Source organism: Populus nigra, chromosome 4, assembly GCF_951802175.1.
Source record: "Populus nigra chromosome 4, ddPopNigr1.1, whole genome shotgun sequence".
Taxonomy (NCBI): domain Eukaryota; kingdom Viridiplantae; phylum Streptophyta; class Magnoliopsida; order Malpighiales; family Salicaceae; genus Populus; species Populus nigra.
This window is the reverse complement of record NC_084855.1, coordinates 8,769,443-8,826,969: the sequence shown is the minus strand read 5'-3', so window position 1 is coordinate 8,826,969 and position 57,527 is coordinate 8,769,443. Positions and strand designations below refer to the sequence as shown.

Below are 57,527 nucleotides of genomic sequence, written 5' to 3'. Positions count from 1 at the left end.
AGCTTCTCAATTTAGCTTCCATGTGTGAGGGCTTCCTTTCAAAGCGAATGATTTGTCTTATCATATTTGTTAATTAAGTCATCTATTTTCTCAGGAAGTTATCTTGTTTTTGTTCAAGTTGAGCTCTTCTATTTGCTTCTTATAGATCTTGGTAGGGGTTGATGTTTAGGGATGAGATTATATTTCTTCTGCCAATGAAAGACATGCAATGTTGTAAAGCTAATAAATATGATATGCATGCAAGAAAAAAAAAAGGTAAACTAAACATGAGTTCACTCTTTAAGGGGTGGCAATGGTCATCATTTGAAGTTATTATCACACAGATAAGAAAATTAATATTCATCCCAGTCAATTTGTAATAATCTAGACTCTTTTATAATCTATATAAGAACTATTTACCACCCAAAAGTCCTGAAATTCAGGATGCTACATGTTAAGCTTTTCTTGATATAATTTACAGATAACACATACAATCTAAAGTTATATTCTGATATTTAAGCGAACATAAATATGTTTTCTACCGGGTTTCAAAGGATATCAGATCTGTCCAATGAGGATCTTCATAAAAACAGTATAGGGGCATTGCGAGAAATGGTTAAGGCATATACGCCCACCTTTACCAAGCGTATACTCAGATATGAGTTCATGCATCAAAACCATGACCAATAGTTATAAGGCAAATCGTTAATTCCCCACCTAACCTAGAAGCTTATATATGTGTGCTTTTAAAAATTAAAACATGGGGCGCATGGGGCGATGCTATATAATGCATGATCAACATGTACAAAAATTAAAGCATATAAGAAACATTAAAGAAAATGCATGTTAAAAATAAATACACGTACCAAATAATTAAAACACAACAATCAGAGAAAAAAACAAAACTTAGTTCACAGGAAGTCCTTAGTGGAGTTGCTATTTTGTGGTGATAGGTGGAGAGGACAAAGAATTCTTGTTCTTTATTGAAAAAAAGAGAGAGATAGATTCGCCACCTAATATTTTAATCACTAAAAACCTTAATTGATCTTATAGTCTGGATAAAGGGATCCGGATAAAGAGACTGGTTGTGTATAAAAATGATGTATCATTCATAGTATACTTTACTTAAGGTAAGATGCATTGTTTATTTATTTGACATGAAATAAGGTACCGTTGTGTTTTTTAATTGTTTGTCTGTCTAATGGTTAAAGTGAATCCATCCCAGTAGAGTGAAATATAGCTTCATGAGTCACACCTAAGCATTCAAAAATCAAAATATATTTTTTGCATTTTTTTCTGTTAGGGATATATCTTAAATATAAGTTTGTAATTATTAATGTGAGGACAAACAAAATAAGTTTTTATAGTATTTTTGAAATATAAGCTAAATTCTTATAGGTTTTATAAATTGATTATTAAATCCAAAAATACATGCAAAGATATCAACAAAACTATTTTTTTTTTAATTTTAGTATTTAAAAATGCTAAGTCATGCCATGTATTTTATTTTCTTATTATTGATGCAAATATTTTTTTTCATTTTTTTAGACTTAGCCATATAAAATTTAAAATAAAGTTGTATTTATTTATTTTTTAAAGAAAGATTTTTATTGTTTTCATGGAAATGAATCGGTCTATTTAATACCAAAAAAGTGTCTCACATGTAAGTCATAATTTCAAATATTAAATATAGGAGGGTAAAAAAAATGAGAAATTCAAAATTAATTGCAAAATAATCTTTTAAAAATTAAAAATTAGACCAAAACCATATCTGGCAAGGCGCAAATAATATTTTTATCAAGTTATTTTAAACATTATATCAACTTAAAACCAAGCAATACCAAAAATTCCATACAAATCTTATTAATTTCACAAGCTTCATTCAAATTTCATGATAATTCAAACAAATCAACATAAATCTAAACATAATCCATGAATCAAAATCAATACTCAATGCAACATAAATTCAATCACAATCCCAAAATCATCATTTAATGTTGAAATAACAATTACAATCTTAAAAAAATAAAACTCACAATTCAACATAAATTATCAAATAAAAAAAACATAAATTCAAATAAAATAATGTCTAAAAAGTCCAAAATTATTCACAATAACAAATATTTTATCCCAAAATTTTCACAACTTTTCAATAATTTTTTCAAAATTTTGAGGTTATGAATCAACAAGAGTTTGAACTTAAGTATTCAAAATCTACTGTTATTGAGGTTGAAGGACTACTGAAACAGTGGTGGTGCATGTATCACCACTGTTGACATGTGTATGCATGCGCCACCGCTACTAGAGGAGAGTGGGATTGTGGATCTAGTGCTCCTCTATCTCCTCTTCGCTCTTATAATAGTGGTGAAGCTCGACGCTGGTCGAGGAATGAGATTTGAATACCTCAAACTTTGACTTTCTCTCTCTTCCTCTTTCTTTAATTCATCCCCCTCTATGTACTAACTTTCACCACAGTGGAGGTCGTGTCTCCTTGTCTGTTTTCACTCTGAGGAGGAGCTAGAGCAACGTCGGTTGAGATGTGGAGGAGCTGCCATGTGTGAGGCTGGTGTAGAGAGAAACCATGAGGGGAGTTAAGCAATGGTAAAGGGAGGCTATGGGTGCTGATGGATAAGTTACTCATGTTGGCTGAGGCTATGGTGGATCACAACGTAGAGCTGCTGGGCATTGCATTGCTGGAGAGAGATGGTTGTCGTGGGAGGAGATTTGGGGTGGAGAAGCAATGTCAAGGCGTCAGTTGGAGAGGCTGATTTATGGTTGGCGGTGGTCAAATGATGCGTGGCGATGGGGGCAAAGAGAGGCTGGTCTGGGTGTTTAGTTGTTGATGGGTGTTGGTATGGTGAAGGACTTTGACAACGATAAAAGAAACGAAGGTTGTTGGCTGGGTGAGATATGATAGGGAATGTGAGTTGGTGATTGGTAATGCCAGATTTGTGGCTTGCAGGTGAGTTTTGGTGGTGGAAATGACCGTCGCTGAAAGAAGGATTGTGGCAGGCTTGTTTTGGTTTTAACAGAGAGAGGGATGAGGGTTCGCTGTGTTTTCTTTTGTATGTATGGCTAGCGACTAGGGAAGAGTTACACAATTGGTTTAGGATTTGTGTGTGTGTGTGTGTGGGAGATCTAGATGAGGGAGAGAGGTCCCGTTTTTTGTTTTTTGTTTGCCTTTTCTTGGTTTTTGGAATGCGTGAGTGTGGGCAAATGGTTTTTTGGCCTTTTCTTTTCTTTTTTTTTTTTTACGACTAGGGAGGAATTTTTATTTTTTTATTTTTTTTCTCTTGTCTAAATTTTTTTTTGTTGTCTTGGATTTTTTTAAAAGCAACGTTAATATCTACTTGATAAAAAAAATAAATCAATAATTTTAAAATAAGAGCTTTAAAACTTGAATGCATCAAAAATAAATTTTAATTTTTTTGAAATGACTTTGAAAATATAAAAAAAAATGATGCAAATACATCAAAAATATATTTTTTAGATTTTTTGTTATTTTTTGATTTTTTAAAAAAAAGAAAGAAAAGGGGATAAAAAATCCTGTTATGAAATTAATTAAAAAAATTCAACATATTTATTATATTTGAACGAATGCATGATATAAAGATTGCATTATTAAAATTATTCTAGGAAGAAACTTAGTATTAATTAACTTCCAATCTAAAAAGAAATAACTCTTATAATGAAAAAAAAAACTATTAATTTTCGTCGCCTTATTAAATATTAAATAAACACTGGTGAAAATTATTTCAACTCATATCATTAGGTGCAGAGATTTTCCCACCATCAATAAAATGGAGCATATGGACTGATACGCAACAAAAAATAAATGATGGAAATTAGTTCAAGTACAGGGCACTCAAAAGGGCTTTTCGCCCCTTTTCTATAAAGAGGGGCGTTGTAGGAAACGCGCTTCAATCTGGAGGGCCCGTGACTGGCCACACGGATTGAGGATGCGGTGCCACCAAACAAGGATGGGACCGTAATTTCAAGAACTGTCCCCTCAAAACTTAGGCAGTCTGTTTTTTTTTTTTTTTTGAAAATAAATTAAAAAAAAATAAGTTATTTTTTTTATGTTTGATAGTGTAATAGAAAATAAATTGGAAAAATTTTTCCAGTATTTGGTTATGTCATGAAAAATAAACTGGAAAATAATTTATTAATGTTCTGTTTTTCTCAAGTTTATTAAAATAATAAGGAATAAATATTACAAATTAAAAAGTTGAATGAGAATGAAATTGAAAAAAATATAATTTTATAAATTATCTCAAATAAAATACATAATAATCAAAATAATAGAAATCAAATTTAAAAAATTAAAAAAAATAAAAGATAAAGAAATTAAAATAATAATAATAATTAACATTTCATAAATTATTTCAAATAAAATAAGTAACAATCAAAAGAATGAGGACCAAATTTGATAGATAAAAATTTTCAATAAAAAAATAATAAGGAAAAAGTAAATAACAATTATAAAAATAAAGACCAAAGTTAATATAAAAATAAAATTTTAAGAGATGAAATTAAAAAATAAATATTCAAAATAAATTATATATAGCAATCAAAAGTTTGAGGATTAAATTTGATATAATCAGCAAATAATAATATTTCTAAATTTTTCACAACTTCTGGAAAATGTTTTCCGTCTAAATTTTATATGAAAACAATTTTTTAAAAACCAAGCTATATTTTTTTTGACTAAAAAATATTTTTTTGTTGATCACCTTTTCTAATAGGAAACAAATACAAAAAAAATTCATACCTTCTAATAAAGTGGGTTGGGTTGTATATTTATACGGTATTCAAATTTAATTTTGATTTTTTGAGCGGTGCGGTGACCTCCAATACAATACAACAGCGAAATCTTCAAGGGTCTTTTGATAATTTCATACTTATGTTACCTGCCCTACACAACCAAGAACAGCAGAAGGCAGCACTGCACAGTTCACAAGGTATAGCTTTTTATTCTATTTTATATATTCTACTCTACACTCTTCTTCCCTGTATCGCCGCACCATAGGAAGGTATGGTTCCCATTCTTTCATGCCTTCGTTGCAATTGTTTCGATATTCATCGCTTTCTTTTCTTTTCTTTCATTTCATGTGGTGAATTTGAGCTGTCCAGGTACTTATTGCTGCTCACTGTTACTTAACTTCTTCTTTTTGTGTGTGTGTGTGTGTCCCTTTTAGTTACTCTTTCCTTGTCATTATTAGCCTTTTATGTGAACCTGGGCTGTTGACGATTTCGCTTTTTTGTTTCCTTTTTGAGTTGCGTGAGAAAGCTTTAGTGCTAGAGAAGTAGAATATACATAGAATCATAATGTCTTTGATGATGACGAGGGAGAGTTTCTTACTTACACTCTATTAACCAGAGATAGAGATCAGATAAAAGAGCAAAAATAAATCATGCAATGTAGAAAATGTCTCCATTCATTTGATTCTTTGTGTATTATGTTTGTGAATGAGAGAGGGGGGGGGGAGAGAGAGAGAGAGGGTGCCTTCTGCCATCTATCCTTTTCTTTTCGTTTTCTTTCCCACACGTTTCTTGTCCCGTGGATGTGATGGGTCTTGATATTTTTATTATTCTTTGCCTTTTCCTGTGACATCTCAGGGTTCTTTGTTGAATCAGATTTTATCTCTTCTTGTTGGCTAGTGGGGAGTGTTGTTTTCTTTCTTAAACGGAACCCCGAAATGCCGATGTTTGAAGCAAATATCTATAGAAACGTAAAGCTGGATGCGAGTGCTGGTGCTGGTGGCCAAGTTCTAGACCTAGAAACTGCCATTAAGGATGGCATTTTGGGCGGTGTTACCGGCGGCGGTTTAGTTTGTGCTGGTGTGGCGGAGAAATTGGATCTGAAGAAGATGGTTGAAGAGCTTGAATCAATAGAAGTGCCGCCGGTGTTTATATGTCCGATTTCGTTAGACCCAATGCAAGACCCAGTGACTCTTTGCACCGGACAGACTTACGAGAGATACAACATCCTCAAATGGTTCTCTCTGGGTCATTGCACGTGCCCCACTACAATGCAAGAGCTTTGGGATGATACGGTAACGCCAAACAGGACTATGCAGCAGCTGATTTATAGCTGGTTCTCGCAGAAGTTCTTAGCCACGAAGAAGAGATCAGAGGATGTGCAAGGAAGGGCTATTGAACTTCTGGATAATCTGAAGAAAGTTAAGGGTCAAGCTAAAGTGCAGACTTTGAAGGAACTTAGGCAGGTTGTGGCTGCACATTCTACGGCAAGGAAGGCTGTGCTGGATAATGGCGGGACTGCCTTGGTTACATCTTTTTTGGGCCCCTTTACCACTCATGCTGTCGGGTCTGAGGCTGTTGGAATTCTAGTGAATTTGGATCTCGATTTTGCAACCAAGTCGAATTTGAGGCAACCTGCAAGGATTTCCTTAATGGTGGATATGTTGAATGAGGGTTCGATCGAGACCAAGATTAATTGTACCCGATTGATGGAAATGTTGATGGAAGGGAATGATTTTGGGCATGAAAACATGTCGAGCTTGAGACTTTTAGTTGGTTTGTTGAGGTTGGTGAAAGACAAGAAACACCCAAATGGGTTATTGGCTGGACTTGGTTTGTTAAAGAGTATTTGTTCACATGAATCGGTAAGGGGCTCAGTTGTGAGCATTGGGACAGTCCCTCCATTAGTGGAGCTATTGCCAAGTTTGAATAATGAGTGCTTGGAATTAGCGCTCTATATTCTGGATGTTATTTCAAGTATTCCCGAGGGAAGATTGGCTTTGAAGGTTTGTGCCAGCACAATACCGAATGTGGTGAAGTTATTGATGAGGGTTTCCGAGACATGCACGCGGCTTGCTTTGTCGATTTTATGGGCAGTTTGCATGCTCGCACCAGAAGAATGTACTGCACTTGCTGTGGAGGCGGGTTTGGCAGCCAAACTACTACTAGTAATACAGAGTGGTTGCAATCCTGTGTTGAAGCAGCAATCGGTTGAACTATTGAAATTGTGTAGTCTAAATTACACATCTACCATTTTTATTTCCGAGTGTAAGCTTACGAGAACAATACAGTGAATGTGAGAATTTGCTGATATATACCATCCGTTTCACCTGTCACAAGATGGAAAGGGGCTTGAGCTCGGGAGATTAGATGATGCAAAATGGGGTCGTAAGGTATTCTTTTCTCTCGCTTGTATATATCAAAGATCATTGATACACTGTATTGGATTTACATGATAGAAGCGTCATAATGTGGATTTAGGCTAATTGCATATTGTGTAATTATTAATCCACTCTCTGTAAGCTGGCAGTTTGCCAATTTTTTTCTAATATATAATAACCCAAAGAGGTTATGTTGTTAAATTGGACTGTTCTTTTCTTTCCCTTTTCTTTAGCCAAACTGCCGCCAATCTGATCCTTGGTTTGGTGATAGTAGCCATAGTCAAGAGAGCGATAACGTGATGGTTTTTTTGCCGGAGTTGGGTGATGACAATTCGGTGAGTGGATGTGGGGAGGGAATAACCCTTGCAGATGGGCTTTCATTTTTCCCTTGTAATTTTAGTTAATTTTCAACATACCATTGATCCCCGGATTTTCAACCCTTGTATTTAAGCTCTCTGTGGAGAGCGTGTATATTTTCTTAACTGTTTAAATTGGTTTTTTACTGTGATTCGGTCATTGCAGTATTTGTGACTCTGCAGTCTGCATTCAGTGTAAGCTCATGATCTGTATCTTTTATTGGGACTACCTTTCCTAGTTTGTAGCTAGTTTGTAGGTTGTAAGCTTAATCGTTGACATAATAATTCATGTCAGTTTCTCACTGCAATATCAAATTAAAGCCTCTGCCTGTATGCACCCCACACGCATTTGAGCCTTTTCTGTTCAAGAATAGTAATAGCAGATGAGAACCTGTTGATGCGTTGATTGAGTTGATGTTTCAACCTCTCTCTCCTTCCATTTTCTTTGCATCGTTTGATGGGAATTGGAACAGGCAGGATTGTTGAAAATTAAATTTGGGTTTCGCTGAATAGAACTGTCAGATGGTTGCAGAAGTCGCTGCTGCAATTCATAGAGCAATGTATTTTTCCTACCGTATATTGAATTTCAATAGTTAAAGAGACGGTGGAGCAAATGGATGTAGGTTTTGGATCAGTTGGTCAAGCCAAGTCCCGGAGTCACCAAAACTTTAAGGACCTGCCCGTTCAATATCAATGCACTCAACTAGATGCATTATTACCTAAAAGTACATGCTTTTCCAGTCGGAATCCCGTAAGACAGTTCACTGCCAAGATTTGGAGAAGCAAGAAGGATTCCAGGGGCCCTGGATTACTCTTTTGCTGTCACCTCTTTCGCAAAAAAAAAAAAACAAAGAAGGGGCGGGGGGGGACTAAAAATGAGTTGGAAAAAATTGCTGGAACCTCAAAAGGAGAGCAAGCAACAATCCATGGAGGAATGGCGACGCCTTATCCCATCTTCGAATGAGAACTAGAATCGATGCTAAAATATAAAAACAAAATGCTTGAATTAGAAGCTAGTCAAGTTTTTTTGATATTGCAAGCGTTTGAGCTTTTATTTTTATCCCTCCGTATTGACTCCATAACAGCAAGAGTGGATCAATTAGAAGCCCTTTTTTTTCCCTGCACATTTTATAAAAGAAAATTGACCGTTGTAGTCTTTAGGCCAGCTTCTACCACCGTACCCGAATCATAGATACTCTATAAATAGACTGAGTATTGCATGGCATTGCTCAACTTATACTCAAAACTAGCCTACAAAGAACATTGTCCAAGGGGACAGCTGGAAAGTGTGGGGTGAGAACTGAGGGGTATTACCTCCATTGTATAGTCTCATGCCCATTTGACCTTCCCTTTAAAGAGAGAGAGAATAATGATGATGATGATTGGTCAGCAACCCTGACCAACTTCAACTAACATCACTCGTTAGGTTCAAAAATGTAATAGGAGCATAATTTTATTAGTTGAGTCTTGTAAGATCCTCTGTCGCCATATTCAATGATCAAAAAACGCAAGCGAGCTTCGTTGTTTTCTTGTCCTGTCTGGATTGTCAAAACATAGGAGTATGCTCTAGGGCGTATTATTGACAAGCAAGATCATGATGCCACGCGAATTGGTTGTTTTGTTTTTCATGCCTAGTTGGTGTCTTGACCATGTCTAGGTCGACGCACTTAAGCTTCACATCAAAGGTGGTCAGGTTAAGAAAATGTGAAAAACATTGCTTCACATGATAAATCTTTAGCCTTCCAACTTGTCTGCCTGTAAATTCAATGACCACGTCCAGCTAGCATATATACTGAGCTTAATTACACGATCCTTTGCTGCGTTAAATTGGAGTAGGCAAGCTCAGATTGTCCACACCTATCGCAGTTGTGAGGACCGGCTTGCCGATTTAATTTGGCCTTCTCGGTTGTTCGGGGATCGTTTCTCGGGTGATTCTCCGGTTGGAATCCTTCTTTGAAATCTACTACCAGATGATGATATACGGTACGGTACAGAAGTAGCGTTACCCCGAAATGGTCGCCTGCATTCATTTCTCGGCGGAGGCCCCTTATTCGTGCCCATCTATGATCCAGTATCCACCGTACATGGTGTGCGCCATGCAGAACAACCCAGATAAAGAAGCCCAGGATATAACCTCCAGGCCCGGTTGTAGCCTGCCTCGGTTCTTGCATTGTAATTCATACCCAATTCAAGCAAAATAAATCAAGCAACCATTCATTAGTTGCATTGTGGATCAGATCTGCGGCTAGAAAGTGACCCTTGCAATATACAAAAATTTTAACATTTTATTTTCGTTTTAATATAAACACTCATGAAATACTATTCATTAAAATATAATTTCTTTAAAAAAAACTATCCTTTAAAAACTTATTTTTTTATTCTTTTCAATTTTATCTTTCAATATTATTGTTTTAAAAATTATACTTTATAATATTTTTAATATTTTTTCTATTGGGTTATATATTAGTCTCATGAATTTAGATTTTTTTTTTCAATTTCAACTTTTAACATTAAATTTATTAAAAGTGGAGTTTTGTAATTTTTAAATTTTTTTAATTTTAATTTCACCCTCCAACAACATAATGTTTTTCTTAAAAGTTTTTTTTTTATCAATTTCATCATTTAATGTTAAGTTGTTTAAGAATTGAGCTTCATATTTTTTTTTTAATTTGTTTTATGTGGAGTTACCCTTGTTTCATGGATTTAGTTTTTTTTTCTTTCAATGTCAACCTTCAACATTAAATCTATTGGAAATGAAACATTGCAATTTTTTTATTTGTATTTTATGAAGTTATCATGGTCTCATGATTCAGGTCGTGAGTTTAATAGGTTAGCCTAAATTATGAGTTTGCTTTTTCACTTTTTAATTGATTTTTTTTTCATCATTTTAATATTAGGTTGGTTGAAAATTAAACCTGCCCAATGATAAAAGAAATGCGAAGAATTTCGCAAGTGGTCTAATTGTTCCAGGCGACCTACCTAATGATTGAAAAATACGAGGATTTTTTTTTGTGATGGTATATTGTAATGGGTTACCGGCCCAAATGGTCACATTGTAATGGGTCACCTGCCCAGTATAGGATGGTATATTGTAATGGGTTACCGGCCCAAATGGTCACATTGTAATGGGTTACTTGCCCAGTGGATGGTATATTGTAATGGGTTACTGGTCCAGATGGTCACATTGTAATGGGTTACCTGCCCAGTATAGGATGGTATATTGTAATGGGTTACCGGCCCAAATGGTCACATTGTAATGGGTTACCTGCCTAGTATATGATGGTATATTGTAATGGGTTACCGATCCAGATGGTCACATTGTAATGGGTTACCTGCCCAATATAGGATGGTATATTGTAATGTGTTACCGGCCTAAATGGTCACATTGTAATGGGTTACCTGCCTAGTATAGGATGGTATATTATAATGGGTTACCGGCCCAGTTGGTTACATTGTAATGGGTTACCTGCCCAGTGGATGGTATATTGTAATGGGTTACCGACCCAGATAGTCACATTGTAATGGATTACCTGCCCAGATTTGACTAAGGTTGTTTTTTATCCTTTTTTTATTTAATATTTTTTTTAATTTCATCCTTAAAATTGAGTTAATTCATCAGGAATTGACATTCTTAATTTATTTTGATTTGTTTTTTATAAGATTATCAAAGTCTCATGACATGTGTTGTAAATTTAACAGATTAGCCAGTTCAATTCAATATGTCAATGTTTTAATATTGTTTTTTAAATAACATCTAATTTATTGTTGTATCAATATTTTAAAAAGATATTGTCTAATATATAACATATATTTAAGTTAATGATTAAGATCTCTTTATTAGAAAAACAAGTTGGTAAAGCTTGGATTATTTTTTTTTGCATTAAAAAAATTAATTTTCTAACCCAAAAGCTAATTATATAGTAACTCTCTAACTCCGCTGCTAAGTGTTCACAGGTTAGTTAATGGTAGCTGTAGTAATATATTGACGACAAATTTAAGGGTGTATGGATTTGAGTATAAATGTTTGCTTTAGATTTCGATGATGGAAGAATTTGTTAGGGATTCCGGCTCCCCATGCGCGGACCGGTGGTGTACTGATAGTTGCTCAAAGGAGGCTAAGCATACTGACACAATATTTAACGTGGTTCAGCAAAACCGCCCACATCCACGGGAGAAGTCAATATTATTAGAGACAAATAGAGAAAGGATTGCAACACACATTAAGGAAGAGGATCACTTCACTCAAACTCTACTCCCATTGCTCTCACACTGCTGCACAAGGCAACAGGTCACTTTCTCTCTTGGTCTCTCACATTCTGCACTCTCACACTCTCAGCTCAATTTGCTCTGCTCTCTTGCTGTCTATTTACAGGCAAGAATGGTGTCACCAGCTCCAGCTCTTTTTCGACAAAGGTGGCTGCCAACTCCATCTCTTCTTCAACAATGGTGGCTGCCAACTTTTGACATCTTAAATGGGTGCACATGATTGGTGCAACTCCAGCTGCAACTGCTGCAATTATCAATGGTTGTTGCACATTAATAGCAACTAACCTAGCAGAATTGACTTTTAGTATGTTGTTTGATAATATGATTTAGATGTATTTGCAAGTGTAAATTTAAATAGAATTGATTTTATTTTCATAATCTTTTATGATTTTAATTCCAATACCTAAAAAATATTTATATCAATTTAAATTTATTTTGAAAATCACTTTTAAATACAATTAAAATATAGTTTGATTGTTAACGCTTTAAGAGTGTTTAAAAAAGTGATAAAGATTGAAATTTGTGCATGAAATCCAAAAAAAAAAAAACATAAAATAATATATATATAAAAAACTAACTTTTATGAATGAGGTTTGTATAGTCAGATTATTTCAACCTCAACTTCTATCGCATTTCCAAGTATTTTAATTTGCTGCTTATATATACTGTAAAGAAAACTATTAGCTAGCAGTAATTAATTTGAACCTGCTTATATGGCATCATTTAATTGGCTGTATAAGAAAACAATGGAACCACTAGATTCACACTGCATGCCCCTCCCAAACTTTAACCTTCCCCGCTCTCTCTATTGAAACAATATATGACTAAACATAATTCTAAGTATAGTTATCTATTGTATTAATATTATTATATCTATTACATTATAATTTATTATACAAAGCTCATTAGAGTTAGAGTTAGCTTCTTTTTTTTTTGTGTGTGTGTGTGTATGTAACACATATTTGCATCAAAGCTTCAAAAAAACATGCCTTCCACATCACAACCCATGAAAAGTCTCTCTTCATGAGCACCGTCGACGCCCTTTGTCAATCCTTATATATGGCATCGATCTTAATTATCACTGTCAACCCTAATGGAATCGTCAGTTGCAACCAGCTCTTACAAGCTCACCATTATCTCTCTTTTAAATTCACTAAAAACAGCAATTATATCTTTTGGCAGTCATTTAACTTAGTAAATGACGATGATCATCCATGCCCTACCAGAACCACCATCATTGATAACACCATAGAAGTTAATCCAACCTCTGTCATGGAGGTATAACAGGGACAACTACCTGCTCATGAGCACGCTAATTATCTCCCTCTCCACTGAGAGGTCCTATCTTTAATTATTGGTCGTGTCACATCTTATGCCATTTGAACCACTATGACATCAACATTGACCTCTTCTCTGCATCGTGCATCAGAAATGACATCGTGTAGACGCAAAGCCTCCCGAACTGAATCAAGTCTATCACGACAAATCATGAACCAATTACTGGCGTGGGTGTGTAGAGTCTCATTAGTTGCGTCATGAACTACAGCAGCGACTCGTCTTTGACCCTCCTGTTACAGAACCAAGTGGAAGGAGGTAAGGAGGGAGGGTGAAGAGGATTAGCGACAACAAGGAATAACGACGGCACTAGGAGCGATGACGGGGACAGAATGGTTTTTAGATGAGAGAGAGCACTAGGCTAAGAGAGAGGAATGGGAGAAAAGGAGGGGAGTTTGTAACTTTGTAGTAGCGCGCGCAGCTCTTAATTTCCATATTCTAAATGGTTGGCTATGCATGGGAAGTAGTGCAACTCATTCAACGAAGTTTACGCAGGCTGTGCTGCTCCTAGAATTAAATGCAAACCCTTGTAGTTATGATCTGAGAATAACATAATTGTTAGCGTCTTTAAAAATCTCATTTGGAATTTGCAATATGTGCTGTAAAATTTCTCTTCGATTTTTTTGTTTTTTTTTTTTTGTTACGGGGAGCACCGGAGAAGGTTGAACTTGAGATCTGAGTTACATCGGAACTACGTTTCTTCTTAAACTACAAGTTAATTAACAGAGTCTCCCTCATGTCATTTACAAACAAAAAAAAAAAAATCTGTCGAAATTGTTGGATCCCATATTCTTTGATATTATATTATAGTAGTAGTTGTTTTATAAAATGTATTTTATTTAAAAATATATTAAAATAATTTATTTATTTTTAATATTAATATATTAAAAAATTAAAATTAAAATTAAAATTTTAACTGACGCCATGCGAAAAACAAATCCCATAGCGATTCAACTACCAATACAACAAAGGGTATAATCGAGGAAAAATAAAAATAAAAATAAAAAACCAAAGGAGATGGTTTTTGGGAGCACAAATACTGTTGATAATACATAACGATATGATTGATTCATGATAAGTAAATCTGTCGTGGAAATTGTCCAGGGAGGCCGAACTCGTTATCTTTCTTCCTTTCAAGATTCCGGTCGGTATTGAGTTCAATTTGTTTTTTTTTTTTAATAATTTTTTTTTAAATAATTTTTAAAATATTTTTAGATTATTTCATGTATTTAAAAATAAATTATTTTAGAATAAAAAAATTTTTAAAAATTTTTTATTTACTACCATCTCAATACACGTGGAAGTCTAGAATCAAACAAACACAAGCACCGCCTGCGGATTTATTTTTTAAAAAAAAAAAGAGGAAAAAGAAGGGAAGAGATCCATAAACAGATTCAAAGTCTACCCTTATCAACCAATCAGCTCTCATTGCTTCTACTCCGTTTTTGTCTGTTGTGTTGTCAGCTTGCCATCTCTCTTCCCTCACCTGTACTGTAGCACTGTACAATCAAATCAGGTTCCCTCGTCATCTCTCGTTTAATTGTTTTTTTTGCAAAAAAACTTCCAGTTTTCAATTCTCATCTGCTTACAATTTTATTTACTCATCTTTTTAAACATACTGTAGTGATTCAACTACCAATACAACATCCATACATACATATTCATATATCCAACAACACTTGACGACATTAAAACGAAACCGAACCCTAATTTTCTCGCTTTTATAAACAAACCCATTATCCTTTCCCAAATTTCACAATTTAAGCCCCAGGGTTCCAATTTGCGGAAACGATGGATCTTGAATTGGTGATAAAGGGTTTAGATTTTTCTAGGAGAAAAAAGAAATTGTTGATTTTTCTAGCCGTGTCTGGTGTATCTGGCTATGCTGTTTATAAGGTGTATAATTTGCCTGCTGTGGTAAGAAAAAGGAGGAGATTTATGAGACTTATGGGGGCTTTGATTTCTATTGTTGAAATGGTTTCCGATTCTGCAGAGACTATCAGTATTGTCTCTAAGGATTTGAAGGAGTTTTTGCAATCTGATGCGGATAAAATCCCCAATAGTTTAAAGCAAATTTCGAAGATTGCGAAATCGGATGAGTTTTCCGAGTCTTTGATTGGGGTTACTCAGGCTTTGACTCTTGGGGTTCTGCGAGGGTATAATTTGGAGTCTGGAAATGATAAGAAGTTAGGGTTAGGTTATGGGAATTCGAGTTTTTCTGATAAAGTGATGGAGAGGTTGTTTTCTAGTAAAGGGACCGGATTTGTTTCTGTTGTGGTCGGTAGTTTTGCGAGGAATTTGGTTTTGGGGCTTTATTCGAGTGGTGAGGATCAATCAAGATCGAGTTTATCAGATGTGCCTGGATGGATTGGTGTGGTTTGTGATGATAGGTGTAGGGAGCTCATTGCTGATTGCATACAAAAGTTTGTGAGCACGGCGGTAGCTGTTTATCTTGATAAGACGTTGCAGATCAATACTTACGATGAATTTTTCACTGGCTTGACAAATCCAAAGCATCAAAACAATGTGAGGGACGTTCTGGTTTCTATCTGTAATGGAGCTGTGGAAACACTTGTGAAAACATCTCACCAAGTGTTGACCACCAGTTCGACTGCAAAGTCGGGTTCTGCTTATTCAATTGTTGAGCAGGGTAAAGAATTGGGCGTGAACAAAGATGATTATCTCAAGCGGGAAGCATTTATGAAAGATAGGAAGTCTTTTGATGAGGTTCAGAATGGTGGATGGGTTGGCACGGTTTCATCTGCTTTGTCAGTGCCAAGCAATAGGAAGTTTGTGCTGGATGTGACCGGGAGGGTTACATTTGAAACGATAAGGTCCATTGTGGAGTTCATGCTGTGGAAGATGTCGGATGGGGTGAAAAGAAGTCTTAATGTGGTTCAGGAAGAGGTTGTCGACAGGGGACTTGAAGTAGTCAGATATGTTGGGGCTAAGTCCTCTGTTATCGTTACCGTATGCCTTGCCTTGTATTTACATGTTCTGGGTGACTCTAGGGTTCTCTTAACTGCCTAAATTCACAGGGCTCTTCCTTCCCCGTGAAGCAGCTAGAGAGGTCTTGCATGTATATATCCATGTATCACTTCGTTAAAATGATTTTAAAGTGCGTATCCTCATTGTAAACATTCAAGTCTTGTTAACGGAATTGCTCTTCTTCTTTTTTTAAGAAAAAAATATCAGATTTGATGCATAAAAATTACGATCTTACGAACACTTGCATGTTTACACGCAATATGCATAGTTTTATGTTCATATGGAAGCCACAGTTCAGTGCTTTTGGTTCCTGTTCATATGTTACCGAGTCTATGCTAAGTCCGTGGCCATTGAAGTGAAGAAAATTGAATTATTTTCCAAACGTGAAGAAGAGTGAGAGATGATGTATTGGGAACCAATAGAGTTATAGCAAGTTATCAATGTTTCATATGATAAAGTATACTGAGTTGAGATGAACTTAGTGTTTGTGTCATTTGCAGAGGATAGAATAGTGAGTTACCTGTTGATTTCCTGTGGTCAACAAGGTATTGCAACACAGAAGTTCCGGTATGTATTCAGACTTTTTCCCCCCCCAAAGGAGCTGTTGTGTGTTCATTTGAAGCTCATCTGTTTGAAAATCTGCATACTTGCTATTTCTTACCCACTCCATCTATCTTGAGTTTGTAGTCCTCTTTTTATTTTCCCTCATTGCTCTTAGGAAAAAATTGGGATGCTTTTATAGTCTCCATTGCCTTGGCAGAGATAAGATGAGATTGATAGACATTCATCTATTATGCTAAAAGGAATAATGGGGATTATTCAAACTAGTGATGATTCTATAGCAAGAACATTAGAATCTTTTCAGAATTGAAAGTGGATCTGAATTCAAAACTCATAGTGGAGTTTGAGTGGAATAGTCCTGATGGGTTGAACGGGTAGTTCTTCATGATGTTCCCTACCCCATTACTTCAATTGAGACGGTAGTTAAATAATTCTTTGACCGATCCATTGTATGCTGCCACTGCAGAGCTTGTTCTTGTGCCTGGTTGACGCAGTCAAACATCCACTAGAAAAGTAGAAGTTCATACATAGCTGTTGATGCTATTTTAATTTACGCTTGAAAGTGATATTCTAAGCTGATTGGAAACGCCTGTAAATTATGCTAACAGGAAATTAGCATTACTAGCTTATGGTGTGAATTCTGGAGCAAGTCTACGAAATGTTTTGTCACTACTTGCTGCTTTCATTGGCCGGAGAATGCCAAGAACCTGTGCTCAAAGAGTACCTATGCTTCCAGGTCGTCAATAAAGAAATTCCTTAGGCAGATATGATGTGATAACACATGCTTTTGGACGAAAGAGTTCATTGCACTTCTCCAAGTAATTTCCATGGAGCTTCATTTGTCATGTCCAAAAGTAGGACAAACTCATGACTTTTTCGAGGCACTGGAATTATCGGCATTGAAAATTGAAGGCGCCACGGTTGTTTACACGTCTTGGACAATTTTGCTTCGACTGTATGTTTGACTGTTTGCAAGCGTGTTGCAGGCTTTTTCTTTAGGAATTCATGAAATAATATCTTTTAATATTTACTTTTATCATCCGCATATCAAAATCATTACACACGGGGTGCTAAAAAGTTAATTGATTTATTTTCTTGTTTGGAGGGATTTCCCAAACATGTTACCAACCATGAAAACTTGTATTCTGGGAAACCACTAGCCCATTTCCAACTACAGAACAGTACTAACAAGAAACTACACATAATTAATGGATTACACACGGTGGTGCTAAAAAGTAACTTGATTTGTTTTCTTATTCTGGCAATGAATTTTTTCTGATCACAACGTAAAGAAAATACAAGAACGTAAAATCTTGAGGCTATAACACAAAAGCAAGAAGCAGGATAGACTTCTTAATATATTATTACCAACAGATGCAATTAACTTGAATCATTATTGATTTTACAATTTCACGATAACTAGCTCATGGTTTGTGCTTCTGTGTATATATATAATCCACATGAGCAGCGAGGGTCCTTCTCATCAAGCACTCCTCTTCCCCTAGTCCTTCACAACTCTCAACAACCGCAGACTCAGCTGCCATGGCATCCTAAATATCACACAGAAATCAAGAGCCCAGAATCACAACAAAGAAAGAATCAAGTCACCAAAATCAACGTATTATTAGAGTCTATGAACACAAATAAAAACGGAGACATGATGATTGAAATATATATAGAGAGCAGGTTAGGTTTTCACCAGAGAGTCATCGGATAGGACCGGCTGGGGGCGAGTAGAACAAGTAAGCGCGAAGCTGAGGAGAAGGGCTACGGTGAAGAGGGTTGTAAGCTTAGACATTTTTTTTGGGTTTTAGTTGCACTTTGGGTTTCTTCTATGGGTCAGAATGAAGAGAGAGCAGGAGAGGTGAATTTATATATAGTGGAGAGGAGAGAGCGCTTGAAAGAGGTGAATAGGTAAGGTCAAAATTCGTTTGAAGCTGATGTATATGCTGTATAATAATCAATTAGGTCACGACAAGTTGACCGGATTACACGGTTTATGATTATGCGGTGACTGTCGCTACGCTAGGCATTAAAAAAAAAAAAAAACAGAAGGAAAATTAGTAACACGTTGACGGGAGTTTATATGCCAAGACATTTGGATTGGACGAGTACATTTTTAAATAGTAAAGATAACGAGGGTAGGTAAGAAAAGAGATGAAAATAACAAAATATTTTTGATAATAGTGTATAAAATAGAATGATTTACTTTGTATTATATTTGATTATGAAAATAAAATAAAATAAAATATAAAAAAATTTATCTTAATCTTGATATATATTACTATCAAATTTATCTATCTAAAAATATAATTAGATATTTATTTTTATTTAAAGTGTTGAAATTAATAATTCTAGGCACAAACCTAGATTGGCCTCACGTGTAGACTAAGAACTTGATTGTCTTAGCAGCAGGGGCGGAATCAAAACATAAAATTAAAAGGGGGTCAAAATACTGTAATTTATATAGTGTTTTAAAAACACTAAGAATGAACTAAAAGGGGGCTGGAAAACAAATTTCCTTGCAGGGGCCGGGGCCCCTGCCAGCCTCCCCCTGTCTCCGCCCCTGCTTAGCGGGTCAACCTGGAATCTAGATTTTGAGCCGGTCTAGATTTTAAAAAAATAAAAAAAAAAGGATTGATCTGATCTAAATTGATTAAAAACTCAGGTAGATCCATAACCTGATCAACTTGAGGTAAAACTTAAGTCAAAGACTCGTTGACTTATTTTAAAAAATAATTTTTTTATCAAAATAACATCGTTTTGATCCTTTAAAAAAAATTAAGGTTAACCCTCCTGATTCATGATTTGGGACTTGCTCCAGATTGATCTCCATGTCAGATTTTAAAACTATGATAATAATTAATTTTATTCTTAGATATCTTAGTTAGATAATTTTAAAATTAAAATCTTTTTATATGGATATTTTAGAGATAAATAAATAATAAATATTATATGTGGAAATATATTTTTTTTGTATCCTATTCATAAATTTCTTTTAAAATTATCTTAAAATATTTATTTTTTTATTTTTATCATTATCTTTTTAACCAAACATGTTTTTATTTTCACTGTCAACCAAATCCACGGAAGAAAAATCTCTCTTCGTGAATTAATTGTGTGATCGACTCAAACGGGGAGATGCATTTCAAGTTTTTCCATTCCTATCCTCTCCACAAAAGTAAGTTTCCCTTTAATGCTGGGATTTGAATGGATTTCCTACCCAATTAGACATGTAGAAAAACTTTAATGCTAGATTTAATGGTAATTTTGCTGGGATATTATATTAAATTCATTTAAAAAAACAATCTTAGGTATTTGAATTGGCAGATTCCAAATCCCATGATTAACTTTAACTATAAACTAAAACATATGGGTGCTTCACTATAAACACACTCTCATATTTTCTTGTTCACTTCAATGTTCATAGCAAGTTTTTCCCTTTTAGGTCCCCAAATTTTTTATTGTTCTATACTTTGAGCATTGCATTTTTTTTCTTTTCAATTTAGTCCTTTCAAATTATGTTACCATGATTTTATGTGCTTATATCTATTTTGGTTTGGTTCTCCCACTTACCATATGCGTTGTAAAATATTTTGACATTAAATTAATGACCTATTGTATGAAATAAAGTTTTGATTTATTGTTGAAAAATAAAATGAGAGATGTGGGACCAAAATTATCATAAAGAAAGAAACAAATTCATACCCAAACTCCATTCTAAAATTGCTATTCATACCCGACCTGAAACAGAAAAGTATAGATTTTTTTATATCCAAACATAACCTAATTGGATTTGAGGTATCCATAACCCGACTTCAACCACTCAATTGAAGAAGAAGATGATGAAACTACTGTGTTTTTATGAGATGGGTACTTAACTTGAAAACTTGGTAGGGGTATATTTAAAGTGATTTACTGAGATGGGTTGGTTATAAATTGAAGCTTGATGCTTTGCAAGTGATTATGGAGAGGGTGAGACCAAGATATTACATAGAGAGAAGAGGGGGGAAAGACTAAACTCTACGAAGACAAGTTTAAAAGACAGTAAATATATATATGTGTCCACAGCAAGAGATTATCATATAAACAAATACAAACACATTGTCGAGATATCAAACTAGGTTCTTTTTGCAGTTGGTAGGCCAAACAACGATCGATGCTGGTTAGGAGAAGCCAAACAATGGCACTGGTTAGAAGAAAACGATGTCTTCTACTGATGTTGATTTCATTGAATGAAGTGCCAATCTACACACACACACACACACACTAAAAATCCTTGACATTTCACTAACAGGAAAGCGGGCTTTTTCCTCAAAACGGCAGAGGAAAACGAAGACCCCGCCTAGCAAACAGAGAATTAGAAAGCTGCAGATTTCAATCCCCTGCAATCTTATTACAAATTACAGAGATTCAGTAAGACAACAAATGATAATATTAGGGTTGATTTCTGTTAGCCAGCCAAACTGTTTTGAATCTTAATTATAAAAATAGCATCTCCTTCGACCTGAGAGAATGGCCAAACTGTTTTCTTTATTATGCATTCGCACATTTTCATAATTTCATGCCTTGATTTGAGAGGCTAACATTTTGGTGGTAAAGAAAATCTCTCTGCTTTTCTATCCAGAGTAGGATTGTCAAGTATGTGATGGATGGGGTCACCACCTATGATGAGATGCAACTGTTCCACTGGGTGGCATCATCATGTTTCTTTATTATTCCAAGTTTCGTCATATTTGCAGTCTTTAGCCTTGATCGGCTGCTCCCATAATTTGCTTCAGGTAAAACTTCTGTAAATGTACAGCATGTTCTTCGTGTTGGCTCCCCAAGAAAGGACGTGGATCCCTCAATGGCTTCATGCTATTGCCGCAATTTCATGTTAAAATATATCGATATTCGATGACAAGATAGATGGTTTAATCAGCCAGTGCCATCTCATTAATTAGTTTGATTCATAGTAATCAATTGTGAATTCTTCCTCTCTTCAAGACTAAGTTGTGAATTCGAATTTGGAAGAACATTTACGTGCATAAAGCTAAATACAACCAAAATGAGCAAAACGAAAGAAAACATACACTATCTCATTAGATATGGGATCCCTTCAAAGGGCACCATCTAACAAAAGTGAAAAAAGACCTTCTAAAAAGACTCTTTTTTTTTAATTAGCACAATAAATTAAAAATGTTAGAATTCATTCGGACTCAATTGGGTTTTCAAAAAGCTGTTTAGTGCTATGGCCAAAACATAAAAGAGGTTAAGCCAAAGCCCAAAGATGGACAACCTAGTTGTTCGCTGTCGGGCCACGTCCATCAACGACAACCTGATTGTCCAGTGTTGGGCCTAGGTTGAAATGGACACCCTGTCGTCCATTCTTTATTTTTTCCCCCACAAGTACTATGCTCTTTTAACTAGATATGCACGTGCTACGCTACGAGCATAATTTTTTTTTTATATAAAAAATAATGTTCATGTGCTTTAAACTCATTTCAAAGAATAAAGAAAATTTTGTGGCTTGGGTTATGGCTAGACGAAATAAATTGATTTTATTTTAATTAGTTAATTAAAAAAAAGACAACAATAGTATATAAATTAAATAAAAAATAATCATGATAATCTATGAAATTTTTTAAAAAAAAAAAAACAAATAATGTAGCTCAGTTCCTAACTCATTAAATATTGAAAGATAAAATTAAATAAAAAAAACCCTAAAAAAATCGATATGAGTTAACTCGCGTTCGCATGATAAACTTATAACTCTGGTAATCAAGGTCGAGCCAACTTAAATTATCATGTCAAACCCGTAGCCATTATATCGGAATAACCTGATAGAAAAAAATAACAAAAATAATAAAGCCCAATTTAAAAAATATATATATATTAACCCGTGTTAACTTTTGAAACTCGTGACCCGAGTCATTAGACCATGAACATCCTATAAGGAAAAACCATGAAACTCAATTCTCAACCAATTAAATGTTAAGGGATAAAATTGAAAAAGTTCAATTGCACAAAAGGGTTAAAAAAAGAAATTAAAAGAATGAGGATCAAAATTGAAATAAGAAATACATATATTTTTTTTATTTAAAGGTGAAATCGAAAAGAAAATTAAATTCAACAAAATGCCCCTAAAAAAACAAAATAAAAGGAATGAAGATCAAATTAGAAAAAAAATATTATATGATAAATTAAGATTCAATAATGAAATTGAAAACAAATAAAACTTGTACAAAAGGATCAAGAATAGGAATTTAAAATTAAAAGAATAAGGACTGAAGTTAAAATAGTAATAACAAAGAAAGTCAAGCTGTAATTTTTTACAGAGAAAAGAGAAAATAAAAGAAAAGTTTATCGAAGATAAACCACCCCCACCACTTCCAAAATGTCCCACACTATAAAAAAAAAACGTGACGATGCTTATAACAACACAATAAAATGATGTTTTTAGCTGTTAGGAGGTATCGCACGTGCCCTCGAAGTGTGAAGACGCCTCCCACACACCAGCACTTGTGTCAAACACACCTATATGTTTTTTTCATTTAAATAATATTTAATCTATTCAAAAAAATAATTACATTACCCTTTATGAAACTAGCAATAATAATATATATAAAAAATTATGGTGATTTTTTAGTTTCAAGATTCAAGTGGTCATTTTATTTTGTTTGAAAATGTAAAAAGACTTTGGTATCCATGTTTGCCAGTATAAAACAAATCTAGAAAAAACACCTATACCCCTATCAAAACTTTAATTAATAATTAATAGGTCGCGTAAAAATACAAAATTAATCCAACACCAAAAAATATCATTTTTTAGTAAACAGTGAAAATAAGTAGTTTTTGTTAATTAGAAAAGGTTGTAAAACGTCTGGATTGTTTTTCATAGTAAGATACGAAAATAGGCATCAATTGGAAAGGACTTAGCACATTGTTATATCAACAAATGCTAATGACTATTGGATTTGGAATCCAAGGAGTTTTTTTATTTATTATTATTATTATTTTACTAAAACTTAATTAATAGTTTAATCGAGAACTCAGTGTTTGGGACTTCACGATTAAAAGAAAAAAATCATTTCCAAAAAGGATCCGACAAACTGATCTGCAAACAATAGTTCTTCGGTCCATTTACAACTAATGTAGGGGCATGAATGAGAATCACAGTGAAGTGTCTCTCATGAGTCATAAGTATTTACAAGGACATACTTCTTAATTGTAATAGCTAACAACCTTAACACCAGGCCCGTTGAGACCTAAGATAAAGCCTGGGGCTTCTTTTTCTCACCTCTCTTCCTGAGGCTAGCTACTACACCCTGGACCTTTCAGTTCATGGCTGCAACTACCAGCTCCACGAATTGCTCTAGCTTCTTCAATCCTCGTTCAAATTCTGTTGAGCCAAGGGTCCGGACCTCAACCAGCCATGGCTCATCACCCGGGTGTGGAAAGCTTGATGGGGTAGCCATGTGGTTCATCAATGGTGTGGCAGGTGCTTTTTTTGCATCCATGGAGAGATGTTCTTGCATCCGTATAGCCACTGAAGATGACGGTGACGAAGCTAATGATGCACCATTGATTCTCCATGATGGGAACACGAGGCATCATGAAGGCGGCACTATTAACCGGAGAAGGACGGGGAAAGGCAAGAGGAGTACTAGAGCATTCGATGAGGACTAAAATTATGCATATGGCTCCATAAGCAAACTTGAAAAGAAAGGTTCGTTTCGGTAAGTTGTGGGGTTTTAGGATGTGTGAGGTTGGTTTGTTCTTTTTGTTTCTGGAAAATGGTAAGAGGGGTTGCGTTTGATGGTCTGGTCTCTTATGAATTACGATACTGTGATCGATCAAGATGAGTGAAAGCAATTCAATAAGAGCGCTCAGATTATATATATATGTTGATAAATTTCCACTAATTAAAAGTTCTGTTTCCCTTGTGCTTTTGGGTTTGTGCGACGGTAAAATCTCTCCAGCATCTGTTTTCATCACTGTAGCTTTTTAAAGAAAGTTTCAACTGTAATTTTGATCGATCAGCTAGCTATGTATAATCATCTGGGTCGTCATCTTCGGTATCAGCTGGTCAATTCATGTATTGCTTTCTTCTGCAAATTGTTTCTTTTAGTTTTTTTTTTTATTTCGTCTTACAAATATAGAATAAAAAGTAAATTCGGCACTAACGCCTAAAGCCTTAAAGGTGCTTTAAGCATTTAAAAATGGTAGTGCTTTATTTAAAAATGATATTTCCCCACATGATTTTGAATGGCGCTGTCATTCTTTATCATAAATCATAATGGTGTTTGTTGTTGGAAACCTTCTTTTACTGTAACTTGGCACTCCACGTCAAGGAATCCGAAGACTGGGGACTATTTTTATCATAACTAGAGCCAACAGTAACTTGCTTGGATCGATTGTTTTTACGTGGTAGCTTACTTTTCTCGTATAGGGTTTGGGAATACAGTGTAAAATGTATTCTAACAAATTTTAATTTTTTTAAAATAATTTTGTAAATATATTTTTATATTATTTTGATGTATTAATATCAAAAATAATTTTTTAAAAATAAAAAAATTTTATTTTAATATATTTCTATATAAAAAACACTTTAAAATTTTAAATCATCATCGCTACTACAATTCCAAAAAGAATTTGATGCAAGCCGAGGCTATATGCTAGAAACCCTCATTTTCTATCCTGCATCAACATCTTTGCCCTTAAATCCATATTTCTTACCCCGGTAATATTTTGTAGCAGCTGAAGCCCAATTGTATCTTTAATGACATGTTCCGGTCTCTCTGCATATCTAGTAACTTGTTGCCCATTAGTTTCATGCAGATTATTTCGCTCAGTTAAGCGTGAAAAATCCATTGTATATACATGGTTCAAAAAATCTTAGAAGCACCTCTGATTCTTATGGAACATAAGCTGATCATAATCAATTGGCAAAAACCTATCTCTTAATTATTGCTTCATCCACTCCTGAGTCTCAATAGGTCATTTACCTTCCCACCTCCTAGTTTCCAGTAGCCTACCCCGCCATACTAAAACCTCATACTTTAATTTAAATCTTAAAATTTTTACCATCTTCGAATATAAAATTCTCGTATACTTATAAAATCGATCACATTCAGCTAATTAGTCATAGAACTCCTCTGCTCCTAAATCACCATTTAAAAAATAAATCTCAACCTTCGTACGATAATCTTAATCATACCTCTTATTTTAGCAACCTTACCTTGATCTTTTTTTTTTTTTTTTTTGATTATCGTGGGTGTCCGGGCCAGCTTGCGCGCACCTCGACTAATCCCACGGGCCCTGAAGTTAACGACCATGTAAGCCTCCAGTGGCCATCATATGAGCAGTCATAGGGTTTGAACCTGAGACCTAAGAGGGAGCAAACCCCTTAGTCTCAAGCTCTTACCACTAAGCCACCACCTAGATGGTTACCTTGATCTTTTTTTTCATATGAATACTTGTAGTCATACTAGCCATAGGGATTTGCATAACTAATTCAAAGACAAGTTGGTCGCAAGTGTCATACTTGGTGCGCGCCTTTTTTCTTTTCCAGATCAAGTTTACACGTAGCCCAGGTGTCTCAAGCCCGGTTGCAAGGTCATCAACTCTGGTATTAATGTTGCCTAACCCAGTTTGCATTTGCCTTTCTAAAGCTGTTATCGCTATTGTATGATAATCTAGCTGATACCAAACATCAGGCATCCCCTTGTCACTATTATGGGGATGGTTGCGACCAATTGCTCCACGATTCTCTTCACGGTTTATCATCGATCTAGATGTTGACCTACACTGATACCACATGACATAGTGTATAACGAAGATAAAATCAGGGTTTTCAAACTCTAAGGTTACAAATCAAACTATAGAGAAATCTAGATAAATTTTTCTGGTATTTTTATTAAATATGAATAATAGTCTTGGTCTCCATAAAATAAACTAGACGTTCCTATTTATATTAGTACTGAAATCCTTTATATGAAAGAATTCTTAATTAAAACTTACATAATTAATAGAATCCATCTAGCATTAGGATTCCTAAATGGTAAAATATTAATTAAATTAAAAGTCATCAACTAAGCAGAAAACAAATAATTAAAATCCAAAATTAACTAAGAAAATAATTTAAACAGGAAAACAATAGCTTCATGCTTCTATTTGGTCAATAAACTCTTTGTATAATTGTTCTACGTGTTGACAACATGCGCCACTAAAAAATAGCTAGGATGCCATAAGAATTCGAACTCCACTGCAAAAGCATGTTTTTATCCGTCGCAAGAAGCCAGACGTGCTACCCGAATACCATGAAAACGATCCACGTGCTGAAGTGTGTCGTGCATGCGTCAATAATTTTTTTTAAATCATATTTTTTTATTTGTTCAATTACCTAATTACCCTTAAATCAATCTAATTATAACAAAAATAAATGAAAATAAAAAAAATCCTTGAACGACAGTTAGGGAATTTGTTACTTTTAAAAGTGACTCAATCATTTCATTGTATTTAAAAAAATGAAAAAAAGTAAAAGCTCATGGATGGATATTAGTTTGTTTATATATATATATATCACGGACACGCTCCCGAGTCCCGAGCACTATCCACTGGAAAATAACCAATCTCAAAAACCAAACTACGACGAAGAGCTCATCAACTCGAGATCGATCAACTATCACTCACTTGCACGTGAATTGAACATGCAAGAACTCGCACTGCACCCTGGAGCGACTCCTTACCACTTAACTACGAATTAAAGTTCTATTTTAACATGCTAAAAAAATGGGAAAATCAATTTATCCCCTGTTAATATAATAATAACAAATCGACTCTAATGAAAAAACTATTTTACCTCTGATATCCAATATCCAGCTCATTGTTTTTGTCTCCGAATGGCAAAAACATCATTACAAATTACAATATAACAATCCACGCTGGTCTAGTCTGGACTGAGGGCTTTTTTTGATATCGATCACATGAGTGATAAAAAACGCCGCACAGTGGATCAGCAACCAATCGCACATCCTCGCCGATCATTTTGATGGCAAGTCAAAGAAACATGCAATGTCGATAAATTCTAAAACCATAGCCCGGTCGCTGGCTGTTGAAAAATCAATCGACGCGAGGACGAATTTGAGAAACAGAAATGCTAGGGGATGGCAGAGAGACTCCTTCCAGGTACTGCGGATTCTGTTCCTTAATTGGGTTTTGCTTTTCAAAAGCTGCTGCAGAATTAATTCACTTTTATGTTGATGGTATTTGAAGATTGAATAGCGTTTTTTCTTAGGATTTATTTGTGTTGTGAGATTTTATTATAGAAATTGTTATTTAATTGGCAGTCATGAGTTGTTGTCTATGGTGAAGAAACACTCCAAGTTGTTAGGGAGAAGCATTAGCTAGTTTTGTTTTTCTGTTGATAATGAACCGTGTTGTTGTAGAGAATACGAGGATATGATTTCAATGATAATGTGGATAGTACTGCTCCTTACTTTGTACGCAGTTGGGCACCTAAGGTAAAGAAGCAGCATACAATCGTGCCTTGGCTTGATTTTGCTTGAGGGAAAGTTGTTGGTTGTTTGTGGCCTTCTGCCCACAGCACGCTCAAGTATATGGTACTTAGACGTGACCTTTTTGTATATGGAAGAATTGATTTTGCTAAGGTGCTCACTATCTTTACTTTCTCAACTAGTTGGATAATTTAGCCAGTGAAAGTTCAGCGGATGTGGATTGGAGGCCCTCGTTTTACTTGAATTTGATTGCACATTCATCATACACAGCAACTGTGGCAATTTGCAGGTATTTCGTTCCTCACATCATATATTTGCGTTCAACTTTATGTATAGTACTTGCAGCATTGCTAAATATTGTTCTGGAACTAGAGAAAAAAATTGAAATTTAAGATTTTTCACCTGCTTAAAAAAAGTCTGTGCTGTTAGAATACCGAATTAATCCTAAACTGGCAAGGTTTATTAGTCATGTTCCATAGAACTCTGTGATTGTGGATTCTTGTTTGTTGTTTTTGTTTTCAGTCAACAAGTCCTTCGAAATCATCAAGCTGGTTAAGATACACAGTTGTCTCCTATATATAAGGTACTTCCCAGGTTTTATGTAGCACAATCATTTCTTTAGGAAATTTTTAAACATTTTCCTCCTTCTTAGTTAAGTGAAATTCTATTTCATGGAGTGAACTTTTTCTGTGGTGTCTCTGCATGTTGTAAAGACTGTTTATGCATCTCCAAGTCGTGTAGATTTTCATTTGGACTCAAAAAAGGGAAGTTCATTTGTTGTTAATAAGCTATTCTCTTAATTCATCCTTTTATCTTCAATTTTTACCTGACACTATCTCTGATGCATATCTAGGAAGTAGAGACACCAACTGCATATCCAGATATCTGTTTTGCAATCGATGACTTCAACTCCACTTTTGATGCAGTGGTACTAGGCTTATTTCATGACAATTCACTATTGTGCTTGTTAATGCTTTAATTTGCAAGATCTACAGTGTACATTTTTTTTATTGCAGCAATGTTTTTCTCACTAAAAGCTGTACTGAAATTAACTTTATTGCTGAATTGTTCTGATTTCCGATTATTGCTAAACTGTTGCACCTATGAGCTCTGTCTTTGTGTGGCAAAAATGAGTTTTTTATTTGCATCAAGAATTTTACTGTTGACAGTTTCTGAACTTATATGCAGCTTGCAGAGGTATTAGAAACTGAAATGCCAGTAATTCTATTTGCTCATTTAATTCTTATATTTCTCTCTCTATCTCCCCCACCTCCTCTTCAACAGCTGGCAAGTCTTGATTTGGGAGTCTTCTTGGTCAATCCCCTGGGAAAACAGACAGACTCCACATGAAAGGTCCAGGAGGACGGGGGGAAGTTGAAGTAGCTGTTTCTGGTGTTGCAGGTTAAAGCGAAATCCTTTTCTTCCTAATATCTTGATCCCTTTTTTTTTCTTTTTTTCTTTTTTTTTTCTTGGGGGGCGGGGGAACTCGTCCTACATCCCCTCTTTTTTTGGTTTTGGGTTCTCAGACTCCAACTTGTTTTGCGAAAGAGCAGCTATTTTTTATTATTTGATTAGATATGTGATAGAATGCATGGAGATTTCCATCATACTGAAATTAAGGTTTCATATTATCAGATCAAAGCCAGCACGATGTTGGCCCCCTTTCACCTGTTAGTTCAAAGAAAGGATTTGGGATTGGCTCAGTTTTTTTAAAAGCAGCATCTGTGGCAGCAAAGCATGATCTTCTGATGACGAGATGTTGCCCCTCAAATGCTGCTTAATGTCCATATCATTGCCCTGGGAATATATCGTTTATGATCTTTTATTCAAGGTAAAATCACTGTTTTTGCTTCTGTATTCCTCAATGAAGATAGGTTCAATTTTGGATTGTGGTATTGTATTACTCTTTACTAGAAGCTTCTTTATTTCTATCATCTTTCTCATTTTGCTATTAGCTGTGCCAATTGGTAAGCTTAAACTCAGTGTTGCAATTTTAAGATATGAACATTATCTTTCCATGTTCATTCTTCTGTTGGAGGCTGGTACTGATTTCCTCACATGTACAAAAAGAGTGCTAATACATTTAATAATTGCAATATCAGGGAAGTCCTCTAAATATACTACATTATCATTTGTGAAAATTTACAAGGGACCAAGTGATAGCCTACAAGTGGAAATTAAGTGTGGGATTAACAACTTTCGGATGATAAGCTTTAGTGGAACTTGTAATTTAAGTTGTGGATGAAAATTCCCTTATGGTTAAGTAGTGTTATAGGGCTGTATTGTGATGTTGTGATAATCAATCACGTACGCAACTAATGTAAGCGCCAGTTGATGATTTCCACTCTCGAACTTCAATAGGCGTCCTTTTCATTTAAAGCAGCCGAATGTTTGACATTTCAGCAGCGCATTGGATCATTTGCCGGATCAACTTTGAACCTCAGCAATTCTTTTGTTGGATGAAATCTGATGTCAGAATCATGTTGTCTATGTGTCGTTTACATATTAAAATCCATTCCTACCAGGTTCAATGTATAGTTCTGTAAGTTTCATTTTTAATCATTTCCCACCCCCACACTCCTTTTTGCGGGCTGCCGTGGCTAAGAAAAATTTCAGCCATGCTTTCTTTTCGCCAGGTAAAGAAAGAAAAGCTCCGCAGGTAGTTATCAGGATTTGAGGATTTAAATGTAAACTTGTTTGTGCGGGGATGCTGCGACCAATTAGCATACCGGATGCTAATAAAGGCAAGAACTGGACGATTCCCTTCGGCCTATCCTCATTAGTAGTTGGATCTTTTCTGCCTATGTCCAAGACTTTCCAAGACGCCCTTTTCCGTGTAGCTTAAGGTTTCTCCTTTTATTAGCTGACGGGAGACTGTTGGTTCATTCTTTTGCTTATCTGAGGTGCTTTATTCCAATTCCTTGGTGTATAAGCTTTGTCCCTTCCATTGAATGGTATTCAATATTCTTCTTGCGAAACGGCTGCAGCTAAAGAATTCGCCAAAACAGTACGCAACTTTGTGTTATTTGTTGTGCTCTCATTTACGAGTCAATGTCATATTGCTATGGCTCCGAAGCTACGATGCCTGTCGTATAACTTGGATGTTTTGCCATTTTCACCCCTCGTGTTTGTGTCTCTGGTGCCAGAGAAGTTGATGATAACGTCGAGAATAATTGGAACGAATAAAAATGATTAACTGTAGAATATGCATTTGAATCAGAAACTGATGTGGAAGCACGGGAAGCCTTAGAATTAGTGGACGTTTTGTAATTCAGTTTTTTATTTTATTTTTTTGACAATTTAATGTAAAAAATACAAAACACATCAATTTAATGATGATTTTTCTGTCCGGGCATATTTTAAAAACCACTTTCAAACATCCCTAAACAGAATCTAACCATCCATCATTTGTTTTATTTCCAAGTGATTTAGAGATATGATATATCGATCACTGTCCGTGATGGCCCGCTAGTAATCTAACTATCCTATCCTATCCTATCCTATCCGCATACGCCATGGTGGGATTGAACAGCCGACCTCAATCCGAAGATAATCGACGCCTTTTTTTGCACGCCACACGCTAGATTCTGTTTATTTTTGTGTTAAAATTGTGTTTTGTGATTTTTAAAGGATAATCGACTATCTTTTCACGAAGTACTGCAGTGCAATGTTTTTTCTTTTCTTTTCTTTTTTCTGGATATCTACACCTAAAATTCAAGTAGAATGTTGGTGCTATGTTAATTAACCCAGATAGCCTTATAACATTACGATTATACATTGGTGCTATGTCTTCTGATCACCGAACAACAAGAAGAGTCATAAACGTGAGTAGAAAATATCCGAAAAGCTGGTATCTGGATGATTTATTTAATAGCCATGATCTGCAGCACATGAAGGCTACTTTGGTGCTGAAACACGATAAAGGTTGCAGGACGCTTAGATTCATTTTAGTTGATGAAACAAAAGTTAAAATATATAACAACAGATAAAGTCTTGCATGTTAGTCTCCACTATAGTTGCTTTTCATATTGTAACATTCTATAACCAGAAATTAACTGCCAACTACGAAAACAAACAACAAACAAACTTGGAATATTCATGGCTCCTGTAAGTTAATACAAAGTCCAACGCAATGTGGTTGCCATGATCGTAAGAAGCATATACTGTCTGCAAAAAGGTCTTGGGCATGCATTTCTATTTGAAAGCAGCTAGCTAGATAATCAATTTGCTTTCGGGAGAAGAGGAGTACTAACGTTGTTTGTTTTTGCGGTAAGAACACCGTTTTCAAAAATTACAACTTTTTTAGTGCTTTCAAAAAACAAAAACAAAAATATTATCTTGATGAACGCGTTAAATCACTCAACAAAAGAAACTGTTGATCTGGGAAACAAGAAAACTTACAAGTTTTGCTTTGGAGAAAAGGATGTGTAATCTAAAAACTAAGATTTGCCTAACCTATTAATTTCTTGCGTGCAACGGAGCCATAATAACCTTTCTCTTTTTAAAATTAAGCAGTTCTCCTTTGGTCTTGCTTTGTTGCTAGTTTCCTGTCTTTATACATGCCTAGTACTCTTTTCGTTCCCTTGATGATGTGATTCTTGAATATTTTTTTCCGCTGCGTTGGTATGAAGATAACTGTCTATCGTGCATTTTTAATATATATTAATCTAAACTAATAATTAGATTAACTATAGAATCAGCACAAATTCTGCTGAGTTGATGATTCATTAACACAGTAAGCATAAAAGTCCTATCCACTCAATGCATAAATAATTAAAATGATTGAAAAATTATTAACATGTTGAGTTTCAATCAAACCATGCATGCATGGACTAATAAACCACGACAGAGTCCACTTCACGAAGTTCATGTCCATCTCCTTCGCTTCCCACACGACTGGTTGACACATTCAGTGTTTAATCTGCTAAGAATAAGCTTTTATTAATGTAATTTGTTGTGTTATGTTGTTTTCGCTTGATTCTTCGTGATTAAGCTAACCTAATTTTTTATCCCTGACCCACAGTACTCAATTCTCCACGAGAAATTCAAAAGGCAGACCAGAGCAGATAAAAGCACTCCCACCACGTTCCACGGAAAGCTGGGTCCACGTGAAATAAATGTACATTTTCTGGACGAAGATGCCCTCGTCCTTTCTTCATGTGGGCCTCGAATGTCTTCTCCCTTGGTGCATAAATAGCCAACCTCAGCAATGCATTCTTCCCTGTTCCCTTCCTTTCCTCCCTCCGGTTCAATTTGAACCGGTTCATTAATTTACTTCTGGTTTACTCATCATGTCCTTTGCCCAGGAAGCAGTCCAGTTCGAGTGCCCGGTTCAAGGCCCTGGGTTCACGGACAATGAAATTCAAGAACTCTTATCTCTCCTCCGGTCACCCTCTCCTGGCCAGAACTCTGGTTCAAGCGGATCTAACCAAGCACTTTACTCTCTCGACGAGAGGAGGCGCAGGCGCATGTTATCTAACCGGGAGTCAGCCCGAAGGTCCCGCTGGAGAAAGAAGAGGCATTCAGAGGACCTCACACAACAATTGAACCGGTTGAAAATTGTAAACCGGGAGCTCAAGAACCGGTTGGGTTCAATTTTAAACCAGTCTCACGTATTATGGAGAGAGAACGACCGCTTAATGCTCGAATCTATAGCCCTCAAGTCCAGACTTTCGGATTTATGCTATGTTTTCGCTGCCATGCAAAAGTCACAACAACAATGTTCCTCATTAATATAGCTTAAATTATAACCAAAATAATCAGGCCTGATCATAAAGTTCTAATAAACTCACAAGAAAATATAAGAAAGCCCTCCCTCTCTCTCGAAGTGAAGGGCGTGGGTGTTAATTATTACTTTAATCTGGCCGTTCTTCAAATCCTGTTTTATGCAAAGCTAGCCCACGTTTCTATAGCATGTGAAGATTACTTTGAGACCCTGCCTTTAATTTGGTCTTGTCTAGCTAGGACTTCCTTTTTAGCAGGACAGCCTCTTTCTTTTTTCCTTCTTTCAAGCTCTTCCATCTACTTGCTTAATTAGCTAGCTTGTACCTGATGAGGTTAGGTCCTTCAGAATGTAATAGAGCTTCAGAGAGCAGCATTCGCAGGCTCATTGGCTTCATGAATTGGTAGCATCGCTATATATACCAAGGCATGGCTTGTGTAAATAGATGTATTTTTTTGGAAAGTAGTGCCATGTTTGTGGGATTGCTACACTGCCGACACCAATCAATTCATGCAAATGCTCATTTAAATTATTTGCTTTATATTTAATATTTCTTTACTACTTTTCCCAATTCTAATGATTTAACATGCCACTGTTCTATATATCTATTTCTACAATATATGTCTATATGTTTATTTTAAAAAATAAATATTTAACCCCCTCGAAAACACGGTTAAAATAGCTGCTAATATATGTCAGAGGTGATGTCCAAGAGTGTCTCGTAAAAAGGGCCCTTTTTGCTCCAGGTGCGAGGAGTGGATCCGGATCATAAGATTTGTAATCCCCATGAAATCATAAAAGTAGGAATCAATCTGGAGGAAAAAAGAGAGCGGAAAAGCAAACTTGATTATATACGTGTATTCATGTCCCAATCACTCAAAGAAAAACCGCAAAAGATGCATGCATGGTTCGTTTTCCTTAGCCAAAAAAGTGATCAGATTGCCAATCATGAGATCAAGCTCTCGCATATATGTCATCTTATGGTTGATTAATGTGTAGTTGCGATTGTTGACTCAAGTTCAACGCAAAACAATAGACTTGTGACTGGTACCCGGGTAATTATTGTTTTTGTATTTTAAAAATATTTTAAATTTTAATTTATTTATTTATTTTTGTTTAAAATCAATATTTTTTTTTGTTTTTAAATTATTTTGTTGTGTTAATATTAAAAATAAATTTTAAAAAATATTTTGATGTATTTCAAAATAAAAAACACTTTAAAAAAAATCACAGTCCCATTTCCAAACACTCATCTCGTCTCCCTCTTGTCTTTTTTTTCACTTGCAAGCAAGGGTGGAACTAGGAGAGATAAACAGGGACGAGTCCGTGCAAAATATTTTAAATTTTTATTATTTTATATTTAAATATAAAATAATATAGTATTTTTTATTTTAAATAAATATAAATTTTAATAATATATCTTGTTATATTAATTTTACCTTGCCTGTCAAATACTATGAGCTCTACCTTGCTTGCAAGTTATCTCGAGTTGCAAAGAGGGGTAACGTGTATTTACTGTAGTGGATCATTGCAATTCTAAATTTTAAAAGGAATAACTAGAAGCTTGATGAGATTCTTTTTGACGTGAAGCATGTATTAAATGGTATTTCTAATATAAATTAGAAATTAACTGCACGAATATTTAAAAAAAAAAAAAAGAGGGGGGGGGGACATGTCGTATTGTTTTTGCACGTGCTATTCTAGGATATGGATATTAGCAATTCTTTATTCCTAATTGAGATTTTCCACCCACGAAGGCGTAAATGAATTGAACTAATCATTATAATTAAACCATATTATAAGAGAAGAAAAGAAAATAGCAAAAGGGTGTGTGTGTGTGTGTGTGTGTGTGTGTGTGTGTGTGTGTGTGTGTGTGGCCTTTCTTTTTTACGGGCATTTAAAGATTGATTTTCCTTTAATTATTGAGGTGAAATACTTACGTCTGAGAGCCTCATTTATGAATATATTTTTTTAACTCTGAGCTTTGATTTAGTAAATATCCTCTTGATATCTATGGATATGAGAAATTCAATGTTTTATGTTAAATATGTAATTAGTTTTAATATGATTTCATTTTCATAACTAAAAGCCTGGTATATAATAATAGTAAAGTAGATATATATTCTGTTTTTGTTAATATTTTACTGTTAATATAATTTGGGATAAATATTCCCTAATTCATGGTATTTTATTAATTAAAATATATAATCAGCGGCTGAGATCAAATATGGCTACTATATATTATAAACGGCACACGGGTCTCTACCCATGGGCTAACATAATATGGCCGAAAAGAAGCTCCATAAATTATGACTGAACCATTGCTTCGGACTGCAGGTCCAGACCCAAAGCCACTAGCCCAAAAAAGGGGAAGAAAAAAAACAAAGAAGTACAATCGCTTCTCGCCTTCTAGGGACATCTCCGTAATTAAAAATCATTTTGAAATCCCAACAAATTTTCAAAAGCAGCGCCTCATCCCGCCTGTGAACATCTAATTCAAAACACCAAATTCCCAAATCACCCACAAAAAGAGAAGAATAAAGAAAGAGATAGAAAAATGGAGAAGATACGTGTAGCAGTTAGAGTGAGACCAGCTGTCACTGTATCTGAAGACACCACCATTAATGGAACCTGCTGGAAAGTGGAAGAAAATTGCATCTCTCTTCACAAATCTCATGGCACTCCTATCTCCGGCATCTCTTATGCCTTTGGTACCTGATTATATTCTTCAAATATTCCTCTCTATTTCCTTGTTCATTTCTGTATTTTATTCACTCGATTCTTTTTGGTAGATCACGTGTTTGATGAGAGTTGCACAAATTCTAGAGTGTACGAGCTCCTTATCAAGGATCTTATTCATGCTGCGGTTGACGGTTTCAACGGTATTGTGATCCACTAGAGAGGTTATGCTGTTTCAAGTGCAGTTAATCGGCACTTTGGAGAGGCAAACATGAATGCTCGCAGCAGTAGATCTCACACGATATTTAGAATGGTAGGCGTTGACGTAAAGCTATAGTCAGACACGATTTCTTTGATGGAATTTACTTTTGTTCCAAGGCAATGCATGTCACATGTCAGGTGATTGAAAGTAAGGGGAAGGATGCAAATTCTAGCGATTCTAATATATCCCTTCCTCGTGATCTTCTTGTAGATTTTATCAGATGCAGCCTCGCTGAAGCGGCAGAAATTAGAGATAGAGGAGCAGCGTAAGAAACTTCAGGTCAAGATCATGCCATGTCCGTTGTAATTTCTACACGGTAAAGATTTAGAAGATACTTCATCTAGTTAAATTCTTGTTCAGGGATCCCGGGCTGCAGTACTGGAGCAAGAAATTTTAAAATTGAGAAATGACATGCTGAAAGGTGGATTCTACTTCTAACATGATCTGTACCCTTATCATGAGCATCGCTTATATATAACATGTGTTAATCTGCTCATTTTCCAATTTCCAGTATGAATTAGAGAGAGAAAAGCTTGAGATGGAACTGGAAGAGGAGAGGGAATCACATAAGGAACGCGATCAATGTATCAAAGAGGAGCAGATGAAAATTGACAATCTCAATACCCGCGCCACCTCTTCAGATCGATGGTGTAAGAGCTCTAGCCAGGTATAATTCAAGCAAAGCAAAACGCTATAATTTCTCGTTACTTTTATGATTTATCCAGAAGAGGTCACTACTTGGATAGCAGGATAGCATAACCTTCTTTCTAGTACTCGGATAGAACAAAATTGGTAACAGATCTTGGTTTTGCCATCATCCACTGTTGATCCATATCTTCTTGCTGTAACCCAGAGTATGTTAGGTTGGTTGCCATTAATGTGCAACAACCATTAACAATTGCAGCAGCCACCATTGTCAAAGAAGATGGCTGCAATGGTGGGTTGTTGGTGGCAGCCAACAACCAATAGCTAATGTCAAAGTTTGGTAAGTTTGGCAGCCACCATTGATGACAAAAGAGCAAGATGAGCTGCCATAGATGCCTATAAATAGAGGCATACATTAGAGAGCAAAATGAGAGAGTGAGAGTTGTAAGAAATGTAGAGAAGAAGAGAGAAAGAGGGGCTGCAATGGCAGCAGCCTTGCTGCCATTGCAGCAGCTGCAAGTGCAGCAAGAGAGTTGATGAGTTGAGTAGAGTGGATGTAATCCTCCTCCTCTACATGTATTTATTGTATCCTTTCTCTATCTCTAATAATAAAATAGACCTCTCCCGTGGATGTAGGCGATTTGCCGAACCACGTAAAATATTGTGTCAGTGTGCTTACCCTCCGATGAGCAACTATCAGAACACCACCGATCCGCGCATGGGGTGCCGGAACACCCAACAGAGTAGCTTGCCCTGGTTCTAGGATTTCTCAATCATATATGTCCATATCAGTAATGCAGCATATCAAAACTTTCTTAATGATGAATTTATATGACTACTGGTATGATTTTTAAGGAAGCACCTGAAGGACGCCGAAAAATATAGCTATGCAAATCAGAGACCTGGTGCAAACTGAGCGTGCGCTGATGCATGTAAAATATGCAATCTCAAACCTGTTTCCTCCTGGTCTTCTATCGTCAAGCTTTGCGTTAAAATAACATGGCAAATAATAAATTTGTATTCATCCAATACATTACATGTAATCATTACTATTCTTTCTGTGTTTTCTTTTGCATTAAAAAATTTTCGTCACTTCTATTTGGTGACTAATGTACTGATAATAAAAATCACTATTATTGGTAGGAACAGAATGCTGGGAAACAGAGCCTCGAGGAATTCAGTGACAGCAACATTGTCTTCCAGGAAGATGTTTTTGGAACCCCTACCTTGATTCAATCCAAATGACTCCTGCAAGAGAAGTTCAATCCTCTCCTTCTAGTGATGTGACACCAGTGAGTTTGTGTTAAATTATTCATGTACTCAATCTTGTTGTCTGTAACTGCTACTTGTCTCTTTCCTTTGTGTTAAACTAAGGAAAAAGCCTGAGATGACTATATTATTTACTCTTCGAAACTTGTGTCTAAAAGAAATGGAACAACTAGAAGAACTATTCACTTTCCGCTCATGTTTCTCTTTCTTCTATATGTTGGTCTGATTCATTTTTTGTTTGATTTTTCTTGTTTGCATGTGGATGGTTATCTCTCCATTTCATGCATAGGCCCAATAACAATAACAAAGTTGAATTAGAAGTTATGGGTTTCCATCTTTGGAAACTTATAAAAAATAAATTAATTAATGAATAAAGCTTACATCTTGGTATGGCCTTTATTAAATCAGTCTTGGGTGTTGTGGCATTTTGAAACTTTGGTTGATGAATGACTATGGTAGTAGTTCCTTTTTATGTTTCTATGTTTACATAATAAGAGTACTTCCAACCAGCCACATAATTTTGTGTAGCCATGCTAATTAGACTCATCCGAATCTCTTTCAGGGTTATTCAACTGAGAATTACAAAGTAGAGGTCCAGAATCTCAACAGGCAACCAGATCTTGTCCTTGAAGAGAAGAATGAAGTCGAGGCTTGCCTACAATTTTGCTTTCGCCATTTCTCAATTTTCAATTTCATGAATCGGTTGATGATTCAGTGAGTTAGCTTGATATTTGAAAGTGGAATGTTTTTTGTTGACTGTTCAGTATTGTCGTTTGCTTTCTTCAAATATTTCATTGGATACTTTTTTATATAGTACGCACCATCACTATTGGCAAATTTGATTTAGAAATGCATCCAAATTGCAGTTTATAGCAGAGGAACGTGCCATGGCGACCCTTTATGTGAATCTATGGCTAGTTGCAGAGATATTTACAAAGATGTTCTGTTAACATTGCAGGTGAAGCTCTGCATTCATCTCTCTTTCAACTCTTTTTAACTGATAGTATTAAATTAGTAAAATGTGATTTCTACCTTGATATCTAAACAGAGTCTTGTACCTGATGGAGACTCTTCAATTGGGAAATTCCTGTCTACCACATGTGAAATAGGCTCAAGCCTTTTCTCAAATTTGGAAAAGCGTTTCTCTATGGATATGGACGATCACAAATCTTTCAATGTGAATGATTCTCTGGTTCAAGAAAACTGGAAAGTGCTTTCTGAAAGGTTGAAAGGCACAATGACATCCCTGGCATTAGCAGAAAAACTAGCTGTTCAGAATAACGATGAGAAGAATCCACTATGTGGCTCCGCTTATAAGGTAGCTACCTGGTCACAGTCATCGAGATATCATTCATCAATTATGATTTTACTTTTTGTCCTGATGTTTGGATATGTTGCTCCCTTTTTCAGGATTTCGATCATTTAATTTCCTGTATTTTGTGCAAATCATGATGTTGCCTGTCTAGCTATTTATAAAAAAAATATTTGACAATACAAGCCAAGAGAAAAATAGAATTGTATTTGAGTTTGTGGTCGTGTCATGGACAGTATGGCTGATATTTGAAACATTCTAATAAACAATTTTGATAACTCAAAATGTGTCCATTTTTATTTCTGCTGGAATTTCTTTCGATGCGCATTTGAATGCAAAGGGTAAACTTGCAAGTATGTGACCATTAGACAAGACATATCTGAATCTGATGAATTTGTTTATCTTGTTTCTAAGTGTCTTTTCCTCTTTCGAAGATATCCTAGGTGCTGCCTGCATTTTAAGATATATATAGACGTGGGAGTGTATAAATGTAGAGTTATATTCCATGGATCTTATTTATATTTCTGACTTTTACAGTGAACCAGTTTTCTGTTTGCTGTGAAGTCCACGTAATGCATGTTGTCAAGTTCCAAAAAACTGAGGCAGAATTGATCCTTAACCTACTTTTATGGTATACTACTTTGGAGATGAAAGAACTGCTTGTAGATCAAATCATATATACACCTTTCAGGCTACATTACATTGTTTGAAGGTTTAGTTTTGAGATGCGATAAAGGAATGCACTTTGGGAGAAGAACCTGCTTCTTGGAAGAGAAACGGAACAATGAACTTGATGCTTTGAAGGAAAAACGCCATGTCTTGGAGGTTTCTGAAGGTTTATAGAGAAAGATATGATACCCTGGAAAGAGAATGTTGGCTTCTGAAAGAAGAAAGAGATTCTTCGCCTGAAAAAGTCCCCGAATCATCTAAAAAACTAGCAGTGGTTGTTGATCAAAAGGAAAAGCATTTTGAAGGATTTGAACACTGAAGTAGAGAGAAGGGAAAATCTTGAGAAAGAGATCAAAACTTTCAGTGTTGAATTTGCTACTTGGAAGCAGATTCTTGACTCAAACATAACAGCACTGTTTATTACTATACATACAGAAGAAATAAGGATTCGTTTACAAAGCAAAATTCGACTTCATTACCTCTTCAATGTGGCAGAACAGAATCATTAAATGTGGACAATGACTGAACACGTGTCCCAACAGGATGTGTACGTCCGTTGTGGATTTTGATTCTAATATTTGCGTGACCGAAAGATCGAAAATCGACATCACCTCGTGGTGGCATTGCTTGCCTACTCGGTCTTGCAGGTTCCATCACCCAGAGTCTCTTTCAGTGAGTTAGCACTCATCACCCATGTTCGTCCCTTAGCCTTTCTTTATATTTCTTGAAATATTTTGAAGGTGACAAGTTTCAATCGTTTTCCTTTTAATGAACTTATCATTTCTAACTTTTTACCTGAAAATATATTAAAATAATATTTTTAAAAATTTTATTTTTGATATGAACACATAATAAAATCTAAAATTATATATAAAAATAATTCAAAAATAATTTTCTAACATAAAAACAAACACAGTCTTGCACGTCTTATACGTGGAAATGTCAAGTAGACACTCGAGACATATAGCCAGCCAAGCTTCATTAACCACCCCAAAGGAAAAGGAAAGAAAGAAAGAAAGGGAACAGAAAACAGGACGAAAGAAAACAAGTTTTCCCTCTCACGAAGGCATTGATTCAAGCAAAGATGCATAGTTCCATAGCATGGGAGCGAGTCCATACGCAGTTATGCGTTTTGGATTATTGATTAGATGGTGATGGGTCTAAGGCCCACATTTCCCATTCACTTATGACCGTTTCCACGGTATGGGCCCCAGTTGACCCACGATTGAAAGTTGATCATAATGCCATGAAAATCATCACACGGATCCTCATTGGGGACCGGATTGTAATCCATACCACTTACGTTCTGTCGCATCATTCAGCGTAGCAGTCTGTTTTTTTTTATTATTATTATTGGTGTTGATATTTGAGTACACTTTTATTGTGTTGTATCTTAATTAACAAGTTTTAAAATTAATAATTATATATATTTTTTAATTAATTTTATAAGTTTTAAAATTAATAATTATATAATTTGTTAGTGGCTCTGAAATTTATAAAACTAAAATTAATAATTTATAAAAAATAAACTTAAAACCTAACCATTAAACTAATTACCTAAATTTTTTGTAGCATTCTGTTTTTACTTTTCTATTTACTACCTTCTATGTCCATAAGAATAACTTTTACCAGTGACTAATTTATGGATAAACTATAAAATCACACCGCCCTATTGCCTCCTTCACATTGTTTTCGGTTTACCAATTTAGGCGTATATTTTGCCCTTATTTTCCAATACATTAAAATACTTGTGGCGGATAGATTGTTTAGACTCAATTTTTTTTATTTGTATTCAAGTTCTTTTATTTTTTATTTAATAATTATAGTTTGTTTTTTAAAAATTAATTCTCTATAAATTATGGAATGATATTTAAAATTATAAATACATGAGAAAATATAAAATAAAATAAAATATTAAAAAAAATAATGAAAATACAATATAATAAAAACTTTTGCAATACTTATCCACAATTTTTTTTTCACTTAACTTTTTTTTATTTCAAATTTATTTTTAATAGTAAGATGACTTGGAATTGGATTTGATGTTTTGTTTTAGTTGATTTTATATAACTAGGGCTCTCATGATGCTAAAAATATAAATTTTGATGTTGAGTTAATGATCAATTTGGTAAAATAAATTTAATTTTAGTAATTTAAACTAATTATAACTTTAAAAATCCAATTTCAAACTGAAATAAATATTCAATTTTTTTTATTAAAAAATAACATTTTAGTGATATTTTATCTCAAACATAATATGATTAATATCAAATTAATATTCAATTATAACTTTAGTCTAAAGGATTTAGGCTATGATTTTTAAATAATATCAAATTATCCCGAACACATAATTAATCACAAAAGACTAAATCCCTCATTCATGATTTTATTGATAACAAATATTTTATTATATGTTATTTTATTATAGTGATATTTTCTAAACTATATTAAATATTTGATAAAGGAGAATATTTGTATCTAATTTCTCACTTTAAAAAAAAAAATTAGGATACAGTCCCATTGGTTTGGGCTTCTTAGTTTAAAATCTTTATTTTTATATGTACACTTTATTTTTTTGATAGTGATGTTATCAGTTAATATACATATTTTTTACACATGCCACGTCATTTAATGGAATTGAACAAAATGATAGAAAACTGAATAAAACATGTATTAAGAGGGTAAAGCCTATACAATACCAAAATCCATAAAAAAAAAATACAAGACAGAACATGGCGTTAGCCCGCATATACATACTCCATATATAGGCATCCTTGATAATTAGATAGATTGGTCAAACGATGCTTTTCAAATAAATATGCTTTTCGTTGCTAATATAACTAAGAACACTACTAAACAATCACAGTAAAAATAATTACAGCAACACAAGCAGTCCCATAACGTGTTGGGTACCCTCTCCAAAAGGACAAGTTTTTTTGGGGGACCATACAAGCATAGCAACGACTTGTATCTCTCACAGGAGAAGGGTGGGATTGCACGAGGTCAGAAGGCTGCCAATAATGACAATAAATGACACGGCTAAAACAATGGAATAGAAGATACCAAACCTTGTGATTACAGGGTGATCTGGAACTCAAATGGGTACCACCAAGAGTTAAAGCCATATAGACTGGAGATGAATGACAAGATGTCTCTGTCCCTCACTATCCAAGACCTAAATGTCCGTTCCCCCTACTATTTCTGCTCTTTATTGGCCCCAAACTAACAGATATGCTCAGTGTATCCCACTTCCTCCAGAAACTTGAAGACACCTGCAATGGCTATCACAGAAACAAAACCAGTTAAGCAACTTCGAGAACTCCTTCAAGAGCAACAGGAACCTTTCATCCTAAATATTTACCTTCTAGAAAGAGGGTATTCAAGAAAGAGCTCGGATTCAGAAAGTAGCTCCGGGTTCTGCCATGTGAATTCCAGGAAGTCACAAAAGCGATCTGTTGATCGTGGACTCAACATAAGCAAAAGGGTCAATCCACAAGGTTCGAAGGCACTGAGAGCTGTATTAAAACAGGTCATTTCCATAAAGCAGATGCTAAGAATCAATAGTTCTGATCATAGAGGTGGAAAACTTAAGGTCAATGAGAAGGGCAGAAGTAACCAGCAAGTTGCAGAATCAGATATATTTTCAACTGCTAGCAGCACAACAGTGTTTAATTCAATTTCTAAGAGTGAAGTAGAAGCGCCATGTGCAACGCAAAAAGATAGCTTGTTAACAACAAACACTTGTTACCAGCCACTCAACCTCCATAATCCTACAGAAGAGGTAGAAAAACTATAATTTCTCATTGACATCATAATTATTAGAATCAAGTTGCATTTTACATTTGTTTCTTTAAATGCCTAAGGAATACAGACTTGGTTCAGTTACTCACAAAGCTAACAGACTGCTACAGATAGAAAGCTCCAACAGCGAGGCATAGAAGATAGTAGACAACTCAGCCCAGCATCAGCGCTAGAAGGAATACCTTCTCATGGACGTTACCCATTTCAGAACAGTTAGGATTTTTATCTGCTATAAATTCAGCATAAGCTTATGACTTTGCTACCAGCCTCTTTTAACTTTTTCTTAACATTGAACTCTTTAACTTGTTCTAACAGATAATACAGAGGACTCCAGTACAGCAGAAGAGGAGAACACTTCAAAAACTGGAGTTAATTTACCAAAAAAGTTGACAGAAGACTGCATTTTATCATCTTCTCTTCAGAAAGTACTTTTCTACTCACCAAATGAGAAACCAATTTGTGCAGAAGCCACAGAAAGACAAGAACTTGTTCGGTCTTATTTTTCTCCACAGTACTTGAAATCCAAAATGGTTCTGCAGCAAACAAAGCAATTTCTGTTCGACTATGTGAAGGAGATTGTTGAGACCAAAGGAAGGGAGATGGAGCAGCATCGTCATCACAAGCAATTCTTGGGGTCGGAAGAGCTTGGATCAATCATTGGTGAAAAAACAAGGCCATGGGATAAACAATCTGGTAATGAATCAAAATTGCTGAATTTAGATGTACTGAATTCAGAACAATTGAGTAATTACAAGTCAGAGAGAAGGGATAATGGGTTAGATATTGGAGATACTGTTTTTGATTTACTGGATTCAGAACAAGACTGGAATGGGTTTGAGCTACAGAGGGAAATTGGGTCAGAGATTGGAGATACCATTTTGGAAGAGCTTGTTAATGACATAGTAAAAAACATGATTGATTTCTCATCATTGATTACCACATGTTAAGCTTAAGCTATTTTCAAAAGTTAATTAACTCCCAACTCTTCAACTTTTTATCACCACTTTCCATCTCCCTGAATTCAGATATCAATCTCTGCTGCCATAGGTTGTTTGCTGATAAAAATACAAAACAGAAAGATAGTTGGCATTCCATTAAATAATAACTTTTACATCCATTTTAATAAATATAATAAAATAAGGACACTTTCAAGCAGTAATCACTATCCATAATTACAGAACTTCTAGCATTATCCATGTATCTTTCACTGTGCTAAACCACAAACACCCCACTCAAATAGCACATCAAGATCAATCAGAAGGTGGCCAAGCCATCATATGGCTGTACGAGGACCACACTTTCCATGTGCCACCCCTGGATTACTTCCAGTCATAGGAGATTAGGACCACACTAGTGGATGCTAATGTTTTAACCACCAAAAGTAATGCAAATAGTTGAAAGCTAAGACATGTTAAAGGAATCTCTAATTATATGGGAAAGTTGCTGTTGGTTCCACAACCACATTGACTTCTGGCTCCATATCCTTTTTTCCAAGAGAAGGCTTTTGTATAATCCAGTCCTGAAGTTTCGATCATAGCCAAGTTGAATTAATCATTATTATCAAAACAAGAATAAGATTAGGAGTATCCATTTCCCTTGAAAACCTTTTAGCTTCCACTTCTGTTCTCCTAATTCCATTTTACTATTGAATTATTCCTGCTAAAGTAAAATTTATCCTTTCATTTCTTTGCCCAGCCTTTTCAAGCCAAAAGTCATATTCATGGTCCCTGATACAAAAATCAAAAGCACCCTATGCTCTCATCTTATCAAACCAGCAGTTCTTATGGCCAGCCAAACTTTCAGAATCTATTAAGTTCATGTTATTTCCAAAACAATACCACGCACAGTAATTTTTGCAATAAATCCAATGCACAAGGAAAACACTGAAAACTACATCCAGTATATACCGAGGACCAGCTATGAAATGCTCGTTTCTAGTTGGTGCATTTGAAGTGTCAATCTAAAAAAAGGGAGAAAGGAACTACCAAATTTCCCCATCCTCACCAAGCTCCCCATCTTCAAGCTCCTCATAACCACCATTTCTATGGGAACCATCCTGGTTATCTCTCTTGTGCCTTTTCTGCCTGCTTTCATGGCTTTCACCATCTGATTCAGGGGTGTATGCATGCTGCCAAGAAATATCACCAAGAAAATTAAGACATTTCCCACAAGTTAAACTACAAATACACCAGCAGAATTCTACCTTTCTCAATTTTTTACCGTCACTGCTATGTCTGCGTGATTTTTTAGACTCCTCCTTCCCATCCTAGTCAGAATTTGCATCACCAGTAGCACTTTGATGCCGTTTCCGGTGTTTCCTATTTTTTTCCTTTTCCCTCTTTTTATCCTCCTTGTGGCCATAACCATGGTGATCTGCACACATAAAGGTTACATATTTAAACAGGGGCAGTTAAAAGAAGCAGCAGCGTTTATTATCTTACCTTCCCCAGCTTCATTGCATCCTTTATACGAGTTTTATCATCATGATACTGTCAACACAAGAAAAGAAAGGTTAGACGTGTGTTGCAGGTTTCAAGCAGAAAATATACAGCGGGACAAAACCAGTCATGTAAATATAAAGAAAGTATATTAGATATACAGCGCATAATTTGAATATATGGGCTGCAAGTAACCAAGACAGAAATTCTCACATCTTTGTGTCGGGGCAATAAAAGCTTGTAGTTACTTGTTAAATTATATATTAATAAGAACTGATAAACTTGGAAATATAGGATATGACAAATAAGAAGCTTAAAGATGTACTAAGACTGGTATTTTGCAACTGAAACTGGTGAGAAACATGAAAACTCCATGCATGTCATAGTGAATTCACTACTTGCAAGAGGGTTGCAAAACCAAGGTCACCAATCAAAACTATCACATGAAAAAATTACTAGCTTAAATAAAATCTAATGATGATCCACTACTTAAAAATGACCTCTAATGTTGATCAAAACCAAAGCCAGCTTACATTTTTCAAACAGTTGCTATTATTTATCTCTCTCATGATATATGATGTATTATTGCAATATGGTAGAGGCAAGCACACAAAAATAAGCCATCTTGAGAGAGATTTCAGGTTATGATACAGAAAAAAAACAGAAGTTGAACTAGATTTCTTTATAGTTACCTGTCCACCACCAGAAAACTGGGGATTATTGGCCATTCTAGCGCATGCACAAGCTATTTCGACAGCTGCAGAAATCAAAAGGATATAATTAATAACCACGCATTGAAGACAAGAATCTGTCGCTAAAAGATACAGCAGCCACAAAAAAAGCGACAGCATGCATCATTTTATAATTTTATCAGCTATTCATCATATCAAACAGACAGCCAGTGACAAGAACACCAATTAATTGTCTTCACCATACAAAATCAAAACCTAGATAATCAACCGAAATTCCTAGCCAAGAAATTGAGAGACATGGCAAAATTATCGTTACATGACATAATGTTAATCAAGAACCCTTTGGAAATGCCAAGAATAAAAAAATATACGATTAGCCAATCAAGAGGTAATATGCACATTATTTCGAGTTTTCAATTTTCGCTATCAGTTACTCAAGTAACCAGACAGAGCAGGCAAATGCAACAACGTAATTGCAAGAATTGGATAACAAAGAAGACTACGAAACATTAGTTGCAGTTGGAAGAGAAGGAATTCAGTGAAGAATTCACGGGGGAAATAAGAAAGTCCAGATCTCTCTACGCGCGAGTCTCAGGTGTTAGGGTTTAAGGGGGAAATAGGAGGGCAGGGGATTTTGACTTGGCTGATATCAAGTAGGCAGGTCATTTTGTGCTTATAAATATTTTTTTCGTTTCCCTAATATATCCCTACATTTGACTGAATTCACGATCATCAACCACCACGGGACTTCAAAGCGGGTGCGGGTTTGGTCCAGCTCTCAAAAGGATATGTAGCGGGTTTAGATGTGCCTTTTTTATTTGATTTGGTAATATTTTTAAAAGTGTTTTTTAAAAAAATATATTAAAATATTTTTTATTTTTAATATCAATATATTAAAACTATATAAAAACATTAAAATAATCAATTTAAATTTTTTTCAACTCAAATATATTTTTAAAACATATCCAAATATAATTTAAATTGAAATACTAAACAATTTTCATGGACATTTTTTATTTTGGGTCGTGGGTCTTTTTTTTTTTTAGTTTAATGTGGATGTCTGGATCAGTTTGTGCGCACCTCGACTAATCCCACGGCTCCTTAAGTTAACGACCATGTAAGCCTCCAGTGGCCATCATATGAGCAACCACAAAACTCAAACCTGAAACCACAAAAAAAACAAATCTCTTTGTTCCAAGCTTTTTTCTCACTTCATGCACTTGTTCTCCAGGTGCAGTGAAAGGTTCAACACCTCCTGTCAAAGTTAATTATCTCGGAACAAGCTTTGATTGCCCTGGTTTTGGCTTACAAGGTTGTGCTATATAATATAAGACTCGGTTTGTAATTTACAAATATTTTTGAAAAAATTTATTTATTTTATTTTTTATCTATTTTAAATTGGTATATTTTTTGTATTTTTATATTATTTTGATGTTTCAGTATCAAAAATTAATTTTTTTAAAAAAATATTATTTTAGTACATTTTCAAATTAAAAACACTTTTAGAAAGTTGGCAAATAAAAAACATTTTTAAGTAAAAAAAATCTAGTTTGGTTTCAATAAAATATTTTTTTTATCTTGAATGGAAAATATTTTTGAGAAATTATAAAAAAATCAGAAATATCCTGCTATTTATAGATTATATCAAATCTGATCATCGATCTCTTAATTACTAAATATTTTATTTTGAATTTTTTTAAATTTCATCACTTTGATTTAATTTTATTTTTATATCAATTTTGGTCCTCGTTCCTTTTATTTTTATTTGTTTTTCTCATATCATGTTTTAAATTAAAATATTTAATCTATCAAATTTGGTTTATATTCTTTTTATTACTATTTATTTTATTTTAAATAATTTATAAAATTATATTTTTTTAAATTTCATAACCTTTCAATTTTTTTATTTGTCAGCTTTTGTCTTTATTATCTTGATTATTATTTATTTTACTTAAAATAATTTATAAAATTATATATTTTTTTAATTTATTCTTTCAGTTTTTTTTTTGTCGATGAAATTTGATCCTCATTATTTTAATAAACTTAAAAATAATTAAAATATTAATAAGTTATTTTCTAGTTTATTTTGTATGATATAACCAAACACTGTAAAATATTTTTCAACTCATTTTTTACGTCACTAATGAATATTAAAAAATAATTAATTTTATAAATATATTTTTTAAAAAAAAATCTTTGAAAAAAAAAACTTTCCACGAAACTATAAAATTTCTATATATTTCTCTCAACAAGTTCTTTAAACTAACGCCAGTTTGTTACAGTCTGGGTCTGTAACTTTGTACAGAGCCAGCAATGTCGGTCCGAAAGCTGTTTGAAGCTAGTTAAAATCCCGGTTAGAATCTGGGTGGGCCGGCCCAATAACAGTCTACATCAAAAGTACATAAAACGGCATCACTTGGAGCCTTTCTGTAATCGTGCAACAGGATTAGGGTTTTTCCGTAGCCGCTCTCTTTATCTATAAAAGGGAGGCCGGGGTACAAGTCCCTCTTGAAGCTTCACGGCGCCTAACAAGCAAGGCGTTCCGCCGCTGCCATATTTGCCATTTTAACTTATTTTTCTCTTCTTCTTTTTTTGTTTATACATGTATTATTAATGGATTGTTTTATCTAAGGATACTGGAAGAGATTAAAAGGAGGGTTGGTCGCGATGATTATAAAAAATTCCTCGTTCTGAATGCTATCGCCATGGCATGACAGACTCTTCTACACCCATAGAATATGAGCACCAACCTCGCTTATATCTTTAATTTTTTATTCTATCTTTCCCAGTTCTCTGTTTTATTTATATTTGGGTTAAACATTACAGTACTTTTGATTTCGATTAAAGTTTTGATTGTTTTGGAGTATTTTTGTTTTATGTCCTCATAAAATATTTCCATATCAAAGTTAGGTTATTTTTGCTGAATTAAGCGTGCAGGTGGTGGTAATAATGAAAAGATTCGCAAGAGTTAGACAGTATATTGCAAGGCATTTACTTGGTGCACTGTGTTTCGTCGACTCTATATGACTATCCGGTGGTGTTTAAAGCCCTAATTTGATGGAAGAAGAAAATAAGTGGATCTGGGTTACGCACGCCACCATGTCTCGATAATTCAGTTTTGACTTTTGTTTTTTACTTGGACCTGGTTTCGTCTCTCTCAGTTTTCCACGTGGACATGGATGCTCTGTGTAATTTAATGATGAGTTGCATCAACATAAACCCTTGATCATAAGATCATGCCTAAATAAATTGTGTTTTTACACGAATTGTTTTTTATGCAAATCGAAAAATTTATGATTGTATCTAGTTAAATAAATATATTAATAAAGAAGACATTACGGTAATATCTAATTAAATAAATATTTGTATAAAAAAAATGGATGTTGATTGAAATTTTTAATTTTGTAATATTTTATGTTTACTGAATTTTGAATTTTAAATATTGTGTTTAATAAAGTAATTTTTTTATTTAATCAAAAAACAATACATAAAAATATTATGCAGTGCACTTGTTAAAATAATTTTTTATTTTAAAAAATAATATTTATCTATATAAAACATATAAAAAAATTATAAATGAATCCAAATAATATATTTATAAAGTAAAAATATACAAAAAGAACTCAAAATTCAAAAAAAGTCAAATAAATAAAATAAAAAATGAGATATCAACTTATATATAAATTTAAAATTATTTTATGAAAGATATATTAATAACTTGGAACTATGGTAACATATTAGAAAAAAAAATTATGTTTTTAGTCATGAAATTAGGATAACACACTAATAATTAATCTAAATAAATCCGGATTAATCTATAAAATTATATTTTTAGTCATGAAATTAGGGTAACACGCTAGAAAAAATTAAAAAAACTATAAAATCAATATTTTTTATAGGTCTTCATGAGTTACACGCTTACAAAAATTTTATACACACAACTTTTTTGATGATGTAGATGGAGACCAAATATTATTTCTATGTTAATGACATTATTATCACTAACATTTCTATCGATGATATACATAATATAATAATCATGATATGACACAATAATTAATATAGCTATTAATTATTTAATATCAACGCATTAATTTCTTTATTAATAATAATTTTTTTATATAAAAAATTAAAAACTAGATAGATAAATACATTTAGTCACGTAATATAACCCAAAAAACAAAACATCATACAAGTTCTAGGCATACTATACAATATCCCATCCCTGGCTTCATAGGGCCATTTTAGCCATTCAAATTCGAGAGCATCCACGAACATGCAAAGTCGAGGCCAAATCATGGCTGGCCATGCAATTTCATTTGCCATTATATCGAGATATACGCTTTTTAAAACTTCATTTTATTATTTTCTCCTCCCATATTTATTGATTTAAGCATCATAGCATCCTATCATAATAAGAAACTAGTTTTTCCCTCTCATTCATTATATTTCTTCATACCACAAAACCTCCTGCTCCTTTAACTCTCCAATAACTCTTATAATAATTACAAGTGCTCGATAACATTGTTTCAACCATACAATAATAATTTCACCCTTTCATTCTATTAATAGTAAATACAATAAATAACTCAATTGCATGTTTTAAGTTACAAAGACAATTTCAATTTTATAAAAAAATAAAATAAAATAACATTCAAAGTATGCATGATATTCTTGCTATACAGAAAAACAACTCTCGCTATAAAGAACACTCATCTTCAAATCCTAACCATTAACTTGATTATCTTTATCAATAAAATTTTAAAATGTTTGCATGCTTCTCAATTAAAAAAGAAAAACTCAAACAAAAACTCAAACACGATATATGAGATCAATGAATATCATATATAATAATAAATATCACATTTAAAATCTGTTTATATACTTTTAAATATATATATATAAAAAAAAACTCACTCGAACACGAGATATAAGAGCAATGAATATTACATTGTAATAAAGAACACTGTTCCCACCAGATGAATTTTTTTTACTTTTATCATATACAGGGCTACACCCTCATCTCTTTAAAATTGTGTCACTACAGAAGCCAATTTAAATAATTACAAAGACCTTACATATCCCAAAGTGCACATAAAAGCAGAACAGCCACAAACCATTGATGGGCTCTAATAAATTATCAATAAAAAATATATCATTAAATTCTTTATAAACAAATATAGTTTCTAGCGCCTAGCGCCGATTATTTTACCTTGGAAAAGCCGAGCGGCTAATTTTAGTCTCCGGGCTGGAAGCCATATACAGCCGAAAGAGCTTAAGCCCACAAACAAAGAAGGTCCGAAGAAGCCCAATCGTAATCATTAGATAGACAGTCAGCTTCCCTTTGGTCCTCATGGAGTGCAGAAAGCAATTGGATAATATATATAAACTTCAACCACGCTTCTTACCAAATATATATTTAAATCCAACTAAGTATTTATCTTAAAAACAGACACATTCTTAATTGCATCCAGACCAGCGTTGGGAAATTGCTTTCCACCATCAGGGCTCTCGCTGCTAACTGGCATGCTCTAAAATGTTTCAGAATTGTACTCAGAGTACCTTTCAGCCATGTTGATACAGTTTTCATGTCCATGAAACTTGTCATTTTAACGTTTAACATAATCAGAGTTCAGTCATTGGGAGTATCATCATTAAATAATCTGAGTGAGTGAATTCTTCTGTTCATCCTGGAAAAAAAACCAACTCCGACGGATCATATAAAATATCAGCTGTCAAATTCTCTCCAATTGCAACAGCTTTGCAAGACACTTTTCTAGCAACAATGCCTCTCACCAACTACCCAGTGACCGGCCCGTCTTCATACCAAAATCCTACGAGGAAATAAAGCCATCTTAGAAACTAGAGCCAAAATTATACTAGACGAACACAATTCCGTGATACGATTCACAAGCCTTTAAAAGGACCTGTCTGGCAAATCGACAATCGTCCTACAAGTCATCTACATTTTTTCTAAACCCACCGAGGCCCAAAGAAATACATATCATAAAATCCGAAAAAAAATATATAACAGACTGATTGAGAACTTTAAAAAACAAATTATTCATAATCTGGCATCAGCTGAAGACTTCTTAAATGGTAGGTCAGAGAGTTACAAGGCAGGCAATGATGAAGAATGCACGATAGTAGATCCAAGGTCATTGCAGAGATTGCCACCTTCAATGGTCTTGTTCTCTGCTCTAGGGCTGCTTCCAGCACTGCTATTTGAAAGAGAGGCAAAGGCAGACTTTTGTAAGACCCCGGTAGGAGATGAGCCTACCCGAGGACTGTTGTCCCATCTCTCTGTCATTAGGTTGAGCGATGATTCATTCTTGCATTCTGCTGTTGCATTATTATTGGTGTTGTGCAAAACCTCCCCAAGTGGACCACCCATTGAAGTTTCCCAAGAATTGGGAATCCAATTCGCTTGCCTTTGGTTTGGTTCATTGGCGACACTACCGGCTCCCACTCCCAGCCCCATCTGTATTGGATCAAATTCACGCGATAATCTCAGCGGGGAGAGAGAGATCTTTTCATTGTTTGGAGATGAAGTGGACGACACAAAGTCTGCAGGAGCCATGGGGATTGAAATTGATAGCTGAGTTCTCTCAGAATGCAGATCAAGTCCAGGCCAAGCAACAGCAGAGCGATCAGAATAACTTTTAGGACAATCATCCATAAATTGGCGGAGGGAGTGCTGTGAAACAGATTCCTGGTCAGTAAGGTCCTGAGACGAACCAAAATTTCTGCAACTCATCAAGGACGAGCTTTTCTGTGAATGGTTGAGGAGGGAGTCGGAGGTGACAAGTGCAAACTCATTTTGCAGGGATTCACCGTAAGAGTTCTGTTGTTTTGATATGAAGAATGGAGTTTCTTTGGATTTCAGGTCAATGCTGGACGGTAGCATGGATAAGCCCGATGCATCTTGCATTCTCTCACCTACATTCTCTGTAGCTAGGAACACCCTGCTAGTCATCCACGGAAAACAAACCATCAATTACTTTAAAACAACCATTTTGGGTATAAAAGAAATAGCTCCTTAATATGGCATCAACGAATTCCTTAGAAGCGACATAAAAATCATTTTATAACAAAAAAGTAAAAAATGAAAAATGAATCCTCCTTTAAAGGATGGAACAGATTCCAAACTGACTGCATAGCTGTATAGATCAAATGAGGTTCAAAACCATCTTGCTTTTACCTGCTGAGCGTATTGGTGGCAGAAAGATTAGAAGAACTGGCAGGTTGCTGCTGATTATGCACAATGGTGTGGCTGTCGGACACAGCGCTGCGAAGCCCCGCCACTGATGCTGATGCTGATGCTAAAGAGGAAGTGCCATTGGCCATTGGCTTTAAAGTGGTGGTGGCCGCAGCGGAATGGCCTGATTGTCCTTCCACAGGCTTTCTTGAACGATGGCGGCCCCTGTTCATGTGCCGCTCACAATACTTCTGATCAGCAACTGCGTCTCTTGAGCACCGCCATTTCTTCCCATCTGTTCTTCGACACCGTCCTGGCTCCGGATCAGTGTTGCTGGAGAAACCCATATGGAAAGTACCCCATTGCACTGTATTTGCACATTACACAAGACAAGAGGAACAAATATCAGTAAAAGAACTGATATTTGATTCCTGGTTAATCTGCATGACGCCAATTCTACGCAGATTAGTGCAGCACTTTGGTGTTAACTACATTTGAGTGAAATAAATCGAGTACAGGAATTATAGCTGAATTTTTGGGGTCGTAGGAAAGTTTAGGTGGAGTTATTACTTCTCAGGGACTAATAATTTAATTAAGATGCGAGGGGTTCCAACGAAAATGATCTGTGGCAACCTGTGTTAAAATTCTAACCATTTATTACCGCAGGATTAATACACGGCGGAAAGGAAAAGGAAACCCGTTTTGCACAAACAACCCCTTCTCCACACAGAAAAAAGAAAACACTGACGCACACCTAGACAGACACAAAGGCATGTATGGCTACTTTGTACATCACGATAGTCACAGAATCATTTTGAGAGAGTGAGAGAATAAGACCAATCTGGTGGACAAAATGGCAAAAAAAATTAGAAGTCTGTTCTTTCTGGAGGAAGAGACAAAACTTACATGCACTGGGTTTGAAAAGTCCACCAGAAAAGCTAGAAAACACAGCAGAATCAAGAGCTTTCCTAATGGGGATGAGCAGATTAGATGGTATAGGCACATTTGCAGTCATGTATTTGTAGATCAAGGCCTGATGTTCAAGCTCCATCCATTGTAATTGAGTGAATGGCCATCTAGTCTCAGTCAAAACCCCATGCATGCTGGCAGCATTGAAGATTCCAGAGTTGTAGCCTGAAAAAACAAAAATAAATAACAGATCAGGTCAAACTATGTAGAAATGCGGATAATAAAATCCAAAGTTTAATGTTAAATAGAAAAGGTTATACTCTCCGGGTGCAAAAGGCCATAAAAAAAAGAAGCATGCAAAGTGTCTAGAAGGCAACTCAAGATCAAAATTTGCCTGAAACATTTAAGGAGGCTGAAGAAACCATGAATTTCTGCAATTGATGGGCCAAGAAAACAGACCGCAAAGGTAGGAAGGGAGCAAAGAAAAAGAGAAACAGACGGAATCCCAAACAAAAATTGGATCTTTTATGTCGCTCTAGCCTTCCTATTTTCAACTTCATAAATGTTTCTTCTTTTGAGCACGCTGGTCCTCTGTGTTCGATTAATTCCTAAAACCCATCACCCCCCAAAACAGGAAGGAAGACACATGAGAAAAAAATCTACTTCATCTAGACAGGACTTTAAAATAAGAACATTCCTAGATTTGAATGAAGTAACTAACAAAATATCATTTATTGATCAAATAGACATTAATCCCATCTCCTACGAGTACATAAACGATTAAACCATGGCTCCACGCAACACACCCCATAAAGCCATAATGATTATAGAAGCCACTTGTTACCACAAAGGGGACCAATCATATCCTCAAATAATGAAGCATACCCCACGTAGACTTGAATCTGTAATGATGGTACCTGTATTTCTATTACAAGCAGAAGATGTGAGGTGAAAGTATGGCAATATGGCATTTGGGGAGCTTCTCTCCCCTGAAGAAGTTGATTTGGGACAGGAGAAGCTGAGCATCTGCTGCTGCTGCTGTCCATCAGTGAATAGAGAGTTCTTGCTAGATTTCAGAAGAAAAGTGCTTCTCTGGTCAAGCAGCATTGACTCGGTTTTGGCCAATTTAGAGTTCCTCCAATCGTCATCGGCTGCGGCAGATCTCTCTTGCTTCAGGAACCCAGATCCGTACTTCTGCTTTGCTTCAGGATCTGAACTAGCAAGAGAAGCGAAACCACTATTACTTGTGTCTGAACCCACCAACCCATCCAAACCCACCTGAACCCCAAAATCCATATAGAAAATCCCAACAAAAACTACAAAACCTCGACACTGAAGAAATAAAACTGAAGCACTAGTCCATTAGCAAAAAAGACATGACCTTTGGGGGCTAGAGACAGGTGCATTTTAAGTGAATTGATGATAGATATTAGTTAAAGCTACAGAAGGTGAAACTGAAAAAACCAGACTGGTTCTTGTTTAGAGAGTTGGATTTGTTTTTAGAAAGAGATAAAATAATTGGAGAGAGACAGTTCGGGGGTGAGGATAGAAACTGAGCAGACAAAGCTAGAAATAAAAATACTCGTATATTTCAGACAAACGAATTATCCGTTTGTTTTTATGGTTTGAAAGGCGTTTTTAAAGAATTTTTTTTTAAAATTTTTTATATATATTTTTAGATTAATTTTAATATAATAATAGACAAATAATTTTTAAAAAATATTATTTTAATATATTTTTAAATAAAAAATATTTAAAAAACAACTTTCATAATACTAAACAATTTCTAACAAAAATCTCCTT

The 57,527-nt window shown here is 34.9% G+C and overlaps 6 protein-coding genes, 2 long non-coding RNA genes, 1 other non-coding gene and 1 pseudogene across 16 annotated transcripts; 7 read left to right on the top strand and 3 right to left on the bottom strand.

Moving 5' to 3' along the window:
* Nucleotides 1–4,926: 4,926 nt before the first annotated feature.
* On the top strand, nucleotides 4,927–7,322 carry LOC133691797 (U-box domain-containing protein 30-like). Its single transcript, XM_062112391.1, has 2 exons — nucleotides 4,927–5,012; nucleotides 5,599–7,322. The coding sequence occupies exon 2, from the start codon at nucleotides 5,679–5,681 to the stop codon at nucleotides 7,032–7,034; it is 1,356 nt and encodes a 451-aa protein (XP_061968375.1). The 5' UTR covers nucleotides 4,927–5,012; nucleotides 5,599–5,678; the 3' UTR covers nucleotides 7,035–7,322.
* Nucleotides 7,323–14,463: 7,141 nt separating this feature from the next.
* LOC133692863 (protein PHLOEM PROTEIN 2-LIKE A10-like) lies at nucleotides 14,464–16,218 on the top strand. The gene has a single exon (XM_062114028.1). The coding sequence runs from the start codon at nucleotides 14,870–14,872 to the stop codon at nucleotides 16,106–16,108; it is 1,239 nt and encodes a 412-aa protein (XP_061970012.1). The 5' UTR covers nucleotides 14,464–14,869; the 3' UTR covers nucleotides 16,109–16,218.
* Nucleotides 16,219–17,853: 1,635 nt separating this feature from the next.
* Nucleotides 17,854–18,565, bottom strand: LOC133692864 (uncharacterized). The gene is made up of 2 exons (XR_009842000.1): nucleotides 18,327–18,565; nucleotides 17,854–18,177 (listed from the first exon to the last, which is right to left on the bottom strand). It is a non-coding gene; the product is annotated as an uncharacterized LOC133692864 (long non-coding RNA).
* Nucleotides 18,566–23,765: 5,200 nt separating this feature from the next.
* LOC133691663 (uncharacterized) lies at nucleotides 23,766–24,727 on the top strand. Its single transcript, XM_062112263.1, has one exon. The coding sequence runs from the start codon at nucleotides 23,954–23,956 to the stop codon at nucleotides 24,296–24,298; it is 345 nt and encodes a 114-aa protein (XP_061968247.1). The 5' UTR covers nucleotides 23,766–23,953; the 3' UTR covers nucleotides 24,299–24,727.
* A 2,782-nt stretch (nucleotides 24,728–27,509) lies between these two features.
* LOC133691838 (uncharacterized) lies at nucleotides 27,510–30,152 on the top strand. 2 transcript variants are annotated; one of them, XR_009841742.1, is made up of 6 exons: nucleotides 27,510–27,799; nucleotides 28,060–28,233; nucleotides 28,311–28,417; nucleotides 28,651–28,711; nucleotides 29,413–29,529; nucleotides 29,764–30,152. It is a non-coding gene; the product is annotated as an uncharacterized LOC133691838 (long non-coding RNA). The 2 variants fall into 2 exon arrangements; XR_009841741.1 differs by having other exon boundaries at nucleotides 27,515–27,799; nucleotides 28,122–28,233.
* A 6,079-nt stretch (nucleotides 30,153–36,231) lies between these two features.
* Nucleotides 36,232–41,475, top strand: LOC133690615 (kinesin-like protein KIN-7N; annotated as a pseudogene).
* A 2,001-nt stretch (nucleotides 41,476–43,476) lies between these two features.
* LOC133692176 (uncharacterized) lies at nucleotides 43,477–48,276 on the bottom strand. Of its 7 annotated transcripts, XM_062112920.1 has the most exons (8): nucleotides 48,126–48,275; nucleotides 47,618–47,682; nucleotides 46,929–46,976; nucleotides 46,708–46,860; nucleotides 46,492–46,615; nucleotides 44,577–45,542; nucleotides 44,048–44,456; nucleotides 43,477–43,967 (listed from the first exon to the last, which is right to left on the bottom strand). In XM_062112920.1, the coding sequence occupies exons 2-6, from the start codon at nucleotides 47,651–47,653 to the stop codon at nucleotides 45,448–45,450; spliced, it is 456 nt and encodes a 151-aa protein (XP_061968904.1). In that variant the 5' UTR covers nucleotides 47,654–47,682; nucleotides 48,126–48,275; the 3' UTR covers nucleotides 43,477–43,967; nucleotides 44,048–44,456; nucleotides 44,577–45,447. The 7 variants fall into 7 exon arrangements, 5 of the variants coding, with proteins under 5 accessions (XP_061968904.1, XP_061968899.1, XP_061968901.1 ...); XR_009841842.1 differs by having other exon boundaries at nucleotides 46,473–46,615; nucleotides 46,691–46,860; nucleotides 47,618–48,276; XR_009841843.1 differs by having other exon boundaries at nucleotides 46,691–46,860; nucleotides 47,618–48,276.
* Nucleotides 43,963–45,487, top strand: LOC133692175 (uncharacterized). The gene is made up of 3 exons (XM_062112914.1): nucleotides 43,963–44,467; nucleotides 44,588–44,699; nucleotides 44,803–45,487. The coding sequence occupies exons 1-3, from the start codon at nucleotides 43,964–43,966 to the stop codon at nucleotides 45,432–45,434; spliced, it is 1,248 nt and encodes a 415-aa protein (XP_061968898.1). The 5' UTR covers nucleotide 43,963; the 3' UTR covers nucleotides 45,435–45,487.
* Nucleotides 48,277–50,275: 1,999 nt separating the features above from the next.
* Nucleotides 50,276–50,364, top strand: LOC133693049 (small nucleolar RNA snoR8a). Its single transcript, XR_009842062.1, has one exon. It is a non-coding gene; the product is annotated as a small nucleolar RNA snoR8a (small nucleolar RNA).
* Nucleotides 50,365–53,472: 3,108 nt separating this feature from the next.
* Nucleotides 53,473–57,297, bottom strand: LOC133691402 (growth-regulating factor 1-like). The gene is made up of 4 exons (XM_062111891.1): nucleotides 56,642–57,297; nucleotides 55,722–55,949; nucleotides 54,819–55,182; nucleotides 53,473–54,582 (listed from the first exon to the last, which is right to left on the bottom strand). The coding sequence occupies exons 1-4, from the start codon at nucleotides 57,018–57,020 to the stop codon at nucleotides 53,730–53,732; spliced, it is 1,824 nt and encodes a 607-aa protein (XP_061967875.1). The 5' UTR covers nucleotides 57,021–57,297; the 3' UTR covers nucleotides 53,473–53,729.
* Between the last annotated feature and the right edge of the window lie 230 nt (nucleotides 57,298–57,527).

What these genes read in the sequence shown, in the direction of transcription:
- LOC133691797 (XM_062112391.1), top strand. Translation starts at nt 5,679, where the DNA reads ATGCCGATGTTTGAAGCAAATATCTATAGAAACGTAAAGCTGGATGCG.
- LOC133692863 (XM_062114028.1), top strand. Translation starts at nt 14,870, where the DNA reads ATGGATCTTGAATTGGTGATAAAGGGTTTAGATTTTTCTAGGAGAAAA.
- LOC133691663 (XM_062112263.1), top strand. Translation starts at nt 23,954, where the DNA reads ATGGCTGCAACTACCAGCTCCACGAATTGCTCTAGCTTCTTCAATCCT.
- LOC133692175 (XM_062112914.1), top strand. Translation starts at nt 43,964, where the DNA reads ATGGCTATCACAGAAACAAAACCAGTTAAGCAACTTCGAGAACTCCTT. An exon ending in TCCATAATCCTACAGAAGAG is followed by an intron (nt 44,468 to 44,587) that starts GTAGAAAAACTA and finishes CAAAGCTAACAG; the next exon opens with ACTGCTACAGATAGAAAGCT. An exon ending in ACGTTACCCATTTCAGAACA is followed by an intron (nt 44,700 to 44,802) that starts GTTAGGATTTTT and finishes TTGTTCTAACAG; the next exon opens with ATAATACAGAGGACTCCAGT.
- LOC133692176 (XM_062112915.1), bottom strand. Translation starts at nt 47,776, where the DNA reads ATGCTGTCGCTTTTTTTGTGGCTGCTGTATCTTTTAGCGACAGATTCT. An exon ending in ATGCAATGAAGCTGGGGAAG is followed by an intron (nt 46,861 to 46,928) that starts GTAAGATAATAA and finishes TTATGTGTGCAG; the next exon opens with ATCACCATGGTTATGGCCAC. An exon ending in ACGCAGACATAGCAGTGACG is followed by an intron (nt 46,616 to 46,707) that starts GTAAAAAATTGA and finishes ATTTCTTGGCAG; the next exon opens with CATGCATACACCCCTGAATC.
- LOC133691402 (XM_062111891.1), bottom strand. Translation starts at nt 57,020, where the DNA reads ATGGATTTTGGGGTTCAGGTGGGTTTGGATGGGTTGGTGGGTTCAGAC. An exon ending in ACTTTTCAAACCCAGTGCAT is followed by an intron (nt 55,183 to 55,721) that starts GTAAGTTTTGTC and finishes GTGCAAATACAG; the next exon opens with TGCAATGGGGTACTTTCCAT. An exon ending in GCCACCAATACGCTCAGCAG is followed by an intron (nt 54,583 to 54,818) that starts GTAAAAGCAAGA and finishes GATGACTAGCAG; the next exon opens with GGTGTTCCTAGCTACAGAGA.